The sequence below is a fragment of the Loxodonta africana genome, chromosome 10 (assembly GCF_030014295.1).
Source record: "Loxodonta africana isolate mLoxAfr1 chromosome 10, mLoxAfr1.hap2, whole genome shotgun sequence".
NCBI classification, from domain to species: domain Eukaryota; kingdom Metazoa; phylum Chordata; class Mammalia; order Proboscidea; family Elephantidae; genus Loxodonta; species Loxodonta africana.
Genome location: NC_087351.1, coordinates 81843875 through 81915963, shown reverse-complemented (window position 1 = coordinate 81915963; position 72089 = coordinate 81843875). Strand labels below are relative to the sequence as shown.

At 43.0% G+C, this 72089-nt stretch overlaps 2 protein-coding genes across 3 annotated transcripts; one reads left to right on the top strand and one right to left on the bottom strand.

The window, feature by feature from the left end:
• The first annotated feature begins 23205 nt into the window (after positions 1–23205).
• SLC10A1 (solute carrier family 10 member 1) lies at positions 23206–44711 on the top strand. The gene is given in 7 exon segments (XM_064291855.1): positions 23206–23561; positions 30336–30378; positions 30605–30820; positions 39746–39924; positions 42406–42519; positions 42521–42597; positions 44485–44711. Coding segments are annotated over 7 exon segments (1092 nt in total). The 3' UTR covers positions 44592–44711.
• Positions 44712–47708: 2997 nt separating this feature from the next.
• Positions 47709–51601, bottom strand: SRSF5 (serine and arginine rich splicing factor 5). Of its 2 annotated transcripts, none has more exons than XM_023546312.2 (7): positions 51476–51601; positions 51092–51162; positions 50849–50947; positions 50502–50571; positions 49216–49289; positions 48607–48717; positions 47709–48517 (listed from the first exon to the last, which is right to left on the bottom strand). In XM_023546312.2, the coding sequence occupies exons 1-7, from the start codon at positions 51599–51601 to the stop codon at positions 48253–48255; spliced, it is 816 nt and encodes a 271-aa protein (XP_023402080.1). In that variant the 3' UTR covers positions 47709–48252. The 2 variants fall into 2 exon arrangements, with proteins under 2 accessions (XP_023402080.1, XP_023402083.1); XM_023546315.2 differs by having other exon boundaries at positions 47709–48514.
• Positions 51602–72089: the final 20488 nt, after the last annotated feature.

Sequence of the window (72089 nt, the reverse complement as noted above, 5' to 3'; positions counted from 1 at the left end):
TGTGGAATAAATCAAATAAGTAATTCATCGGTGACACTGAAAACCAAAATTTGTGGTCTGGACAAAAGATGATATTGATGTAAGACTAATGAGATTGTGTGAAAAAATCTGCAACCTTGAATTTGAACTAGAAGTATCAATTTGAACCTTTAGTTAATTTTATCTTTAATATATGCATATATACACTCACCTTTTCTAGCTCTGTCAACTGAAAAGGCCTAGCAATAATGACCAACTCAATAGTAATGGGCACCCAAGCACACAGATTGTGGTCTCTAAATATCATTTCCGTTAAAAGGACTCAGAATTCTTTTGAGAAATACCTGTTCTGGGGCAGGAAATGTATAAGTCTGAAATATCTTTGATACTAGATAGCAAGGAAAGCATCAAAGACTACTATGATTGTGTCAAAGAAACTCAGGAGCCAACCTGAATAAATTTCTACTGGCCAAATATGGGACAATTTGACCATCAATAAAGAAAGTAACTGTAGGATTTAAACGCATGAAGCATATTTAATTCATAATGATATTAAAAATCATTGGTGACCTTTGGAAGATGCTAGAGAATCAACTTATTATCTTCAAAAAAATAAAGGGAAACAGTAAAGTTTTTGTCCCACCTTTCCTATTACATTTGTACCTATGGTAACTAATTACTTGATTAAGGGAAATTCTCTTTATAGAATTGCTTTAGCTAATCAACAAAGATTGATAGAATTAGAATATAACCATTTTTTCAAGCTTAATGAGGTTGCTCAGGGAAGGGGATGTAAAGGAGAACTGAACCAGCCAGTCCAGGCATAATCCGAAAAATGTTCTAGGTTCAGTCTCTTGCCCCACTCAGGAGGCACCCCAACCCTCTGCTGCCTAGATCCAAGTCCATGGCACCCCTGGAAGATCAACATTTGATACTAAGGGGACCCAACCAAGGTCCAAGGCAGGGACTCAGAGGGTACAGGGTTATGATACAGTCACTAAAAGTTGAAAGTTTCCTGGCATAGTGATCCACTGGGAGTGGAGTGGACTCTTCGTTCATGACTCAAATTTACCCCACCCTTGCCCCTGCTAAAGCTACCCAATCCAGTCGCACAATCTCAGATATGGTTACACATGAAGGAAGAGAGCAAACAGGCCAAATGGTGTGGAGCTAGAGAGCTAATGGCTTGGAGTCAAGAGAGTCTGATTTCTAGCCCTCCCTAATGGGCGCTCACTGAAACTCAGGCCTAGGTTTTCACTGTCTTACTGTCTTTTAGTGCCTAACTCAGCACATGGCACCCAGATCAACACACACATGCACACACAAATAGCATCTCAGGACCCAATGATAGACAAAATAATAAAATAGAAGACAGATTTACAATAGCAGTAAAAACATTGAGGTTTTCATGCATTACTTATATAATTAAATATAAAAATTTTAAAGAATGTGTGAAATTAATTAAGAATAAATTTTTGTTTGTGCAAATAATATACTGATATTATGCAAGTCCCTGCTTGTTGACAATTGCAAACAAGACTGACTTTCCAGGCTTTTTGCCTTCACTCCCACCCTTCCACCTTCACCAAGCCCCCAGGGCTTTTTGGCCAGCCCTGGCAGCACGTAGCTCAGCTCCAGCCGCGCGGAAGCACCAATTACCCTTGGCAGCAAGACCCAAGCTTGTGACTGGCCAAAGGAGGTCTGAGGGTCATTTCAGTGTGAATTTCTCAAACTATTTCTACACACACTGAGGATGGGGGTAGAGATGTGTCTAAGACTTGGAGAAGCCTTAGGCCCATTTCATTTTCCTACCTGGCTCATACCAAAACATAAGTTCAGGCCCTTTCATGCAATCCCTGAGAAATTTAAAGAGCTGCTCCTAAAGGGAGAAGAAGCAAGGAGCCCAGGATGTGGGTCAGTTTTACCTTGGAACAGGGAAGGGCTACCTGCGAGGAAGGAAGATTGGAATAGGAGTGAGACTGAAAGGTTGGGAATTATAATGGGAAAAGCTCAGAACTGTGGAGCTTCCCACAATTTAGGAAACAAGAGACCTAGAGCCTGCCTCATCTTAACACAACCACCTCCACCCAGCAGCAACCTCACACGACCCAATGATGTCCATGGGCTTCACAGCCCATTTCTAAAAACCACTTGAAAAAATGACATCGTTCATGGGGAAAAACAGCTTAAGACATATGGGGTTTTATTCTGGGGTGATGAAAATATTTTGGAACAAGATAGAGGTAGTAATTTCACAACACTGTGCATGTACTAAATGCCACCGAATTGTTCACTTCAAACTGGTTAATTTTACATTACGTGAATTTCACCTCAATTAAAAATAGTAATAATAAGACGGCTCAATGTAGCAGCTAGATGGAAAATTAACAGCCAAGATCAATTACCATGACACAAAACAGTAATATCCAGTTAGAAAAGGTAACTGGATGGGGGTGGTGTATATGATTGTATTATATACTACGACTTGATTTTTTAACTTAATGATCATTTTAAAGTAGAAATACCTAGGATTAAACTTCACAAGAAATGTGTAAGATCTAGGTGTTTCAAATTATCACACTTAAGAGCAGAAATAACTTGAATACATATGGGAAGATTTGCCATATTCCCAGATAGGAATTCAGAATATTATGTAGATGGCAATTCTCCCCAAACAAATTAAAAAAAAAAAAACCAAACCCAGTGCCATCAACTCGATTCCAACTCACAGTGACCCTACAGGACAGAGTAGAACTGCCCCATAGAATTTCCAAGGAGTGCCTGGCGGATTCGAACTGCTGGCCTTTTGGTTAGCCAGCGTAGCACTTAACCACTATGCCACCAGAGTTTCCAATTCTCTCCCCCCAAAAAACACCAAACCAAACCCAGTGCCGTGGAGTCAATTCCAACTCATAGAGACCCTATAGGACAGAGTAGAACTGGCCCACAGCGTTTCCAAGGAGCACCTGGCGGGTTCAAACTGCTGACCCTTTGGTTAGCAGCCATAGGACTTAACCACCACACCACCAGGGTTTCTTCGATTCTCCCTAGTGTTCTATAAATTAAATCTCAATAGCTCTTAATGAAGATTGCAATTTTTTTCTAGAACTTGACAAACTTACTATATGTTTCACTTAAATATACAGAAAATAGAGAAATTCTTGACGTTTGCCCATAGTTCTACGCACCACAGATAACTTCTTTCAACAGTTTTACTTTATCATCTTACACATGTATATATATTCTTGGGAAAGCTGTAAACCACATTGGTTGAGATCTGGGGCTCTGTAATTAGAGTCGATCCCAACTCTGCAGCTTCAGGTTGTGTGTGTGACATACACCATGTTACTTGCCCTTTCTAAGTCTCAGTTATGTCTTTTGGAAAATGGAGAGAATATTAATACCTACCTCATAGATGTGAGGATTAAATTAAATTAGCATGTATAATTAATTGCTTAGTCCAGAGTTTGGTGCACAGTAAATTCAATCATCCTGTAAATGGTTACTATTACATTTATATAAATACATGATGTGAAACATTGGTGGTTCGGTTTGTAGAATTCTCACCTTTCACGCAGGAGACGGAGGTTTGATCCTTGGCCAATGTACCTCACGCAGAGCCACCACACCTCTGTCAGCGGAGACTTGCATGTTGCTGTGCTGCTGAATAGGTTTCAGTGGAGCTTCCAGACTAAGATGGACTAGAAAGAAAAGATCTGGCAATCGACTTCCAAAAATCAGACAATGAAAACCCTATGGATCACAATAGTCAGGGCTCCAACTAGTCCTGAGGATGGCGCAGGACCAGACAGTGTTACATTCTGTTGTGCATGGGGTCACCATCAGCTGGGGGCCGACTCAGCAGCAACTAATAGCAACAACAGGTATATGCTAGTGTGTATATGACATGGAGCCTCTATGTGGCACAAAGGGATAAGCACTTGAGTACTAGCCGAAAGGTTGGCATTGTGAACTCACCCAGAAACACCTTGGAAAACAGGCCTGGAGAACTGCTTCTGGAAGGCCACAGCCTTAAAAAAGCTATGGAGCAGTTGGGATCCGCTCAACAGCAAACAGCAACAACAACAATGTGCACTTAATCCTCATTATCAACTCTCATAATCCAACATTTCACATTTACGACAGTAATGAAAAAACTACTATCCAATGATTTTGCGCATTAATGACATACGTCTGGCAGTAACAAATGGCAAGATGCAAGGTGTGAGTAATGCTGACTGTGATGGTAAAGGTTATGTGTTAACTTGGCTGGGCCGTGATTCTCAGTGATTTGGCAGTTACACAATGAAGTAATTTGGCACTTACATAATGACATAGTCATCCTCCATTTTGTGGTCTAATGTAATCATCCTCCATTTTCACGTAACTCTGGTTGTCGTACTAACAACCTGGTCTTTGGAACCTGACCATGTCAGTAAGTGAGGAATGCTGTACATGATTATATTATATACTATGACCTGGTTTTTTTTTTAACTTAATGTTCTATTGTGGACTTGTTTGCAAGTCAAAGCCTATATTCTTATTATCCAATGCCTAACCCAGTACCAAGGACCCCTGGTTGCTCAGTGGTTAAGTACTCGGCTGCTAACCGAAGGGTCAGTGGTTCAAACCTACTGCTGGCAGTCTGCTCCCATAAAGATTTACAGACTTGGAAACCCTATGGGGCAGTTCTACTCTGTCCTATAGGGTCACTATGAGTCCGAATTGACTGAGTGACAACAGGTTTGGTTTGGTTTGGCTTGGCTTGGCTTGGCTTGGCTTGGCTTGGCTTGGTTTGGTCTGGTTTGGTCTGGTTCGGTTTGGTAGAACCCAGAACCAACACAAACTCCTGAACAGCACTGAATATACCCACTAGGAGGCTGTTGTGGGAAAGTGTCCCTTAGCTGCTGAGGGAGCCTAGGCAAGCCCAGCTTCTCCACATGCCTTTATTGGTTTGACTCATTTGTGCTTTTCCAGGGGAAAAACGATAACCGCTTGTTGTGGGAAATGACCACCGCATAAGAAGTAAATACCGTGAAAATTTCTCTACAGAAGGTGTGACTCAGGAGAAAGCCTGCATCCCTAAGAGCCTTTCTATGTTTGTAAATGTGGGAATTCTAAGGTCTTCAAGCTGATGTGTCAAAAATGTGGGACCTATGACCACATCTACCACCAGTTACACAAGCAGCCAGGGTCTAGAGTAGGCCTGCCCCTAACATTGCAGCCTGAGTCAGTCCCATATGGAGGCCCTTGATCCATGCTGTTGTTGTTGTTAGGTGCCATCGAGTCAGTTCCAACTCATAGCCTATGTACAGCAGAACACTGTCTGGTCCTGCACCATTACTTATCTGTGATATTAATGATATTGTTCAAGAATTTCCACATTCTGTTGGATCACCTTTCTTTGGAATGGGCACAAACATGGGTCTCTTCCAGTCATTTGGCCAGGCAGCTGTCCTCCAAATTTCTTGGCATAGACAAGTGAGCACCTCCAGCATTGCACGTTTGTTGAAACATCTTAATTGGTATTCCATCAATTCCTGGAGCCTTGTTTTTTGCTATAGCCGTGGTCCATAGCTTATCCCTTTCTCATCCCTCTCCAACAGTGTCTTAGGCTAGGTTCTCTAGAAAAGTAAAACCAGTAAAGCATATAAATATATATATAAAGAGATTTATATCAAGGAAATGGCTCACACGGTTATAGAGGCTAGAACATCCCAAGGCCTCGGGTCAGGATAGAGGCTTCTCTTGATTCACATAGCCGCAGGGGCTGGTGAACCCAAGATCGGCAGGTCAGAGAGCAGGTCTCTTTCTCACGCACTGCAAAGATGGACAAATCCCAAGATCAGCAGGCAAGACCTCAGGAAAGCTTCTAGCTCAAGTCCCAAGAACCAGAGGTCAGATGAACTGGAGCCAGCTACAAGACCCAGAGCAAGCAAAAGCCCACAAGCCCAAGCCACACACCCAGGGAAACTCCCTTTTGACTGACTGGCTATTCACAGTAGATTCCATCATGGAGGTGATCACATTATATCAAATCTCATCATGGGAGTGATCACAACATCATAGAATGCCAAACTACATCACGACTGCCAAGCCACTAAGAATCACGTCCCAGACAAGTTGACACACAACTTTAACCATCACAGACACCATCCTACTCCAGAGGGGCCTTGCACAAACATGTATGTCCTGACAACCTACTCTACATGTCTAGTTCCATTCACCTCTGTCTCCCATCAATAGACCCTTGGCCATCCCTTGGGCCCAAAAATACAACTCAGCCAGGAAGACACATCTAAATATTAAGCCCATGTAGGCCATGGATGGTGCAGTTAACGCACTCAGCTACTAACCCACAGGTTGGAGGTCTGAGTCTACCCAGAGGCACCTCAGACAAAGCAGCCATTGAAAATCCTATGATACACATCGGGGTCACTGAATGTCAGGGTTGACTCAATGCCAACTAGTTTAAAGCCCTGGAAGATGGAATGTGGTTCAGAAAAGGGTAGGAGGTGCTCCAGGAGGGCATGTCTCCTTAGCCCCCATGGACTTCTTATCCTATAGGGAAAGAAGCAACTGGAGGAAGGCCAAAGAAGGATCATGTAGAGCGCAGGGTCTGAGCAGGGCCCTGTTTCCCTCCTCTAAGGCAGCGCTAGTCTGAAGACTAGCCAAAGCGTCTAATACTTCACGGATTCTCAACCACTGGAGATTTTACCCCAGAGATCATTTGCCAATATCTGGAGACATTTTTGTCACAACTGGAGGTGAGGGAGTGCTACTGGCATCGAGTGGCTAGAGGCCAGGAATATTGCTAAAGATCCCACAATACACTGGACAGCCCCTACAACAAAGAATTATCTGGCCCAAAATGTCAATAGTGCTGAGGTTGAGAAACTCTATGACACCTGCATGACTTTGGAGGCCAACAGATCTAGCGTTCCATCCCTGACTCTGCTCTGACTCTGCTCTGACTTGTCTTGGGACCCATTATTTTATCTCTCTGAGCCTCAATTTTCTAATTTGTAAACTGGGGTTAGCCATAGCTATTTCACAGAATTATTGTGAGAAATAAATGAAATGTCATATGTAAAATGCCCGACACGTAGTAGGTCTTCAATAAATGTTATGTTGTTGTTATTGTTGTTAGGTCAGTTCCGATTCATAGCAACCCTGTGTACAACAGAACGAAACACTACCCGGTCCTGCACCATCCTCACAATCATTACTATGCTTGAGCCCATTGTTGCAGCCACTGTGTCAATCCATGTAGTTGAGGGTCTTTCTCTTTTTTGCTGACCTTCTACTTTAATGAGCATGATGTCCTTCTCTCCTGATAACACATCCGAAGCATATGAGATGAAGTGTCGCCATCCTTCCTTCTAAGGAGTATTCTGGCTGTACTTCTTCCAAGACAGATTCATTCATTCTTCTGGCAGCTCATGGTATGTTCAATATTCTTTGCCAACACTATAATTCAAAGGCATCAATTCTTCTTCAGTCTTCCTTATTTATTGCCCAGCTTTCTCATTCATATGAGGAAATTGAAAATACAATGGTTTGGGTCAGGCCAACCTTATTCCTTAAAATGTTATCTTTGCTTTTTCACACTTGCAGCAGATTTGTCCAATGCAATCTGTAGCATGATTTCTTGGCTGCGGCTTCCTTGGATGTTGATTGTGGATCCAAGTAAAATGAAATTCTTGACAACTTCAATGTTTTCTCCATTTATCATGATGTTGCTTATTGGTCCAGTTGTGAGGATTTTTGTTTTCTCTTTGTTGAGGTGTAATCTATACTGAAGGTTGTTGCCTTTGATCTTCATCAGTACTTCAAGTCCTCTTCACTTTCAGTAAGCAATGTTGTGTCATCTGCATATCGAAGATTATTAATGAGTCTTCTTCCAATCCTGATGATGTGTTCTTCTTCATATAGTCCAGCTTCTCTGATTATTTGCTCAGCATACAGATTGAATAGGCATAGTGAAAAGATACAACCCTGACACATGCCTTTCTTGACTTTAAACCACACAGTAGCCCTTTGTTCTGTTTGAATCACTGCCTAATGGTCTATGCATAGGTTTCTCATGAGCACAATTAAGTATTCTGGAATTCCCATTCTTCATAATGTTATTCATAATTTGTTATGATAGATACAGTCAAATGCCTTTGCATAGTCAATAAAACACAAGTAAACATCTTTCTCGTATTCTTTCCTTTCAGACAAGATTCATCTAACATCAGGAATGATATCCTTTGTTCCACATCCTCTCTGAAACAGGCTTAAGTTTCTGGCAGTTTCCTTTCAATGTACTGCTGTAACCACTCTTGAATTATCTTCAGGAAAATTTTACTTGTGTGTGATATTAATGATACTGTTCAATAATTTCCGCATTCTGTTGGATCACTTTTCTTTGGAATGGGCACAAATATGGATCTCTTCCAGTTGGTTGGCCAGGTGGCTGTCTTCCAAATTTCTTGGCATAGATGAGTGAGCACCTCTAGCATTTACACCCACTTGTTGAAACATCTCAGTTGGTATTCCATCAATTCCTGGAGCCTTGTTTTTGGCCAATGCCCTCAGTGCAACTTGGACTTCTTCTTTCAGTACCATCAGTACTAGATCATATGCTTCCTCCTGAAATGGTTGAATGTCAACCAATTCTTTCTGATACAGTGACTCTGTGTATTCCTTCAATCTTCTTTTGATATTTCCTGCATAGTTTAATATTTCCCCTGTAGAATCCTTCAGTATTGCAACTCGAAGTTTGATTTTTTTTCTTCAGTTCTTTCAGCCTGAGAAATGCCAAGCAGGGTCTTCCCTTTTGGTTTTCTAACTTCAGGTCTGTGCACATTTCATTATAACACTTTACTTTGTCTTCTCCAGCCACCCTTTGAAATATTCAGTTCAGCTCTTTTACTTCATCATTTCTTGCATTTTCTTTAGCTACTCTACGTTAAAGAGTGACTTTAAGAGTTTCTTCTGACATCCATTTTGGTATTTTCTTTCTTTTCTGTCTCTTTAATGACCTCTTGCTTTCTTCATATATGATGTCCTTGATGTCATTCCACAACTCATCTGGTCTTCAGTCATTAGCATTCAACGCATCAAACCTATTCTTAAGATGGTCTCTAAATTCAAGTAGGATATACTGAAGGTCATACTTTGGCTCTCATGGACTTGTTCTGATTTTCTTCAACTTCAACTTGAACTTGCATATGAGCAATTGATGATCTGTTCCACAGTTGGCCCCTGGCCTTGTTCCGACTGATGATATTGAGCTTTTCTGTCGTCTCTTTCAACAGATGTAGTTGATTTGGTTCCTGTGTATTCCCCCTAGCTAGGTCTACATGTACAGTCGCCGTTTGTGTTGTTGAAAAAATGTACTTGCAATGAAGAAGTTTTGATTTTGCAAAATTCTATCATGCAATCTGCAGCATCCTTTCTATCACCGGGGTAATATTTTCCAACTACTAATCCTTCTTCTTTGTTTCCAGCTATCACATCCAATCACCAGTAATTATCAGTGCATCTTGACTGCAGGTTTGATCAATTTCAGACTGCAGAAGTTGGTAAAAATCTTCAATTTCTTCATCTTTGGCCTTAGTGGTTGGTGTATAAATTTGAATAATAGTTGTATTACCTGGTCTTCCTTGTATGGGCATTATCCTGTCACTGACAGTGTTGCACTTCCTGATAAATTGTGAAATCTTCTTTTTGATGATGAATGCAACGCCAACCCTCTTCAATTTGTTATTCCCGGCATAGTAGACCATATGACTGTCAGATTCAAAATGCTAATCCCAGTCCATTTCAGCTCACTAACGCCTAGGATATTGATGTTTATGTGTTTCATTTCATTTTTGATGATTTCTAATTTTCCTAGATTCATATTTAATACATCCCAAGTTCTGATTAGTAATGCACATTTGCAGCTGTTTCTTCACATTTCGAGTTATGCCACATCAGCACATGAAGGTCCCAAAAGCTTGACTCCATCCACACCGTAAGGTCAACTCTATTTTGAGAAGGCAGCTCTTCCCCAGTCATATTTTGAGTGCCTTCCAACCTTTTTTTTTTTTTTTCCAACCTGAGGGGCTCATCTTCTGATACTATATCAGACAGTGTTGCACTGCTGTTTTATAAGGTTTTCACTGGCTAATTCTTTCCAGAAGTAGGTTGCCAGGTGTTTTTTCCTAGTCTGTCTTAGTTTGGAAGCTCAAATGAAACCTGTCCACCATGAGTGACCCTGCTTTTATTTGAAATACCGTTGACACATCCTCCAGCATCACAACCACACACAAGCCACCACAGTACAACAAACTGACAGATACGTGGGGAACCAACTATAAAAGGTCAGTATTTGTGCCCTTTCCAAAGAAACATGATCCAACAGAATGCAGAAATTGTCAAACAATAAACCTTATGTTCCTAAAATAGGGAAGGAAGTAGACTTTATATTCTTATATATCTCTTTATGAGCCAATTAGAAATCTCAGAATTTGGAAGAGAAGGTTTGGGCCATATAAGCAAGAGAAGCTTACATTATTTGGGAACTACAGTAGATGAAAGTCAAGAGGAAATATGGATGTGCAGAAAAGTACTGTCTTAAATTCTGTTAATCAATAAGACAGTTACATTAATATGCAGTGTTTTAAGATGCTGTGAATTTGTAAAGCTGAGTTATACTTCTGTCAGGTTTTTCCCTTTTCCACAAAGGAGTCTTTGTATAAAAATACCACCCATATCCGGAATGCCACTTAGAAGTGAGAATTGGCAAGACTTCATCTTACATGCTTTGGACGTGTTATCAAGAGGGACCAGTCCCTGGAGAAGGACATCATGCTTGGTGGAGGGTCAGCGAAAAAGAGGAAACCCTCAACGAGACGGATTGATACAACGACTGCAACAACGGGCTCAAACATGGCCAGACTATAAGGATGGCAAAGGACCTGGCAGTGTTTCAGACGTAGGGTCTCTATGAGTGGAACCAATTCGATAGCACATATCAACAACAATAATCCTTCCTCTACCTCTGTACCTTCCCCCTCCTCTAATTATACCGCGATTTCCCCAGTCCTCCCAAGTCCCTAGGTGTTGAGCAATGTCATCAGAGGTAACTTGCTGCCATCTGGTGGCACAACTGGCAAGGGCAGCTAAGGTTTTGTCCATTGGTTTGACTCTTGAGGTACACATGGAACATGGTCTGCCATGCTCAAAGAAATCATTACTTAAGTGTTCTAGAAGCACTGGGAATGTAAAGATGGACCAACTACACTCCTTCCCAGAATCAGAAGGAAACATTTGGGCTCCTAGGCACCCGATGATTATTTGGGGCCCCTTCAAACTTGTTTAAAAATGTTTATTTAGAGCAGGGATTCTCTTATTTTATAAAACAAAAATCAGATAATTTTTTATGTTCAAATAAGAAATTTCTTACATGCACTCACATAAAGCTTTAACCATTCACACTCAGCCAAGGAAAGGAAAAATCTAAATCATATAGGTATAAAATAATGTCCATAAGTGCTTAGAAAATCTTTTTCTGACTTTGTCAGTAAAATGTTTCCAACTTTTCTGTATTATTTCTTCTCCCTTCTGTTTTCTTTTGCAAGTTTCCTAAAAAACAACTTTTTGAGAGGCAAATTCAAAGACTTAAATGTAGATTTTACGTGAATCACCCCTACCGATAACACTGAAAACAAAAAATGAAACAAAAACTTGTTGCCGTTAAATTGATTTTGACTCATGGTCAAATGTGTTTCAGAGTCAAAATGCACTTAACAGGGTTTTTAATGACTGTAATCTTACAGGAAAAAAAAAAAAAAAAACGTTGCCACCCAATTGATTTTGACTCATGGCATTGGAACCTACCAGGAAGAAAGGCCTGGTGACCTGCTTTCGTAAGACCAAGAAAACCCTATAGAGCAGTTCTACTCTGTAACACATGGGGTCACCATGAGTCAGAATCAACTCCACAGCAGAAGGTGTGGGTTTTGTTTGTTTTTGGTTTTTAATTTCACAGAAGTAGATCTTCCGTGGGGTCACTGGGTGGATCCAACTGCCAACCTTTCAGTTGGTAGCTGATTGCAAACTACTTGCACCACTCAGGGACCTATTGATAACAGTTGTTGATAGTTACCGTTGAGTTGATAACACTAGGTTGTGATTATTTGATTTCAGAATTTCACTGACTTCAAATGGCTCTCAGGTCTGGTGATGTGACCTGGTGTGGCACTGAACAGGTTGCGTTTGTAGGTCACAAAAATATACACCAGATCCAGCCTGATACTGCCAGGGACTGTTCTTTGTTCCTGATCTAGAACACTAAACCGGTGAAAGCAGGACGCATGTAGTTTTACCCAGATATAACCAGACTTGCATGCATAAATCTAAATTAACTGGCACTAGATTTCCAATACATCCTAGAGATTTTTTATTTTTTTATATTGATTATGAAATATTTTCTCCATCTAAAAGATGCTTGTATCTATACGACATAAAGAATAACAGAATATGTACCCATACGCATCACGCCAGACAAGAAAAAGAACATTGATAATAACTTCCCAGCCCTTGTATGCTTTTCGCAATGTATTCCTTGCCCTCTTCACAAGGGTAATCCAATTCAATAATTTTTTGCACCTATGTCAGTCAGAGTGCCTGATTGAGAACCACAGAAACCAACTTCAATGGCCTTAAACCAAAACATTGGTTGTTGAAAGAAGAGGGGGTGGGTTCACAGAATTAATAGGAGGCTAGAGGATCAATCAGGCCTGGAATAGGCAGGAGCCAGCGGGCTCAGGGGCTGGCCCACCACCACTGACACTGGGTACACTGCCCCTGCAGACAGGAACCCCACTTATCTTTGTCCTGGTATCCTTCAATCACAACAGAACAGTGCTCTGAGTATGGGTCCTGAGCCCATACCAGGCAGAGAGCTGGATTCTGGAGAGTCCAATAGCTGAAGACTGCCCACTGCAGCTGAATGCCCCCAGATAACTGCCCAGCTGGTCCACCCAAGCCTGTCTCTGCTCTTGTCTTCCAGGAGCTTCTCGTCTGGTCTGGAACCCAAGGCAGGAAAACAAAGAACTGAAAAAGCACAGGGAAGTGTCCTGAGAGGTTCCCAAATACTTATTGAGCACCTTCACAAAGTACACACCAACGTGACAGAATTTTAAGGAGGGAAAATAGTCCCCTCCAACGAGAGCTAGGCCACTACAACATAGGGAAGATTCTAAAATGGAGTCAGATCATGAAAGGCCTTGTATCTCTTGCTAAAAAGTTTGAATTTTAATCCTGTGGAACATGGAGGCCTGGTGTGTGTGCGCGTGTGTGTGTGCGTGCATGCGTGCATGCGTGTGCGTGTGTGTGTGTGTGTGTTGAGCAGAGCTATGCTTGGGAACAGACTAGAGAGGTTAAGACTTGAGTGGAGGAGATCTGTGGCCCCTGGGCAGACAAAGATGGTGAGGGCTTGATTTAGATGAGTTTTAGATTTTCTAGAAATCACATTAAAAAAGTAAAAAGACATCGGTGACATTAATTTTATTAACATATTTTACTTAACCCAACACAGTCAAAATATTATCATTTCCACATGTAATCAATATTTTTTAAAATTATCAATGAGATATTTTATTATGTTTGGACTAAGTCTTCAAAAGTCAGCATGTATTTTCCACTAGTGGGAGCAATTTGATTTGAACTAGCTATATTTCAAGTGCTCGGTGGTCACATGAGTTGAGCGTCCTCCATATTGGACAGTGCAGCTATAATGCAAGCAAACTTCACCTCTAGTCTGGATTATCACAATTGTCTTCCACTTCCACTCTTGCTTTCCAGAAGGCAGTTTTCCACAAAGAAGCCAGAGTGAAGCTATCATATCGAATCATGTCACTTCCTTTTTTGAAGTCTTCATGGTTTCCCACCACTCTGAGAATAAAATTGAGGTCCTGTTCATGGATTATAAAGCCCACCATGATGTAGCAATTGCCCCCTCTCTTTCCTCTCACCTACCCCTCTCTCCCTCCCGTGGCTGCCTTACCCTACCCTCCTTGCAGTCCTTCAAGCCTGCCAAACAAGCTCCCAGCTCAGACCATTTTCACCTGCTGTTCCCTCTGCCCAGAATACTCTGTCCCCAGCCATGGTCTGTACTGTATTTAATAATGTCTTCCAAAAATTCATGCCCACCCAGAACGTGACCTGATTTGGAAATAGGGTCTTTGCAGATGGAATGAAATTAAGGTCATATTGGGTTAGGGTAGGCCCTAAATCTAAGATATGACTGGTGGCCTTATAAGGAGAAAGAGGTATTTGGACACAGAGACATAGAAACAACACCATATGACAACAGAGGCAGAGATTCGAGTGATGTGTCTACAAGCCAAGGAAAGCCAAGGATTGCCGGCAATTATCAGAAGCTAGAAAGAGGCAAGGAAAATTCCCCTCCTACAGCCTTCAGAGAGATTGTGGCCCTGCCAACACCTTGATTTCAGACTTCTAGCCTCCAGAACTGTGAGACAGTAAAGCTCTGTCGTTTTAAGCCACCAAGTTTGTGCTTTTGTTGTAGCAGCCCTAGGCAACTAATATATGGTCTGTCTATGCACTCTGCTATTTCTGTCCCAACCATGAAGTCCTTTCAAAACCACAGGTCTTCTCAGCCAATCCTATGCCCTTTGGACCACAAGAGTCTGGGAGAGAGGGAATTTGCCAACTTGGTTCCTCTCTTCCCAGATGTGCCATCCTGCCGTCTCTATACCGCAGCTGCTGGCCCTCTGCAGGGGACTCTGAATCTCAACTGATTTCCCCAGGCCTTGCCCAGGAAACAGCACAAGTCCTCTGTGCCCTCAGAGCCCCCAAATTTATCAGGTGACTGTCCCTGACCTGGGATTGTGACTCTGGGTGGATAGGGATGGAGGTGACAGAGTATAAGCCTTATTTCTATCTGGCTTTCACTTTGACTCTCTTCCCTTCCCCAACCCAGAACTTCTAAGACTATTTTTTAGACCGTGGTCTAGAAGAGTCTGAAGACTCTGGTCTTGAGTTTCCCGTTAAAAAGCTGAGTATTTGCATGTGTCTTTCTGCATTTCTAAAATCCTCCTCTAAAGACATGAGAGACCAGGCCACCCAAGTTGAGGAGGAGCCACAGGGATCAGGACAAGGACCTTGTGGATTTGGGGATGGGGAAGGTTAAGATCTCAACATTTAAAAAAAAAAAAAAAAGATCTCAGCATTAGTATCCTGCCACTTATAAACAGATATTCCTATCAATAATAATAAAAGATTGGTGCTAAAACAATCCCTAATGTGAGATAATCACGTCATGATGTGTTACAAATTCACTTCTGATTGTACAACCCATGATTTCCACGTGAGGTAAATGTCTTAGTTATGCTGCTATAACAGAAACATGACAAGTGGGTGGCCTTAACAAACAGAAATTTATTCTCTCACATTTTAGGAGGCTAGAAGCCTGAAATCAGTGCAGCGGTTCTAGGAGAAGGCTCTCTGTCTGTGTCAGCTCTGGAGAAAGGTCCTTGTCTCTTCAGCTTCTGCTTCCTGGTCCTTGGAGATCTCTATGTATCTTGCCATCTCTGCTAGCTCGATTGCTTGTTTAATATTTTTTATATCTCAAAAGGAGCCCTGGTGGCGCAGTGGTTAAATATTAGGCTGCTAACCAAAAGGTCGGCAGTTTGAATCCACCATTTGTTCCTTGGAAACCCTATGGGGCAGTTCTATTCTGTCTGATAGAGTAGCTATGAGTCAGAATGACTCAACAGCAACGGGTTTGGTTTTTTGGTTTAAATCTCAGAAGACATTGACTCAAAATGCATTTAACGCTAATCCTGCCTCATTAACCTAACAAAGACAACCAATTGCCAAATGGGATTGTAACCACAGGCATATCCTTGCCATCGAGAGTAGCTTCCACTCACAGGGACCCTACGGGACAGAGTAGAATTGCCCCATAGGGTTTCCAAGGAGCAACTGGTGGATTCAAACTGCTGACATATTGGTTAGCAGCCAAATACTTAACTACATGGCTACCAGGGCCTCAACCACAGGCATACAGCTCAGGAGTTACAACACATATTTGGTGGGGAGGGGTGGACACAATTCAATCCGTAACAGTGAACATGTGCAGAAGGGAAGGCCCTCAGCCCTCTAGGCCGTTAAAGGAGAACCCCACTGTCTGCTGACTTCATGCATATTCCTTCATGGTTTCCCATAGACAGGCCTGCAGGGCTATAGGGCTCCAGCCCTGCTACTGAGGCTCATTTAAGACAAGTGCAAGTACACATCCAGGGACTGCAGGAGGGGTTGGGTTTGAGGCTGACAGAGAGACACATTCACATGCTGTGGTCTCCACAAAGTTATTGCACCCCCCAAGCTTGCCTGTACATTTGTTTATTGCAGTTTTTATATGGTCAGTATCTTAAAATTCTAGCTAGTATTTATGGTGTCTTAGAAGCATTGCACGGAGCCCTGGTGATGTGGTAGTTAGGAGCTTGACTGCTAACCAAAAGGTCAGCAGTTCAAATACACCAGCCACTCCTTGGAAACCCTATGGGCCAGTTCTACTCTGTCCCTTAGCGTGGCTGAGTGGGAATCTACACGGCAGCAAAGGATTAGCAGTGCTGCACAGATCCTAGGGCTCCCAGGAACCCAGTTGGAAACCACCGATCTTTGTTTTCTTCTTTATGCTTATCTTATTTTCTGCCTGTTCTAAAATGAATCTGTATAACTTGCGTAATTTTGGTTAAGCTGAAAAGAAATCAATGTTATAAAGGACTCCTGACCCTGTGGGTCCTGCTGCTGACAACCTTGGGGACTTTAGTTTCCCATGCACTTTGCTCTCTTCTGGCCACTGAATATTTACTTGAATTTACAAGGGGCAAGAGTCTCTCCAGGGAGTAAAGCTTGCCTCCACTCCACCAGTGCCACCATTGTCCAGGCTGAGTAGTCTAGGAACCATAGAGAGTGTGGCAGCGATTCCAGGAAGATAATTAGAAGAACTTCCTCAGTAAAAGCAGTACGACACGGGAAGCTGTTCTCAAGGAGACAGAATGAGTCCTTGGGAAGTTTAAAAAAGGAATAGATAGAGCAAGCCAACAACAGTCAGGAACCTCTACTCTCCAGGAGGATATCACTGACACATAACAGGTAGCAATCAGCCAGCACCAATGGGCTCTGCTCCCCAGCCCACAGTCCTAGCACACAACATCAAGTCAACCATCACAGTCCCATCAAAGGCCAAATGCCTGCCACCCATAGCCACCTTCCAGCAACCACCTGACCTATCAGCTCAGAGATGGACCAAGCTCTCTATTGTCAGCATCACCGAACCTGCTGTGGCCCCTAACTATGTAGCACCATGTTCAGACATTTACAAACGTGCTTTGTGGAACAGAAAAAGTACAGAAGAATTTCAAAAGTGGTATCGCTATTGTCCAGCTCATATAAAGTGTGAAGTCAAGCTAGCTGTTCCTCCAAGGAACATTGGGCCCACACACTCCACTTGCTACCCTACCTTTCAACACATTTTATATTTATTTTAGAATAAAATCAATCCTCTGCGTGTTTATAAAAGGCTCTGTGCTTGTCGTCTTTGCTGATAAAGCCATAGCTAGTAGCTTATATACACATTTCCCAACCACATGTTCGAACAGTTGCTAGGTACTGTTTGCTTTAATTTCAAAAGACATATAACTAACAAACAATGCTGAGGATTGTACGAACCTCTTCTGTTCATTCCCCCTTCTCTAACCTCATCCCTTCCCCCAACTAATCTAACCTTAGAACCTCAAGTTAGAGAATAATGTGGCGGCCTCCTAGTTTAGCCCCCGTCTTGATACTTCAGTCCCCTGAAAAATAATGATCTCTGCTTGAACCTCTCCTACTCCACCTCAGCCCCAGTGACAGGAACTCACAAGGCACCCATTCTTTCCTTAGACAGTTATAGGTTAAAATTTCCGCCTACATATCCTTACATTTGATATGCAATCAAATACAGATTTATACTCTCAACTCGGCAATTCCTAAACTCAAAATGTTCTGAAATCTAAATGTTTTTTGGTAACTCTTTTGACAGCAAAACTTTTCCTGAATAGGCACGAGGCTACGTATGGCCTTTATTTACCCCATCCTGTGACTCATCGAAGAAGTATTGATATGTTTGATTATGGGGCACTGTCCTAGACTCCAACTGGGATGTTACGTAATATGCTGCCTATGCCTCGTGTCGCCTTTTCAAAATTTGAAAAATTATGAATGGTTTTGGTTAAGAGATTGTGAACCTGTATCTGTTGCTCTGAAGGAGCCCAGTGGCATTACTGTTAAGCACTCAGCTGCTAACTGAAAGATGTGTGGTTCAAACCCACCAGCTGGCCTGCAGGAGAAAGATGTGGCAGTCTGTTCCCGTAAAGATGACTACCTTGGAAAACCTATGGGGTAGCTCTACTCTGTCCTATAGTGTTGTTAGGAGTCAGAATCGACTCAACGGCAATGGATTAGGTTTTGGGGTTTACCTGCTACTCTGCATGTGATATTTGTTGTTGTTATTAGCTGGCATTGAGTTGACCCCTGACTCATGGTGACCATGAACGTGGTAGAAAACGCTGCCCAGTCCTGTGTCATCTGCATCATCAGTTGCAGATCAGACCATTGTGATCCAGAGGGTTTTCACTGGCTGGTTTTCAGGAGTAGATCATCAGAACATTCTTCCTAGGTCCTCTTCGTCTGGAAGCTCCGCCGAAACCTGTTCAGCACCATAGCAACATGCAAGCCCCTGCTGACAGACAAGGGGTGGCTGCACATGAGGTACATAGACAGAACTTGAATCTCCTGTATGGAAGGCAAGAATTCTACCACTGACTGGAGAAACCCCAAGAGTATGGTCCTCAGACGCACTTTTAGCTCAGTAATGAAGTCACTCCTGAGGTTCACCCTTCAGCCAAAAATTAAACAGGCCATAAAACAAAACGAGACTAAAGGGGCACAATAGTCTAGGGGCAAGGACTAGAAGGCAGGAGGGGACAGGAAAGCTAGTAATAGGGAACCCAAGGTCGAGAAAGAGGAGTGTTGACATGTCATGGGATGGTAACCAATGTCATAAAACAGTATGTACGTTAATGAAAAGCTAGTTTGTTCTGTAAACCTTCATCTAAAGTACAATTAAAAAAAAAAAAGAAATTTGAGGTGCATACAATGGTTCATGATAACTAATGTGTGTTACTTTGTGAAATACATCAAAACATTATTATTATTACTGTGTAATTATGTTAAAGATATTCTAGTGTATCTGGAACTATTTAATGTTTTTTATGCACATATACTCAGACAAACATTTGACTGACGTTAGATACGAACTGTACCTAAATCTTTGTACAAATTTGATCTAAAGACAGACTTAAGAATGAAACTCATTTGTAATCTGAGAACTGCCTGTGTATACATACATATGCTTGTATGTGCAGAGGTAGACTGGCTTTCATTGTTATTTCCTTTTGCACTCTTCAAAACTTTTTATATGAAGTGAATGTTTCTTACTTTTTCAATAAAAAAAAAACCCAATCTATTAAAAAAAAAAAGGAAGTCTACCACCGAACCATATATGATATTTAGGTCTTCTATGTCCCAATTTGTTTTTTCCAGTTGGTCTGTCATTGATTGAGAGGGTTCAGTTCAAGTCTCCTACTACTCGTTTGCTTGCTTTTTTTTCCCCGTGTGTCCTGTAATTTTCACGTCATGAATATTGTGCTTTGTTATTTGGTACATAGATATTGATAATTGTTATGTCCTCATTGTGAATTGTATCCTTGAGCATTATAAAATGTCTTCACTTCTCCCTTGTGTGATATTAAGATTACAACCTGTACATTTTTTTTTCTTTGCATTTGCTTCATATAGGTTTGTACATCCTTTTATTTCCAACCTTTCTGAAAACACTTTGTTGTATGTGCATCACATACTTGAGTATAGTATAAATGTGGGATTTGCCTAGGGATACAGTTTGAATATCTTTTTTCTCTTAATAGGTGATTTAATCCTATTTCAACATTTATTGATATGTTGGGTATGTATAGCCTTGTTCTTATTGTTATTTGCTGTCTAATGTGTTCTGACTCATGGCAACCCCATGTGTGCAAAGTAGAACTGCTCCATAGGGTTTTCAAGGCTACGGCCTTTCAGAAGCCGATCGCCAGACCCGCCTTCCGAGGCCTCTCTGGGTGGGTTCAAACTCCCAGCCCTTCAGCTAGTATTGGAGTGCTTAACCACCATACTATCCAGGGATCAAATGTTTAGCTTTAGTTCTATCATATTTTGTTATACTTTTTGTTAGTATGTTTTTAAAAAAATCTTTCACTATGTAGTCTATTTTCCTTGTTGCTGTGAGTAATCCTTCTCATATTTAGGAAGGTTTTCATTTTTGCTCTAGTTGATGATCAGTAATTCTCTTCTGCTAACTCTGTTAGGGGGCCTCTCCTGACTGGCTCCAACCAGAAAAGCAGCCTTCTCTGGGCCTTGCCCTGACCCTTGGGGCACACTCAGTCCAGGCACCACACTCACCCCGTCCCCACCATCAGCACCCAGTGCCAGGCTCTCTGACTGCCCTCCCCTTGAGACCAACTCTTCTCGAGCACCAGGGAATCATTAAGTCCATGTCGCCCAGGGTCGTGTTGTACAGCTCCTCAGGCTGCGCACTGCACAATTCCAGGAGCAGCCTGCTCATGGATACAATGCAATGTGCCAACTCTGTCACCCAATTCTTATCTATGCAGGGTTCCAGAGGCCCAGAGCTCTCGTTTTCTTTTTTTTTTTTTTTTAATTCAACTTTAAATGAAGGCTTACAGAACAAACTAGTTTCTCATCACACTGTTGCATAACATTGGTTAACAACACCATGACATGTCAGCACTCTCCCTTCTCAACCCTGGGTTCTGTATTTCCAGCTTTCCTTTCCCTCCACCCCTTTAGTCTAGTTTTATTCCATGGGCCTGTTCAATCTTTGGGTGAAGGGTGAACCTCAGGAGTGATCTCATTACTGAGCTGAAAGGGCGCTCGGGGGCCAGCAGGGTTTTTCCAGTCTCTGTCAGGCCAGCAAGTCTGGTCTTTCTTTTTGAGTTAGAATTTTGTTCTACATTTTTCCCGGATCTCTCGTTTTTAGGTAGTTCCTCAAACCAAGCCAAAACTGCCCTTATCCATAGACTGTAGTGGTTCGTACCCTGGTCCCTGTACTGCCCTCTGAACCAGTTACTGTCAATTCTGACTCATGGCAACCCCATGAGTGCCAAAGTAGAATTGTTCTCTGTAAAGTTTTCAGGGGCTGATTTCTCAGAAGTAGATCATCAGGCCTTTCTTCCAAGGTGCCTCTGGGTAAACTTGAACCTTCAACCTTTCGGTCAGCAGCTGAGTATGTTAACCGTTTGCACCAACCAGGACTCCTGTGCCCTCTGAAGTCCTACACAAAAAGCCTAATCACCAGTTTTGCCAAACATGAAGCTAGAAGACCCCACCCAGCCCTTTTGCATCCCAGCCCAGCCAAGAGGCAATTGTGTTTCTGCAGGAGACCACCTCCCTTGTCCTACCTCTGAAGATACCGTCCCTGCAGCTGGGATGGAAAGAAAGAGGCTCAGGGAGGCCACGCACACCCTGGTGTGCCCTGCTTCAGCCACCTGCCCTTCTCTACTATTGCTGCATTCCTAGAGCCTGGCTTCCAGCCTGAGACACACAGGCCAAGAGCAAAAGTAGAGCAGTCAGGAAATCAGAAAGAAAAGGCCATGCATTCCTGCTTCCTTCTCAGCAAGTTTCCCAAGCCATAGGGCTCCCCAAGCTGCTGGCCAGGGAGTCTGGGCACAAACAAAGCTCTGCAGCCAGGGTACTCTCAGAGCTGCCCTTTGAGGAAACAACCCCCAAGTTCCCTGAGAGCCCCTCTGCCATCCCCAGCATCCCAGGGAGCGTGGAGGAGCCCCTATCTGGAGTTCCTCCCCTGGTGCCTGTACAGTCAGGTTTGGGGATAGGACAGCACAGGCAAGAAGGACACAGCACCTCGTGTCTCCCAGGACAAGAGGCAGGGGCACATCCCCTCCTGGACCACCACTTCCTGTTCCTACCCTGCCCCACATCCCTTGGGATATGCTACCTGTCATGGATTGAATCATGTTCCCAAAAAATATGTGTCAACTTGGTTAGGCCATGATTCCCAGTAGTGTGTGGTTGTCCTCCATTTTGTGATTTTCCTATCTGTTATAAACCATGATCTCTGCCTGTGGTTAAAGAGGATTAGGGTGGGATGGAACACCCTTACCATGTCACATCCTTGATCCAATGTAAATGGAGTTTCCCTGGGGTATGGCCTGCACTACCTTTTATCTTAAAAGAGATAAAAGGAAAGGGAAGCAAGCAGAGTGTTGGGGACCTCATATCACCAAAAAAGCAGCGCCGGGAGCAGAGCACATCCTTTGGACCCAGGGTTCCTGCGCAGAGAAGCTCCTAGTCCAGGGGAAGATTGATGACAAGGACCTTCCTCCAAAGCCGACAGAGAAAGCCTTCTCCTGGAGGTGACACCGTGAATTTGGACTTCTAGCCCACTAGACTGTGAGAAAATAAATTTCTCTTTGTTAAAGCCACCCACTTGTGGTATTTCCGTTACAGCAGCACTAGATGACTAAGGCACTACCTATGTCCAGGAAGAAAAGGTAACACTTCCCCTTGATTATTTCACTCTCATGGGTTTTGAGGGCAAAATGGTGACCTCCTCCCTGGGTCTGGAGTAGGCACCTTCCCCAGACCGGGGAACTAAGACATTAGGGGTAAGCTGGGTTGGTGTGGGCCCTGCCTTTGTCCCCAGAAATAGAATGCTGGGACGTGTGCTCAGTGGAGGGTGAAGGGGAGAAAAAAAGCTCTCTTGTCCCAGAAGCACCAGTTGATAAGAGTGTGAATGGCACCCAGGGAGGCAGCAGGGGTTGGGGAGATCAAAAGAGATAGGGAAGGCTAGGCAGATGAAGCCCTGGGCTTTTTCTCTTTGGGGGTCTCAGCCAGAGAAAATAAAACTGGCTCAGCCAATTGCCTGATCCTTCTGTTTACCCAGAGCTATGTTTTACCCTGACACTCTCTGCTCTGGAAGGCGATAGCAGAAGGCACCCAGCAAGGACTGGGTAGGAAGGGAGTCAGCAGGTGAACAAGGGCTGCGCTGGACCCCTCAGCCATCCACTATCATACAGGAGGATGGAGACCCCCAACATGTCCACCCCTCTCAATTTCAGCCTACCTCCCAACTTCGGTAAGCGGCCCTCTGACCTGGCGCTGAGCGTCCTCCTGGTGCTTATGCTGTTCATCATCATGATCTCACTGGGCTGCACCATGGAGGTCAGCAAGATCAAAGTGCACTTCTGGAAGCCTAAGGGGCTGGTCGTCGCCCTGGTGGCACAGTATGGCCTCATGCCCCTCACTGCCTTTGGGCTGGGCAAGCTCTTCAGGCTGAACAACGTGGAGATGCTGGCCATCCTGATCTGTGGCTGCTCGCCGGGGGGCAACCTGTCCAACATCTTCAGTCTGGCGGTGAAGGGGGACATGAACCTCAGGTAGGACTGGGGATGACAAGGGAGCAACCTGGGGACAGGAGCAGTGTTGGAGACGTCATAATCAAGGGGAAGAACTGGGCTAAGCCAGGAGAGAGAGTGAATGGGGGCTGGCCGAACCCCGCAAGAGTGCTAGGGCAAGGGGTGGCTGGCATTTATTGGGGGGAGGCAGGTGCTGGGGTGCATCTTGGTTTAAGCATCAAGCCAAAGGAGTCAAGCTGATCTGGAGACACCCTTATACCCAGAGGTGTCTCTAGTGAGGCAAAAAGATTGCCTTGAAGGATTGCAGATTTAAACCAAAGCGGACTCCAGGGCACTGTGTTGTTGTCCCCAGCTGCTGTTGAGTCGATTCCAACTCATGGCAACCTCATGTGTACAGAGCAGAACTGCTCCATAGGGCTTCAGTACTGTAACCTTTTATAAGCAGATCACCAGGTATTTCTTCTGAGGCACCCTTTGGTGGGTTTGAACGCTTAATAGTTGAGCACATAACTGTTCGTGCCACCTGGGGACTCCTCTGGAGCACTATACCAGCCCACGATTACGGGTAAGTTGTCTGCTTTGAGGCCAGATCTGAAAGGGGATACAGAATGGTTCCAAGCCTCTCCAGGGAAATCAAGGTGGCTTTGAACCAAATGAGCACCTTCAACAAGCTTTGTCCACCAGCCAGATAAAAGACGTAGGACTTGCTTTGCAGCAGGAAGGATTTGGATAAGATAATCAAAAAACAAAAAAAACCCAAGTCTGATGTCATCAAGTGGATTCTGACACTCAGATGTCTGCAGAGCAAAGGAAGAATTTCCAAAAATCCTCCAAATTATTCAGGCATCAGGGATGTGTGCCTCTTATCCTCCCCATCCTCCCAGCTGATGCAGGGACACCTCCAAACGAAGGTACAATCTAGTAGATCCAGGAATTTCCCCAGCACCAGCCCAGGGTATCCGGGGTCCTCACCTCAGACACACTAGTAAGGCGAAGACCAGCAGCATGCCCCGCCTAAAGCATTAGGAGCAGAAGTCGGTGAGGGCTTGCTCCATGGCCAGCATCCATGGACTGGTTGAACTCCATCCTTCCAAGCTGGTGGGGCTCTCTTGTTTTGAAAGCCTCCCAGAGGGGGATATTTCAGATATTTCTCCAATTCCAGCAGCAGCCTGTGCTGAGGCTGAATAAAACTCACTGGTGGAAGCTTTCATCTAAGCCTCATGTTTCATGCCAGTTCCCTCTGGTTTGGTGTTGAGTGAAGATGCTATTCGATGCTATTCACTGAAATGCCATCAGAGAGTTTGTCAGCTTATATCTGTCAGCACTCTGTTCCTAGTTGAATTTTACTAAGAAAACCAACTAACTGGTGATGCAAAGTGAAGGCTGGGCCAATTTTTCAGTGAAAGAATGAGAGTTTTGGTTCACCAGAACCCAGAATCTGAGAAGCCTCAGGTTTTCTACCCATATGATTTAACCCTCACTGAGGTAGTGGATGGAGTCCCTGGGTGGTGCAAATAGTTAATGCACTCAGTTCCTAACCAAAAGTCTAGAGGTTTGAGTCTACCCAGAGGTGCCTCAGAAGAAAGGCCTGGCAATCTACTTCTGAAAAATCAGCCACTGAAAACCTTATGGGGCACAGTTCTACTCTGACACACATGGGTCACCGTGAGTCGGAGTAACTCCATGGCAACAGTTGTGTGAGGTAGTCAATGGGAAGGGAAGCACAAAGACGGAACTTGGCTTGTACAGTCTCCCACAGGAACATATTTCAATGTTCAACCACCTCACTATCAGGATATCCTTCCTGCTATCTAATCCAAAGGCCCCTGGGTAGCACAAATGCTTTGTACTCTACTATTAACCTAGATGTTGGCGGTTCGAACTCACCCAGCAACACCTCAGAAGGAAGTCCTGGCAATCTGCTTCTGTAAAAGATTATAGCCAAGAATACCCTATGGAACAGTTCTACCCTGTAACAATGGGGCTGCCAAGAATCAGAATCGACTCGATGGCAACAGGTTTTTTTTTTTTTTTTCAGTTTATCTAATCCAAATCCTTCTTGCTGCAAAGCAAACCCCAGGTCTTTTATCTGGCCTTGTGGACAAGGCTTGTCGCAGCCTCTATGTCATGAAAAGCTCTAACTGCACTTTAATACTGGTGTAGGCTGGGCAAAGTTTCATTCTACTATACATAACTTCGCCATGAGTTGGAACCAACTGGACAACAACTAAAAACAATGTCAAAGGAAGGAAGCAGGAAGTCAGGTGTCGGTGGAAGGTGATCTGTAGAAGAAGCAGAGCAGGGTGGGACAGAGTAAAGGACAATGGGAGAGTCTTTTAAGTGTGAGTGACCAGCTATCACAGCCTCATCAGCCAGTGGATGCTAACGAGGTTTCTCCAATACTGCCCACTGGGGTGGAGCACCCAGTGACTCAGGAGCATGATTCTGCATGGTCTCCTGATCATCACTTTGTCCACTCACCTTGGGATCATCACTGCTCCCAAGGCTCTGCAGGAGATAATGCTCTGTTGGTCAAGGCCACCTCCTGCTATAAAGCCCCTTTCCCCAAATAGATCCCCCATGCACAAAGACCTCATAGGCAGAGCTCGGATTTCATCATCTACCAGTATGTGCCGCCAGACTTTGAATTCCTATTTGAGTTCATCTGGGACAACTTGCTACATGTGTTGTAATAATGATAACGATACTGATAATGAATAAGAGCCAGTCACTGTACAGAACATCTTACCTGGATAAGTACATTTAATCCTCATAAACATCCTATAACTACCTTCGTTTTAGAGAGGAAGTGTCTGAGCCTTAACCAAAAAAAGCCAAATCCATTGCTGTCCAGTCAATTCTAACTCATAGCCACCCTTATAGAACAGAGTAGAACTGCCCTATAGGGTTTTCAAGGCTGTAATCTTTACCGGGGCAGACTGGTGGGTTTGAAGTTAATAAATTTTTCCAAGGTCTGGGTGGCTCCAGCGCCTGTGCATTTACTCAAATATCTTCAGGGTAGGCGTGCACATAGTGAGGTGGCTGGAGGCTGATGGCCCACCTAGACAGCACGGCCCCTGGAAACAGGGCAGACACCCTCATCTCAGCAACTGGTGTCCTATGGGAGTTGCCAGGGCTTTCTGTTGTTCAAGAGAGATAGAATCTCCAATTTTTATTCAAAAATTTTACAAACGCTATGTAAGCCAAGAGGTCCCTGGATGGTTCAAATGGCTTGCTCTCAACTACTAACTAAACAACTGCTAACCCAGCGGCACCACAAAAGGAAGGTCTGGAGATCTGCTTCTATAAAGATTACAGCCAAGAAAACCCTATGGAGCAGTTCTGCTCTGTCACACATGAGGCTGCCCTGAGTCAGAATCTACTCAAAGGCAATGAGTTTGGTTTTTTCGTTTGGTGAAGCCAGACAAAATGTGTTGAAGGGCCACATGAGGCTCAAAGTCTATCAGTTTAAGACTTCTCATGAAGCACAGCTCTATACTCTTTCCCACTTAGAGTGGAGAGGAATTATAAGACACCTATTCCATTTTACCGAGGAGGATGCTGAAGTCCAGAGACTTGCCAAAGATTTCCCAGAGTGCAGTGGTAAGTATCTCTAGAACCTAAGGCCCTCCTCTCAACATTGTTCTGCCTCTCAGATGGAGGGAGTCTAGGGTCAGCCAGCCATCACAGTCAGTCTGGGTATAGTCCCAGGAGGCTAAGCCACCAGGTGAACATGCCAAGGCAGCCAGACATGGCAGCTACTTCTTCAAGGATATCACTAGACAAGCTCCAAAAAATGCAGGTGATCCACAGGCAGGAGAAAATGCCCTCAACATTGAAGCGAGCCTGGACTGGTAAGGACAGAAGAGGGAGTGCCGGAAGGGAAATAATTGACATCCTTTGCTCCCCCAACCAGTCCCACATCAGAGACCAGAACCAATAGCTAGGGGAAAAGAGACACAACCAAGGATTCCAACAGGTCTCCTCTGCATGACTTAAGGAGCCTAACCAGGATGAGACAGAAGCCCCAGGTTTGCATAAGTTTTTCACTTTCACCAGAGAGATGCCAACAGGTCATACAGAAGGCCACAGCAGGGTCTGTGTACTGCTCTGAGAACTTAGCAGGAAGGAAAAATAAAACCCCCTTTCCCTGACCATTTTGCCCCGAGTGGCAACCAGGCCCTCAATGTTACTATGGAGCAGGTTCCAATCTCCAGAACTAGAGTCTGGAAAAGTCACCTCCCACTCCTACCTCTCAGGGCAACCTGAGAATCACAATAGTCGCAAATACCAGCAAATTCCAAGATGAGTGTCCCTGACTAGCCCCCGGCATACCCTGGACAGCAGGGTGCTCCAAGTCAGGGAGGCAGGTGTCACCTGGGCATGAGAAGGTTCCTGGAGGTCTAGGAGCAGCGTTCCCACCCACCACCTTTCTGAGCAGACAAGGCAAGGCACACCAAGTGCTAGACCAAATTCCAAAACTCCTGATGCACCAAGCCAAAGTAAACATGACCCCTCTTCTGAAGGACACCAAAAAAAGCACAAAGATGTGTGTGGCTTCTCACCTAAGTGGAGATCAATAGCTACCACTGAGGCCCCTATCTGAGCTCCTCCATCTCATTCCCACCCTTCTACTGGAATGTGGTGTTTAGCATTTCCATAGATCCTTTTACGCTATTACTGTGGTTGTTACTGTTGCGTGCTGTTGAGTTGATTCTGACTCATAGCAACTGCTCATAGAACTGCTCCGTATGGTTTCCTAGATTGTAATCTTTACAGGAGCAGACTGACAGGTTATTTCTTTCCTACAGCAGCTGGTGGGTTCAAACCGCCAAACTTTCAGTTAGCAGCTGAGCACTTAATTATACTATAATTTTTATTTTATGTATATATTCATAACCAAGATACATTATTGTTCTGTGTGATTTAATAATCAAAAAGTCCGTGGCTCAAACCACCAGTGACTCCATGGAAGACAGGTGTGGCAGTCTGCTTGCATGAGGATTACAGCCTTGGAAACCCTATGGGGCAGTTCTACTTTGCCCTTCAGAGTCACTATGAGTTGGAATCAGCTTGAAGGCAATGGGTTTTACATATATATGTTTTATATATATATTTTATATATAATGTTTTATATATATAATGTATATATAGTATGTTGCTATTGTTAGGTGCCGTCGAATCAGTTCTGACTCATAGTGACCCCATGTACAATGGAAGAAAACACTGCCCAATCCTGTGCCATCCTCACAATCATTATTATGCTTGAGCCCATTGTTGCGGCCGTTGTGTCAATCCATGTCCTTGAGGGTCTTCCTCTTTTTCGCAGACCCTCTACTTTACCAAGCATGAAGTCCTTCTTCAGGGACTGATCCCTCCTGATAACATGTCCAAAGTACATGAGACGTAGTCTCGCCATCCTTGCTTCTAAGGAGCATTCTGGTTGTACTTCTGCCAACATAGATTTGTTGGTTCTTTTGGCAGTTCATGGTATATTCAGTATTCTTCATATGGAGCCATGATGGGGCAGTGATTAAGAACTATGGCTGCTAACCAAAAGGTCGGCAATTCAAATTCACCAGCCCCTCCTTGGAAACCCCATGGGGCAGATCTACTTTGTCCTATACGGACACTGTTAGTCAGAATTGACTTGATGGCTCTTAACCGCTGTGCCAGAAGAACTACCAAATTCTTAGAAGCAGGGTCAATGCTGTCAGGCCTAGCCTTCAACATGGCTTATCTAATATAATATCAAAAGCAGAAACAGCAAAACACAAAATAAATACATGTGGCCACATGAAAATTAAAATTTTTTCTTCATCAAAGACTTCACCCAAAATTTGAAAAGATAAGCCACTGACTGGGAGAACATTTTTAGAAACCATACATCTGACAAGAATCTAATAACCAATATATATATAAAACTTTGACAACTTAACAAAAAAAAGACAAATAACTCAATTATAAAATGAGCAAAAGGCTTGAATAGACATTTCAACAAAAAGGACATGCAAATGGCCACCAAACACATGAAAAGATGCTCAGCATCATTACCCATCAGAGAGATGCATATCAAAACCATAATGAAAAACCATTTCACTCCCACTGGAATGGCTAAGATTTAAAAAATAGAAAATAACAAATGTTGGTGAGGACATGGGGAAATTGGAACCCTAACCCATTGCTGGTGGGAATGCAAAATAGTACACCCACTGGGGAAAACGGTGCTGCTGTTCTTCAAAAAACTAAAAATAGAACTACCATATGGCCCAGTGTCTCCACGCCTAGGTATACACTCAAAAAACTTGAAAGCAGAGATTCAAAAAGAGCCTTGTACACCGATGTTCATTGCAGCAGTATTCAGAATAGCTGAAAGGTAGAAACAACCTAAATGCCCATCAACAGATGAATGGATAAACAAAATTTGGTACATACATACATACAATGGAATATACTATTCAGCCAGTAGGAGAAATGAAGTCTTGATACATGCTACAGTATGGGTAGAGCTTGAAGACATTATGCTGAGTGAAATAAGCCAATCACAAAAGGACAAATATTTTATGAACTTACTTATACAAAAAGACAAAAAAAAGCAAATGTATAGAGAACAAAGTTTATTAGTGGTAGGAGGGAAGGGGAAAAGAGGGGTTAACAGTGATGGAAAAATCACATTAAGGGTAGGGTTGCACAGTTGATTATTGTAATTGCTGTCAATAAAAAAAATAATAAAAAGTTGAATTGGCCAAAGTCATGTGGTAGATGCCTGCCTACCAACAATGACTGTCCTGACAGAGAACACAACAAAGAATCCCTGATGGAGCAGGAGAACAGTGGGGTACAGACCTCAAATTCTTATAAAAAGACCAGACTTAATGGTCTGACTGAGACTAGAGGGACCCCAGAAGTCATAGTCCCGAAGCCAACTCTTTAGACAGGGATTAGACTGGACTATAAGACAGAAAATGATACTGGTGAGGAGTGAGCTTCTTGGCCCAAGAAGACACATGAGACTATGTGGGGGCAGCTCCTGTCTGGAGGTGAGATGAGAAGGCAGAGCAGGACAGGAGCTGGTTGAATGGACATGGGGAATACAGGGTGAAGAGGAGTGTGCTGTCTCATTAGGGGGAAAGCAGCTAGGAGTATATAGCAAGGTGTGTATGAAGGACAAGGTGCCCTATGGAGGCATTGTGGTCTCACTGGTCCTGATTCTCATTCCCTGCAGCATAGGGATCTTCCTCAAGGCCAAGCGGCCACAATATGTGCGCTATGTCATCAAGGTAAGAACCTGGGGGTCCACCATCATCTCAGGGTGTGGCTTGAGGCAAGCCACTCAGGTTTTTTCAAATTCATTCCTGTTTAAAAAAAAAAAAAGACTATTATTGCTACTACTACATCTACTTCATGGGATTTTAAGTAGTACCTGGAAATACTTTAGAAAAGTTAGGTGGAAAAATTTGAAAAACCACTACAGACACAATTATAAACTATATTCACTATGCTGGTAATAAAATTAAACTTGTATTAAGCACCTACTAGATGCTAAGTTTTATGCTAGACACTGAGGAATCACTGTCTTCAAAGACTTTAAACTGATTTGCAGAAACTGAAGAGTACAATCAGGTACTGGCAGAATGCAAGGAGATGAGATTAGTGAGGGCCAGGGTGGTCAATGAAGGCTTCTTGGAGGGGAAGGGGCTTTTACGCCAGAACATAAAGGGTAGGATTTGGTAAGCCTGGAGATGAGGCCCAATAGAGAAGTTCAGAGGAGTACCAAGGGCAAATTTTTTTTTTATTGTGCTTTAAGTGAAAGTTTACAATTCAGGTCAGTTTCTCATCCAAAAACTTATGCACACGTTGTTATGTGACCCTAGTTGCCCAAGGGCAAACTTGACCGACCTGACAAGAAGCTAGCGGGGAAGAGACCAGGAGAGAAAAAGAGGTGTAGGTGTTCCCACAATTTCAGGAGAGGCACAGGAGGGAGCGAAGTGGGTGAGGCCACAGAGAGTTTGGGGGACACCGTGGTCATAGACAGGGCATCATGCCATACCTTGTCCTCAGAAGAAGCAAAGATCCACAGACTTAGAGTGCTGCCCCGGTCTCTCTACCAACTTCTGTGACCTTGGAGCTCAGTCCCTTCCAGTCTCCCCTCTGGCTCACTGTTCATCCTCCAAAACCCCAGGGCCAAGGCTTTGTCCTGGTCCTCAGTAAGAACTTAGTACCCTGACATCCTGAGGGTGTGCTGCTTGGGGACTTGACAGCAGCTTTGGACCTGCGGCCCCTCCCCTCACTCACATGTTTTAAACGTCCCTACTATGGGCCAGTTCTACTCTGTCCTATAGGGTCGCCATGAGTCGGAATCGACTCGACGGCACTGGGTTTGGTTTTGGGTATATGGGCAGGCTCTTCACAATCAGCACTGACTCAGGTTCACGTTTCTCCTACCTTAAAAAAAAAAAAAATCCTCACCAGGTTCCCATTTCCCATTCCAGCTAACACCTAGCCAGGCTTCAGAAAAACACACACACATACTACACCTTCCATTTCCACCACACTGTCACCAAACCACTCTCACGAGCAAGCCCTCAACAGTTTTAGATCATTGAATTCCTCTCTTCCCTCCAACGTCTCCCTTCCACCTAGCATCTTGATGACCACCTGCTCTACCGTCCTCAACAAATCCAATGGACGTTTCTCAATTCTTCCTTGACCTTGTAGCAGCCTTTGACATGATTGACCATGGCTTCATTCTCAAAAGCCTTCTTCCTCAGTTTCAGTGACTCGGAGCTCTCCTGCTTTCCTACCACCTCTCTGGCAGTTCTTTTTAGACTCCCTTGTGTGTACCTCTGCTGAAAGCTGCTACTTCTCTGGATTCAGTCCAAGCCTTCTGCTTTCCTTACCAGACTTCCCCTTGCCCAGGATCTCCCCGTCCCAAGATCTGGTCCATCTCAGGTCTGCAACTACCATCTACGACCAGATGACTTCCAGAACAGTATCTTTACTCCTGAGTTCTTTAACTGCAAATCATTTTATTAACTGCCAGACCTTTCTACCTGAATATAACTCAGGCATTTAAAACTCAGTATGTCTTAAATTACAGTCATCTCCTCCCCATGTGATCTTGTCAGTGAATGGCACTGTATCCCCTCAACTGCCTGAGCCAGAAACTTGAAGGTCAGTCAACATTCCTCTTCTTGCCCCCTCACACTCATCTATGAGCGACTGTCAATTCTACCTTCCATCACTTGAATCCATCCATTCCTCTCCACTGTCTTCATTCAGGCCACCGTCCTCTCTCACTAGAAAACTGCAATAACCTTCTAACTGGGCTCCCTGGCTGTTTTAACCTGAGAGTGGAGGTATAAAATACAAATTGTACCATGTCACTCCACTGCTTAAAGCCCTCATAGGTTTCTTACTCCCCTCCAGGACAGAGTTAAAACTCCTTCATGTGGCTCCTCACACCTTTTTTGATCTGACTTTAGGTCTCCTCTGCAGTCTCAGCTTTTTTCTCTTTGCACATGCCTTTCTTTCCTTCTGGAACACTCCCCTCCCAGCTCCCACTTCACTCACATTTCACTGAACTCACCCTTCAAGGCTCAACACAAATAGCACTTCCTCCAGGAAGCCTTCCGTAATTCCTCAAGCCAGGGAAGGATGCTTGTCCTATGTGCTCCCATATGAGCACCTGCCTCTTGTAACACTTATCACACTGTATTATAATTAACTGTTCATTTTTAGTCCCCACTCACCTGCAAGTTCCTCAAGAAGGTCCCAAGGCTGGGTCTTTAAATTACTAATGAATCCCCAGCACCTATCACAATGCCCTTCACAAAGCTAATGCCTGGGAATAAAGAAATAAAGGAATGAAGAACAAGCCCTGTCTCCTGCTACCTGTGTCTTCCATACATCAACAGGAAAACAAATAGTGTTGTTTGTTTCCATCATTTCATTTATTCAAGATAGTTTGGGGGGATATAAGAATTTAAAAAATGAACATTTGAAGTTACCACAGAGTCATTTAATGCACTGCCCCCATTTTATAGGTGAGAAAACTGAGGGCCAGAACCTCAAGGTCACACTGCTAGTGACAACTGATATTAGAACATACACCTTTTAACCTCAGAATAACTTTAATTAAAAATGTTCTTTTTGTGAGGTAAACTTTCATCTAAAGCGCAATTTTAAAAAATTAATTTTAAAAAATGTTCTTTTGAGGATGCAGAAAGTAGAATCTGATCTTAAAGCTGGAAAGGCCTTCAAGATAAAGTCCAGTCTCCTGCCTTATAGAATAACAGAATAACTGAAGTCCAGAGAAGTTGCCGGCAGAGCCAGGATTATCAATCAGCCTCCCGTTCCTGTTCTGTTGCCCTTTCCACCACTCAATTGCACAATGAAAATGGAGTCAAAATAACCCTAGAGAACATTAAGAGCTAGGAAATACCTGGGCCAGAAAGACAGGCATCAATGACAAGGGACTGCATCTGAAAGGTAATCTGCAAATCGCAGGCGTTCCTTGGACCCACTTCGGCCCTGGCTACACCTCCAGGTTTAAACAATAAGGCCAACAGATCCAACTTGTCCTAACACTCCCAAGCTGGAATCACTCCTGTGAGGATGCAGACAAACACGTGGGTCAAGGTGCAAAGGCTAAGGTTTCCTTGTTTTTATGGTTCTTTGAGGGTGGTACACATCCTTCACCTCCCTATCCCATAAAATACAGTGAGTGCCAAGCTGAAAAATGAGGAAAAAATGGCCCCAGCTTCTTAACCTTCCTAGAACTTTTCAGACCAAAATAACCCCTAAGAGCTGGCTCATAGCAGAAGGCATCTGCACAAAGTCTGCTTAACGAGTTGCATTCCCTAGTGAAAGGTCACAGTTAGAAATGTAGAGGTACAATTTCAGGAATGCCCCATTTTGAAAGGCAACTTAACACTTTGACTTACCCATGCAAGGGTTTAAGCAGAGGCTATATGGTCAGACGGTTGACGAACCTGGTAACGAGGTCCAGGAGCCACGTTCACCGCAGGACACCTGCCACTCTAATAATATGTTCCACGAGTCCACTGACTCAACCACCGTACCTATGCCTTTCCCATAGCCGCTGCTGCTACTGATGAACTCGTTCTCCTTTGCCTCATAGCTTCTGCTAACTCGTGGCTTCTGCTGCTCTCAGGCTTGGTCTTTCAGCACATGTCCCTGCTATTGCTTCCCTCTCTGTAATTCTGCAGACTCCCTAAATGAGAGGATCTGCTTGGTTTGACCACTCATCAACCTCTGTAGACCACCCTCGTGGGCAGAATTTGGGCCAGGTTATCTCTTTGACCACTAGCAAGCTGATGAGTGGGCACTCACCCCAATCAGCTGTGACCAGGGCAGTTAAGTTAGATGGTACAAAACATGGTGATTCATGAAGCAACTACCCAGGGACACTTGCCTCTGCGGGAAGTTGTGGACTTGAGATTTCCACACGTGAGAACAGCAGGAAACTTTAGGATGTTAAGGTCCTCTCTTTTACTTACAATAGGAGCTACAATTTAGTGCTTCCTCTACGCCAGACCCTGTGCCAAAATTTTTATATGCGTTGCTTCACTTAATCCTCAAAACCACTTGTTGTTGTTGTTACGTGCCGTCGACTCAGTTCCGACTCATAGCGACCCTATGCACAACAGAACGAAACACTGCCCGGTCCTGAGCCATCCTTACAATCGTTGTTATGCTTGAGCCCATCGTTCCAGCCACTGCGTCAATCCACCTCGTTCAGGGTCTTCCTCTTTTCCGCTGACCCAGCACTCTGCCAAGCATGATGTCCTTCTACAGGGACTGATCCCTCCTGACAACACGTCCAAAGTATGTAAGACGCAGTCTTGACATCCTTGCCTCTAAGAAGCATCCTGGCTGTACTTCTTCTAAGACAGATTTGTTCGTTCTTTTGGCAGTCCATGGTGTATTCAATATTCTTCACCAACGCCACAATTCAAAGGCGTCAACTCTTCTTCGGTCTTCCTTATTCATTGTCCAGCTTTCACATGCATATGATGTGATTGAAAATACCATGGCTTGGGTCAGGCACACCTTAGTCTTCAGGGTGACATCTTTGCTCTTCAACACTTTGAAGAGGTCCTTTGCAGCCGATTTGCCCAATGCAATGCGTCTTTTGATTTCTTGACTGCTGCTTCCATGGCTGTTGATTGTGGATCCAAGTAAAATGAAATCCTTGACAGCTTCAATCTTTTCTCCATTTATCATGATGTTGCTCATTGGTCCAGTTGTGAGGATTTTTGTTTTCTTTATGTTGAGGTGTAATCCATACTGAAGGCTGTGGTCTTTGATCTTCATTAGCAAGTGCTTCAAGTCCTCTTCACTTTCAGCAAGCAAGGTTGTGTCATCTGCATAACGCAGGTTGTTAATGAGTCTTCCTCCAGTCCTGATGCCCCATTCTTCTTCATAGAGTCCAGCTTCTCGGTTTATTTGTTCAGCATGCAGATTAAACACGTATGGTGGAAGAATACAACCCTGCCACACACCTTTCTTGACTTTAAACCAATCAGTATCCCCTTGTTCTGTCCGAACAACTGCCTCTTGATCTATGTAAAGGTTCCTCATGAACACAATTAAGTTTTCTGGAATTCCCATTTTTCACAGTGTTATCCATAGTTTGTTATGATCCACACAGTCGAATGCCTTTGCATAATTAAGTAAACATCCTTCTGGTATTCTCTGCTTTCAGCCAGGATCCACCTGATATCAGCAATGATATCCCTGGTTCCACATCCTCTTCTGAAACCAGCCTGAATTTCTGGAATTTCCCTGTCAATATACTGTTGCAGCCGTTTTTGAATGATCTTCAGCAAAATTTTGCTTGCGTGTGATATTAATAATATTGTTCGACAATTTCCACATTCAGTTGGATCACCTTTCTTGGGAATAGGCATAAATATGGATCTCTTCCAATCAGTTGGCCAGGAAGCTGTCTTCCATATTTCTTGGCATAGACGAGTGAGCCCTCCAGCGCTGCATCTGTTTGTTGAAACATCTCAATTGATATTCCATCAATTCCTGGAGCCTTGTTTTTCGCCAATGCCTTCAGCAGCTTGGACTTCTTCCTTCAGTACCATCGGTTCCTGATCATATGCCACCTCTTGAAATGGTTGAATATCGACTAATTCTTTTTGGTATAATGACTCTGTGTATTCCTTCCATCTTCTTTTGATGCTTCCTGTGCCGTTTAATATTTTCCCCATGGAATCCTTCACTACTGCAAGTCGAGGCTTGAATTTTTTCTTCAGTTCTTTCAGCTTGAGAAGTGCTGAGCGTGTTCTCCCCTTTTGGTTTTCCATCTCCAGCTCTTTGCACATGTCATTGTAATACTTTATTTTGTCTTCTCTAGAGGCCCTTTGAAATCTTCTGTTCAGTTCTTTTACTTCATGAATTCTTCCTTTTGCTTTAGCTGCTCGATGCTCAAGAGCAAGTTTCAGAGTCTCTTCTGACACCCATCTTGGACTTCTCTTTCTTTCCTGTCTTTTCAGTGACCTCTTGCTTTCTTCATGGTTGATGTCCTTGATGTCACTCCACAACTCCTCTGGTCTTCGGTCACTAGTGTTCAGTGCGTCAAATCTGTTCTTGAGATGATCTCTAAATTCAGGTGGGATATATTCAAGGTCATATTTTGACTCTCGTGGACTTGCTCTGATTTTCTTCAGTTTCAGCTTGAACTTGCATATGAGCAATTGATGGTCTGTTCCACAGTCGGCCCCTGGGCTTGTTCTGACTGATGGTATTGAGCTTTTCCATCGTCCCTTTCCACAGATGTAGTCAATTTGATTTCTGTGTGTTCCATCTGGCAAGGTCCATGTGTATAGTCGGCATCTATGTTGGTGAAAGAAGGTATTTGCAATGAAGAAATCGTTGGTCTTGCAAAATTCTGTCATTCAATCTCCGGCATTATTTCTATCACCAAGGCCATATTTTCCAACTACTGATCCTTCTTCTTTGTTTCCAACTTTTGCATTCCAATCGCCAGTAATTATCAATGCATCTTGATCTCATGTTCGATCAATTTCAGACTGTAGCAGCTGATAAAAATCTTCTATTTCTTCATCTTTGGGCCTAGTGTTTGGTGCATATATTTGAATAATAGTCGTATTAACTGGTCTTCCTTGTAGGCGTATGGATATTATCCTATCACTGACAGCGTTGTACTTCAGGATAGATCTGGAAACGTTCTTTTTGATGATGAATGCAACACCATTCCTCTGCGAGTTGTCATTCCCAGCATAGTAGACTATATGATTGTCTGATTCAAAATGGCCAATACCAGTCCATTTCAGCTCACTAATGCCTAGGATATCGATGTTTATGTGTTCCATTTCATTTTTGACGATTTCCAATTTTCCTAGATTCATACTTCGTACATTCCAGGTTCCGATTATTAACGGATGTTTGCAGCTGTTTCTTCTCATTTTGAGTCATGCCACATCAGCAAATGAAGGTCCCGAAAGCTTTACTCCATCCACATCGTTAAGGTCGACTCTACTTAGTGTTATATTATTCTCTTCATTTTACTTAAGGAGGTGGAATCTCAGATTCAGAGACTTGCCAAAGATGATACTGCTAGAGACTGGCAGAGCAAGCATGCATACCTGGGTTACACCACAGTCTGTGCTCATAACCACTCCTTCACCCGCAAGAACGGGAAGAGAGTGAGGCTTGGAGAGTGAACACCCATACAGAAGAGGATGGCTTCTGGTTTCATGGACAATTCCTGTAGCCCAATGCCCCTTAAGTTATATTACTCTGTTGATGGGGTAAAAACTATTCGTCACTGGGTAGAGGATAAGTCCAAAAGGCAGAAATCTAAAAGGAGAAATCCATTCAAAATGCAAGGGCAAACAGGGTAGCCCACCAGTTAATATGAAGTGTTTCAACAGAACTTGAGCATTGGCTATTGATGGGACCTGTGAAAGTCCTGCCTGTCCTGGGATAGCACCCCTAGTCAGTACAGGTGATGTTTTACTGATCACGTCAGGTGCAGCCTGGATTATAAGCATGGAAACGCAAAGCTGTGCGGCTGGAATTTCAGCAATTTAAGTAATTGTTTAAAAGCCACAACTTTGTGAATGTAATTCATGCCACTGAACTGTACACTTCAAAATGGTTAAAATGGCAAATTTTATGGTATTTTACCACAATAAAAGTTACTAAAATGCTACATACATGAATAAACTAGAAACTGAACCAACACACACAACCATTATGAAATAACAAGGTAAGCTTGAGAAAAGCTTGCTATACGCTTCTTTACTCAGACGATGACAGGGTCAAAGAACTTCAAGTGTATGCATACATGTTCATCAACTTGGAGAGTGTCATTCTCTAAAATACAGACATGGAAGTACACTTTGAGAGCTGGCATTCTTATGAAAAATCTTAGCATTATAATTTTCATCATAAATCTACCTACTGAAAATTTTAAATGCCAAATAAGATGCAACTAATTTTAAAATAAAACAAGTGAAAGCATATCATTGCTCCCAATAAATGCTGCCTCCAAAGCAGGTTACCTGGGGTAGGGCGGACTCTCTCCAAAGATGCTATTATCACCCAAAGACATTTCTGAAACTTCTTTTGGGACTTTCTTTCATATCCAATTTGCAGATCGCTTAAGGTGGTGTGTCCCTTTACGGTTACACATTCATTGTGGGTCTAAAACTGTATTACCTGGCTTGCTCATCCACCTTCTTCACCAGCTTCACTTCAAATGACTTTTAGCAATTTCCAGAAGCCAAACTCATCTCAAATGGATGAAGCTCCTACCCATAACAGAGGTATTTGAGACAGTGTGACAGGTTCTAATAATCTTTAATGAGTTACAAGACATTTCGAGCAATGGCAGTCTTGTACGAGTGTGTATACAAGCTCCAGAGATGACTTTTAAAGAATTTTTCATTTACAAGAGGAACACAGCACTTCACTAAAAACCTGCTTTCCAGAGCTATGCTTAGCTGAGTTTTTAGTAATAAAAATGTTAAAAAGGTCTCTGCTGCCAAGAAGCTTCCTACCTACCAGTAAGAAATCTGGAAAAGATGGAACATAAAGGTCTTTCATATTTCCTTCCACTTCAAATACCGAATTTTTAAGAAGTTAAAATGTTTCCACCTATCTCCACCACCCTCCTACTTGCATCTTCTTGCCCTCCTTCCCAGGGAGGGATGATCTTCCTGCTTTTGTTTACTGTGGTCATCTCAGTCCTCGCTGCCATCAACGTGGGCAAAAGCATCATGTTCGTCATGACACCACACTTGCTGGCCACCTCCTCCCTGATGCCTTTTATCGGCTTCCTGATGGGCTACATTCTCTCTGTCCTCTTCCGCCTCAATGAACAGTAAGTATCACTTTAGGTCCCACTATTCCCTAAGGCTCATTCTTCTGCTAGTCCCTCAGGAAAAAGATAGGAGCTAGGAATCTGAGATGTGGGGGAGGTATTTTCTTAGCAATATGTTCAAATGTGCCAATTAAACAAGGAACTTCGGACTGTGAGAAATACTGGGGAGGGAATGTACTGAAGGGGGTAGAAACATTAACACAAAACCAGAGAACAAGGGCATCTAATCATCCAAACAGTAAGAGCTACTCGCAAAGTACTGCCCTCCAGAGCCACAGATTCCGTCTTCTCCCACCCAATTCCCTGGTAGTTAATGGCACTAGGGCGGCTTCACGTTATTGACAGGTATTGAGAATAGGCCTCTCGCTTTTCCAATTTTCCTTCTCTGCATAGACTTTGGTCCTCACTGAGTGACAGTCAGCTCTTCTAACGGCACTCAAGAGCTGAAGCTGTGGAACTCTGCTATAATCTAACTCAGTTCACAAACACAACCGCCACTTTAGGGGAAGAGTCCATTTGCGAGCATGGTGTGGGAACGTCAGGTATCCTGTCTAAACAGAGCAGTACCACATTTCAGGGACTTTTCCTCTTTTCTGCCACAGTAAACAAATACTTACCCAGCAGTCTAAGCAAAAATAATCATCTATTTTTTAGTATAAACTGAGAACACATTCTTTTGTGGTTACGAGACGGGGGGGGAGGGAGGGTGGGAGAGGGTTATTTACTGATTAGTTAGCAGATAAGAACTACTTTAGGTAAAGGGAAGGACAATATACTGGACTGGACCAAAAGGAAAGAAGTTTCTGGGATAAACTGAATGCTTCCAAGGTCAGCGGAGCAAGGGCGGGGGTTTGGGGACTATGGCTTAACGGGTCTTCTAAGTAAATTGGCATAATAAACTCTATTATGAAAACATTCTGCATCCCACTTTGAAGTGTGGTGTCTGGGGTCTTAAATGCTAACAAGCGACCATCTAAGATGCATCAATTGGTCTCAACCCATCTGGATCAAAGGAGAATGAAGAACACCAAGGTCACACGAAAACTATGAGCCCGAGACAGAAAGGGCCACATGAACTAGAGACTTACATCATCCTGAGACCAAAAGAACTAGATGGTGCCCGGCCACAACCAATGACTGCCCTGACAGGGAACACAACAGAGAACTCCTGAGGGAGCAGGAGAACAGTGGGATGCAGACCCCAAATTCTCATAAAAAGACCAGACCTAATGGTCTGACTGAGACTAGAAGAATCCCTGCAGTCATGGTCCCCAAACCTTCTGTTGGCCCAGGACAGAAACCATTCCCGAAGACTACTCATCAGACAATGAAGGGATTGGACAATGGGCTGGAGAGAGATGCTGATGAAGAGTCAGCTACTTGTATCAGGTGGACACTTGAGACTGTGTTGGCATCTCCTGTCTGGAGGGGAGATGGGAGGGTAGAGAGGGTTAGAAACTGGCAAAATGGTCACGAAAGGAGAGACTGGAAGAAGGGAGCGGGCTGACTCATTATGGGGGAGAGTAAATGGGAGTTATGTAGTAAGGTGTATATAAGCTTGTATGTGACAGACTGACTTGATTTGTAAACTTTCACTTAAAGCACAATAAAAATTATTTAAAATAAATAAATAATCATCATCTATTTTTAAAACCACACAAACATAATAGATACCAAATTACCTATAGGGTTGCTATGAGTCAGAATCGACTCGAGGGCATTTTATATATGTAACACATGGTGACGCAGTGAGCCAAGGATCTGCCAGTGACAACTCAGTGATGTGGATTTTCATCAGAGAGGGTAATGCAGATTGCCACAGATGGTCACACCACCAATGTCATCACAGTATGCTCACTCATGGTTCTTGGTTTTCAAGTGGGTAACAAGTATTTTAACACAGTGAATTTCAATGCAAAGAATTAAATGTGTATTCACTAAACGTAAACATCCCATTCCTCAAAGCATAAAATGTAAAGCATAACCAACAGAATGTTTTCCAAAAATGGAGCTGACTCCAGTCCTTTTTTTTTTAAGTCATCATGCATATAGGGGTTAATGGTGTCCAAGCCAGAAACATTTGGGACAGGAAAAGGTCCTGAACACTTCAGATAATTGTCCCCCATGTAAGACTGACATAACCACTGAATACTGCTTCACTTCTATCCCTCACCAGGCAGACATTTCTCCAGATTTTAATATGGCAATCCTACAATAGTAGACAAAACATACATTCCCGACCTACTCAAAAATCTCACAAAAATTCTGATGTTAATCTACTAGTCACCATTCTCACATAACTAGTGTTTTTAACAGATGGGGCAACCTGGATTTTCTTGAACCCACATGCCTTCCACACACCTGGTTTACATTCTCTTCCCATGCAGCTCCCAGTCTCTGGGAGGGAGGGGAAAAGCAAGTAAAGTTGCACCCTCACATCTTTTCTGATGGTACATGAGGCTGGTTTTTTCACTTGCACAGGTGCAGACGCACTGTGAGCATGGAGACTGGTTGCCAAAATATTCAACTCTGCTCCACCATCCTCAACGTGACCTTTCCTCCTGAAGTTATTGGACCACTTTTCTTCTTTCCTCTCCATGATTTTCCAGATCGGAGAAGGACTTCTCTTCATTGCCATCTTTCGGTGCTATCAGAAAACCAAGCCTCCCAAGGGTGAGTATTAAATCATCCCCTTGAGTTCTGCTTCCACGTTGGACCTGCTCTTGCCAGCAAGCCTCCGGCATGGACTGTTTGGGTAAGTGACTCCTATGAAATCACTAGAAACCAGATAGCATCAAGAATTACTCAAGGGGCCTCAAACAGCCAAGGCTACTTCCATTAACTGCCTCCATCTCTGCCTTCTAGCTGGGAGAACCAAACTGTGGGTGGAGTTTGCCTCATGGGACTTCGGCAATTTTGACCACTTTGTCTAAGTGGCGATAGGGTTCAGCATGAGGAACAGCAGAGAACTGCCTTGAATATTAGTTTTGAGTTATGATTAGTTATGTGAAAGGCCCCTATCCACAAAAGTTGGGGAAGCTTCTGTGCCCTTCAGGACCAGGTTCTCATATCCTGGAACCAGGTCAGACTCCCAGCACCACTGGCATCGCCATGAGGGGAAACAATACTAAAACAATGAGGCCTAATAACCCAGATTCAAACTGACTTCTTAAATTCTGGTTACACTATAAACCATTAAAAGCACAAGCCTGTTGAAGTGATTATCACATAATAAAGTGATTTCTGAGTAACTTCCTAGCTGATGGCACCTTTTTATAAGGTGCTCAGAGTATTTCATTATCTTCAAAATATTATCAAACCCCAAGAAAGCCCACTGAGTCCCTTCCTCAATGGGTACCTTAACTCCAAATAGTTTTTTTTCAAATCCAGGAAATACCACCTTACTTGCTAACACATTTCAGTACACAGTTTTTAACTCTAATAGAACACCATCATATCCTTCCTAGTCACGTAACCAAATCCTTCAACTGCCCCTTATTTCCCATGCTCTTAATGGTCCCTTCAAAACCCTTTCTAGTCCCTGGGGACTGTGATTTACACTCTAGGAGGAAGGTACAACTTCTCCTAGAGGCATTCAGTATCTTGTAGTAGCAAATGCAGTCTCTTCCCCCTTTACCATTAGGAAAAACCTTGGTCAAGCAGTTAAAAATAAACCATAAATGGCTGACTACATTCCAGAACCATTTCAGCTGCTTTGGTTTAAAAGTACAGTGGAGTTGTGGGGAAAAAACCTAGTCTGATGCTTGCCTGAGAGCAGCTCAGACTTGGTGCCCCATGAAGCCCCCCCACCCCCCGAAAAAGAGAGAAGCTTCCCAGGTTTGAAGTCTTAATGCACCCAAGGGGCAGATACTGAGTCCTCATGCTCTCAGGACAGAAAAAGAACTTCCCTCACGATGCATTATCAGAACACTAGGGGGAACCAGCTGCAAAACCAAGCTAAAGCAGCTATTTCTTTGGGACTTTTTTTTTTTAATGGGTTATAAGGACTCCTAAACATCTTTGCTCAGACTGAAGACTGTCACAAAAAATTTTTGTGCTTTTGATCCCTGAACGCTTCTACCACATGATGGTACAGAAAGGGGAGAACTGGAAAGGTGGAACCTGACTCCTGTCGTCACAGCTCCTCAGGGGGTAGACCAAACATAATCAAACCCAAAGAGGGAGTTCACCCTTGGGAATACTCCCCTCTCAAGCTTTCTCTCTGGCCCCTCCTTGCACCCAGAACACATCCGTCATCCTTGCTTACACAAACACATTTCCTCCATTCTTTATGTACAATAAAGTTTAGATGGGTTGATAAGGCCTTAATACTCTTATTAGGCCTTTTATTACTAGTCTTACCTCTAGGGAAGTTGGAAAAATAAACTCTTCCTCAGTTTAAATCATGGAAGGACGGACAGTAAAAGCTATATATATACACACACACACACACCTCAGCACACACCTAGGGGTGAACTAGTATTCTTTTATCTTCCAGATTGAGCAAGCTTGTGTTAACGTTTTCTCCCTACGCTCCCTTCATCTTTTGTACCTTTACAGATAAAACAAAAATGATCTACACAGCTGCCACAACTGAAGAAACAAATCCAGCAGCTCTGGGAAACAGCACCTACAAAGAGGAAGAATGCTCCATTTGCACAGCCTAGCCCTCCTCACAGTGGCCTGGATCTGGTTAGAGGGCAATTCAGAAAATCAGTGATATTCTACAGAGAACAGCAATGATCTTAACTCATCTTGTCTGAATAACACATTCCTTCAGCAGAACCCCTCAGAATCATCAAGCCTTGGCCTTGAGGAAAGAGTGGATGTCTACACCGGAAGCCTCATCTACCCCAGCTTAGATTTTGACATGTTTTTAAAAAGAAAAAAAAAAAGACTACAGTGACAGACTGTAAACCCTATGAAGGCAGGAACCAAATCTGCTTTTTGCCCCTGGATCTCTCCACAACTGTGCCTGATAAGCAAATAGGCATTCAATTTCTGAACCAATCAATAAATGGACTCTTGCTTACCCTAAGATCGAATACCCAAATCCTATTCCAAATACTGGAACCCATAAGTGAAACAAATGCTCAAGAATACTGTAGGATTAGCAGACTTCAGAAGTCATACCTAACCTAAAAAATTCAGACCCCATTCCTTCCCTTCTGGCTTCACTACTGGAATTAAAATCTTCTAAGAACATCACCAAATAGGACAAGAAAAAAATGCCAAAGAGACAACTCACGACAACTCAAAATAACTACTCACTGGGCAACAAACCTGAGCTGCTCTCAGATAACGAAATGAACTGGAATTTTTGGAGAATACAATCCCAGTACCATAGAAGCCAGAAAACAAGATCTACAACAGAATGTTATTTTACTAATAATCTATTCATCAGTTCATTAGGTATCAGTGGTTTCTACCAGCTCCCCCAAAACTCAGAGTACAGCTATTGATAAACAAGTGGTTTCCCAACACTAAATTAGCTAAATTCTCAAATTTCCTCCAATTTAAACATTTTGACATCACTCACATGCAAACGAGTTAAGTGAAAGATCAATGAACAATTAATACTAACATGTTTAAAGAGCTAACCATGCTGATACTTGTGATTGTGTACTTAGTATGATTAGGTACAACTGAAACCAAAACAAATTATGCATGACATCAATTTGGCACACGTGACTGACTACCAAGTACTCCGAACACCACTAAAAGTTTAAGAATTGCCGATTTGGGTCATCAATACTCTTAAAAACGCAAATTTGTTAAAAGACCTACCACCTATATTTGCATATTATACCCGTATTTATGTATCTGTTCATGTTCAATAACTAGCTGAGATCATCTGCCAGGAAACTTGGTTAATTAGATCGAAGTTTAAAAAAAAAAGCTTAACTAGTTTTTTGACGAAGGCAGAGATGAACCAAGCAGCCTTGGTGGGACAACAGTTAAGTACTCACCTGCTAACGAAAAGGTTGATGGTTTAAACCCACCCAGTGACCCTGGGAGAAACCCCTGGCGATCTGCTTCTGTGAAGATTACAGCCAAGAGGACCTGATGGGACAGTTGTCACATGAGGTCACTGAGTGAGAATCAACTAGACAGCACCCAACAAGGGCTGAACTTAAGATGTATTACCCCTAAACTATCCTTAGAGCAATTAGATAAAAGTAATATACAGAAAACAGAGGTTGTGTCATGTCCTACACAAGTTAGTCCTGGAACTTTGCTTGGGATTAGATTCATCCACCTCCCGATTTATACAGGTCCCAGATGTGAATATCCAGGCTGATCTGTGAATTCAAACACCCAACCCATTCCTTTTGGAACATAACACAATCTGCCGTTTTTCCCATGGAAAGAATTCTTAACTCCCTCACTATATTAACAAGCATTTATACCAGAAGTAGCAAGTCTTTGGTATTATTTAGGGGTAAAGGAAAAAACTCAGAAAAAAAATGGTAAACCACCACTGATAAAACGTCAAAATAAAAAGACTATGCCCTGAGTTACCGTATTTAAGAAACCAAAGGGAAAAAACTGCCTCTCTTCCCACTTTGTTAGCAACTTCCAAAATACCAGCCAAGACGACCTTGGCTCATTCGTGTGGCCCTCAGATGCACAACAGAAAATCCTAGGTTCTGAGATCAAAAAGATTCAAGCCCCGTTTCCTCCAACCAAGTAAAATTAATATGTAGACCACACAAACCCCTACCAAAATCTGCCTCATCTATAAAAGATCAGCTTTACAATTTCAGAACTAAGTTCTACAGTCTTACACAGCAGAAAGTGGCCTTTATTCCAGGATATCAAAATCTACCTCCAAATGGAGATTTCCGCTCCCCGCTATGGGGAAATCAAAAGACAAATTTCTCTAGCGCTTCTAATTTCACGTTCCTCAAAACCATGCAACGCTAGGACAGGAAAATATAGCCCAAGAGTGAAAGCAGAGCATGAATACCAGTCTACCTTCTACTTCTCTTTGGGAAAGGCCTTAGTCAACAGTTTTAAGACTCAGCAGATATACAGATAAGACACTAAAAACAGTGTCTGGCTGCAGTAACTGAACATTAAGTAGATGTTACTGTTACCAAGTATTTATATAGACTAGTACCCAAACAGAGGACCAAGAAAATCGAACTGGTCTCCAACAAGATTCCTACAAGAAACAACTCACATTTCATGCAAGCACAGAAGCAGGGTTTGAGGGCTCCAGCTTAAGTCCCTAACAATTAAGATGGATATAGGACCTGAGGCAGTTTTCACTGTTATTTTTTCCTTAACATATACTGTCACATACATGTCTGAGAACTAAACGAAAAGGCATGTAAAGCCCACTTGAATATTCATGTGCACCGCTTAAAAAAATGTTTTATCATCTCTGGCCACTGGACCTATGATATTGCAACCTTTAAGACAGGCATACAACACATTAAACTTGATAGTTCGCTTCGCAAATGTTTCCTTCTTTGCCTGGCTCCTAAATCCTAAGTAACCTGATGCCAACACAATAAAGTGAGGGTGACAAAAGTGCAGGGGGTGCGCGGGTGCGTGCGCATGCACACACGCGTGCGGGAAACTCTTACAACTCTTTGTAATCCCTGTTTTGAACAGTTCATTGACTTCTTTGCCCATCTTCTGACTAGCCAGGAAATGTCAGTAATAGTAGTTTTTTAAAAAAAAACACCCCAGGATTCTGGAAGGGATTGTAAATGTTGAATGCAGAGGTCTAAAGGGAAGGGTAAACAGCACGCCATTTCAGACAAACACACAAAAACAGTTTTATAATATTTTATTATCAATAACAAACAGCTGCTTTAATACGTTGTCTTTGTCCTGCAGCTGTTAAAGGGTGGGTGGGACGACACCCTTGACCCCAACAAGGAAAACTCAAATTAAGCCTTTATATACAAGCAAATTTAGAGCTCTTTTATGTGTCCAAAGCCATTAATTATTTGAGGCATTAAACTGATTCTGAATTAACATATTTGAATAACCAGGAACTAAAATATTCAAATTTTTTCTAGTACAAAAAAATTAAATTTGCTTTAGTTATAAAAGAGCTCTGTCAATATACACAAACTATATACTCCAGACATCCACAAAAATGTGAGCAGAAGGCTTATCAAAAGACATTTAATACAATTAGTTTTCAACAACCCCTTGGTTGGTCCACTTCTACAAAGATATCCAGCCCAATCCAACCCCCCTCCAAATCCCACCCCCACAGAAAAGCACATACTTACCAGAATTTTTAGCAAGTATGGTTTGTGAATGTGTTTTTTTTTAAAAAGGCCCCCAGGGCAAGTTATTTACAGTTTAATTGCCACTGTCAACTGATCTGGACCTTGACCGGGACCGGGACCTGGACCTCTGGCGATCCACAGATGGAGACTTAGATCTACTTGAAGAACCACGTTTCTGGCTCTTCTCAGGCACAGGAGACCTACTAACAGAACGGGACTTGCTCCGGCTCCGGCTCCTGCTCCTTGACCGGCTGTAGGACTTGCGACTACGAGAACGAGATCGGCTACGAGACCTAGAGGAACTCCTGGTTCGGGAGCGAGATCTGCTTCTTGACCTACTAGGGAAGGGGGGAAAAAACTCAACATGAGTAACAGACCCTACAAATCCATTTAATAAAAGTGTGCCTTAAAAACATTAAAGAGATACCTGTGCCTTTTGCTGCCTTCAATTAATTTTATTTTTCTCCCATTTATTTCCTTTCCAGAGAGTTTTTCAATAGCATTCTTTAAGTCACCGTAAGAGGCAAACTCAACCACCCTAAGAAAAAAAGGCATTTGTAAATTACATATATCACACTGCCTCGCAAAGTACATAAGGCAGTCTAGATTAACGTTTCTAAGCTCACTTTTCTATTACTATCTTTAAGATTTGTTTCTTGATAGATAAACATACCATCAAAGGAAGATTTCTCAACCTCAGCACTACTGACATTTTAGACAAGGTAAGTATTTGCTGTGGGGGACTGTCCTGTGCGTTGTAAAATCTTTAGCAGTCTTCCCTAACTTTTACCCACTAGATGTCAGTAGAACCCTCCACCACCAGGTGTGACAACCAAAAATGTCTCCAAACCAAAAAACCAAGCCCACCGTCATTGAGTCGATTCCGACTCATAGCAACCCTATGGGGAGGCAAAATTGTCCCTGGTTGAGAACCACCACATTTGAGCATGTCCAAATTTTAAAATTCTGCAAAATGTTAACAGTGTACCTTTCCAAATGTTTTAAAAGGCCTCCATCATCTCCAGTACACACTCACCCTTCATTTAATTTAGGTCGATGTGCATCTGCAAACGTTACTTCCCCAGCTTGTCTCATGAAATCTTTGAGATCCTTAACACAAGATAATTGTGTCAAGCAGAGACAATGAAAGGTGACACACAAACAATCACAAGATATAAAAACAAAGACTACTGAAAGAGAAGATGTTAGATAAAGTACAAACATGGCTTCTACCACACTTGTATTCTATCAGAATTCAAAATTTATCTATAGCAGGGCACGAATTAAACGAAGAGCATATTGCTTTTAAGCAAGATGCTAGTGAAAATTCAGATTTTAACATTAAAGTAGTATTAGTCTATACTGAGCTCGATACAAAAAAACAAAAAAAAACAAAAACAAAAAACAAGAAAAAAACAGTACATTTTTAAAAGTAAAGACTAAAGCAAGAATTTTATATTTAAAAACAACATTTACAAGACACCAGTTATTCTGTGCCCCATATGTCATTAAAAAAGTTTACATTACCTTCATTAACATTTCCCTAGGCTAGTCAAGCAGCAAACCATTAATCGGTCGGAGAAACCTTCATGACATATGCCCGACTGGCTCTTCGCCACCCACTTGAAGGACACTACCCAATCGATGGAAGCCTTTATCGCACAGCCCTCCCTATTAGCAGCTATTGGCGGATGCAGACATGTTCTAATCTTGTGCAGTTACCAAGGACCACTTTACTGCGATCAGGATTCCAACGACCAACTAATTTCGAATCTTTCAACTCTTTGCGACCAGGACCTCTTATTCGGAAGCGTTACAGGAAGACCGCTCTCAACTTAGGGATCAGATCACGTTATCAACGCTCTGGGATCGCTGCAACCTGGCACTTCAAGTTTAAGTGCACCGATTACGTCTAGACCGGCAAACACAGATCTAGAGGTGGCCAACTGATCACTGTAGGAGCTGACTGGCAAAGTCAACCAGGCCCAACCAAGAGTGACCAAGACAACGATTAGGTAACCCACAGGCACTCCTCGTCATAAGGCCAACGACACAGATAGGCTGGCAAATAAAGGGTTTAATATTTGGTTAAAATTGATTTTTAAAAACATGAAAAAAATCCTCAAAACATTTACATTTGTTCACTAAATATTAAAATATCCCCCAGTTACGTTTAATTAAAATTTTAAAATAATGCAATTAAACCCACAATTTAATTAAAAATAAAACTACTTTTAACAAAACATATTATTAAAACTTTATCTACCCATTAACTTTTTAAAAAACCACATTGAAATAACTCAAAACCGTGTTTTAACAAACCTGCCAGCTGACTCTTGAAGATAAATTCTCAACTATAAGCCGATTTTCTGTCCTTACAGGTGGAGCATTTCTGAGGAAGAAAATGAGTACTCAAAAAGGAAGAAGTGCAGTGGTGTACATTTTTTGTGTTCAACTGTGGGTAAGTTCAAGGAATCAGACATGTCATTCAAACGGCTTCCATCATAGTTTCTGCACTATTCTGTAAGACTCATCAGGAATAGTGTGGGGATAACACAAAAATAGAACAGATTATGATAGTTCCCAGAATTATTACTAATGGTCCTTGAACCTTAAATTGTCCCTGCATAATGCCTGTACAAGGCAGCCACCACCCATCCATCACATACCGTCTATCATTTCGAGGTCTGCGACTACTAAAACGGTCAGAGTAGCGTCCTCTACCCCTTCCACCTCGAGAACGAGCCCTAGCATGCTCAATCGTAACCCTACAAAAACAGAAGGGAAAAAAATATTAATCATATACTTAAGCTATATAGAAGATCCACCGTTTTATCTAGAAAAACACCCCAGCTAACCTATTCAGCTTTATTTCCCAGAGCTAACTAGTTATACAATGAAAGCATTCTTGCCTTTCGCTGCAGAGTTCTTTTCCATCAAGTTCATATACAGCATCGTCTGCATCCCTTGGATCCTCAAATTCCTAAAAATGTGAAAAAATTTAAATACATAACATGGCTTTAATAGTGTATTCGACACATTAACAGCACTAAAAACGTGAGAGAACGGGAAAGCAAATATCTTAATGACATTATCATACAAATATACCCAACCAAGGAGTAACTGGGAAGGCATTCCCTCCAGCCCATAATGAGGCTGTTTTATTCCTTAAAGTCTCTTGCTTTAAGGCTGCCTCACACTCACTGAAGATATCCTACCAATGCTTACTAAGATCAAAACCACTGCTTATAATAAATCTTTATCTACTTAACGGAAGATGATGATTTAATACGTACCACAAAACCAAATCCTCTTTTCAGATCAATATCTTTTATCCGTCCATACCCCTTGAAGAATCTTTCCACGTCTTTCTCCCTGGCCGCTGGATTTAGTCTCCCGATGAATACTCGACAGCCGCTCATGACGTCCGGCTAGTATTTCCTGTTAGAAAATAATCCTTTTCAATTGAAACACCAGTGAGTATTAGAGGAAGATGTGGTCAATGGGGCAAAAACATAAACGGCATAAAATAAAGTGTTTACCAGCTGATGTTATAAACAAGATTGCCAAGAGTGCCTCTTTTTAGGCCAGGTCCCTTGCAGACAAAATTAAAACTCGGCTGCCAACACGATCCTTCCCTGGGCCCAGACCGCAGCGACCGCAACGCCCACTGCCACCTCTCGAACTGCGCAGTCGCACACTCTCCCTGGCTCTTCTGGCCCCCTCCCATCTGCCGCAGTTAAGAAAGGCCGAGAAGTGCGGGCGGAGCCGACCCCGCCTTCCGCAAGGCCAGCCCAATGGCGGCTCGCCGCGAGCGCGTCGCCGCCTCCTGGGAGCGTCACAGCAGGTGGAAGCCGGAATCTCGCGACGCCAAAGCCGCGCCTGCGCAGAGAGCGGCGGGCGGACCCTAGGCAGCCACAAAATGGCGGCCGCAGAGTCAGCGATGGGGGTGAGCCGCGCGTGCCAAACTCCCTTCTCCCGCCCACTCCCCGACTCCACCGTTCGGGAGTCACTGTGCCCGCCCGCAAAACGCCCTCACCACACCCGAGCAAAGGCACACACTCGAGGGGTTCGGATGAGATTAAAAAAGAGGTGGGGAGGGCACGCAACCCCCGTGTAGAATCGACCGTAAACATTACCGCCCTTCCACCTTCAGCACCCCCTCAAACAATACCAAAAGGGAAACGTGTCCCAGCGCCCACCTCGAACAAACTGTGGTCATTAGACGCCGTCCTCCGCAAAGAGGGCAGCCCTGGCTCCCCGCGATCTGAGCTGCCATGAAGAAGCCTCGATCCAAGAAGCCTTTCCCTCAAAGTGAGCCACTCACCTACCGGAAGGGATCTTTGGCAGCTGAGACCCAGAGCCGTCCGTAGTCTGCAGTGGAGTCGTCTGCCTCCCCACAGACCAGGACTTGCCTACGTCTCTCCACAACTGACGCACTTAACAGCGCTGGCGTTCCACAAAATGGAGGGCGCGCCTCTCCGTCACTTCCGGAACCGCCCCGAGACTTGGGGCCCCGCCCTTCTGGAGCCCGGGGTGGAAGTTTCAGCCGGACTGTAACCCACCAGCAGCTGCGCGGGAGAAAGATGTGGCAGTCGGCTTCCAAAAAGATTACACTTTGGAAACCCTACTCTGTCCCATAGGCTCCCTATGAGTCGGTGTCGATGCACCAGCAACGCGTTGGAGAGAATCCTTATCGGACGAGGGAGGCTCCGGCCGCGGTGGGCGGGGCCGGGGCAGGACGCGGGGTGGGCGGGACCAAGGGGCGGGACCAAGGGGCGGGGCGCGGCCGTCGACGCTGGGCGTGGGAGAGGGAGTTTCGGTTTTTGCGCAGCAATGTTTGGACCAATGGCATCCTTCTTCTACCTAAAGTTTTTTCTGTAGCTGCCGAGTCAGCCTCTAGGGTTACTGAATGAAGAAACTCAGAATTTGTAAAAAATATCTGGTGATCTTGAGCATTGTGCTCTCTCAAAGATTTATGTATGTGGAATCACATTGACAGCAGCCTCTGGAAAGGTTAGATAAGATGTTTCGGGAGCAGTGACTATAAGGAGGTTGGTGGTGGTGGAATAATCTGGAAAGGAATAGCGAGAATGGCTACGCAACTTAAAGAATGTAAACCATGTCCCTGAATTGTACATGTAGAATTTGTTGGAATGGTATGTCTTTTCCTCTGTATACTTTCATGAAATTTAAAGTACACTTATCTGGCAATCTCTGACCTCTTGCTTCATGCAACTTAAGGTTGCATTTTGGGGGAGGAGCGCTCCTTGATATTCAAGTGAATTATTTTTTAACCACACCTGGACGTGTGATTTAGTTGTAGTGAGAAGACTGAGGGAACGAGCAGCTGGCGGATTCCAACTGCCAACCTTTTAGTTAGCAGCCGAACTCTTAACCACTGCACCACTAGCGATCCCGTCTGCTAACCAAAAGGTCAGCAGTTCAAATCTACCAGCTGCTCCTTGGAAACCCTATGGAGTAGTTCTGCTCTGTCCCGTAGGGGCCCTGTGAGTCAGAATCTACTGAATGGCAACCAGTCATCTTAGCCGTTAGCCTAATAAAGAAGGCCTTGTGGTGCAATGATTAAGCGCTCAGCTACTAACCGAAAGGCCTCCCCATGGGAGAAAAGACTTGGCCTGGCAAAAAGATAACAGCCTAGGAAACGCTATGGGGCGGTTCTACTTTGTCCTATAGGGTCGCTATGAGTAGAACGGGCTTACCTTTCCTACGTTGTTGTTAGCTGCCCTGGAGTTGGTTCTGACTCATAGCGACCCTGTGTATGACAGAATAAAACACTGCCTGGTCCTGCGCCATCCTCATAATTGTTGTTATGCTTGAGCCCATTGTTGTAGCCACTGTGTCAATCCATCTCATTTTCCTCTTTTTCGCTGACCCTCTACCAAGCAGGACGTCCTTCAAGGACTGATCCCTCCTGATGACATGTCCAAAGTAAGTGAGATGTAGTCTCACCATCATTGCTTCTAAGGAGCATTCTGGTTGTACTTCTTCCAAGATAGATTAGTTTGTTCTGGCAGTCCGTGGTATATTCAATATTCTTTGCCAACACCATAATTCAAAGGCATCAGTTCTTTGGTCTTCCTTATTCGTTGTCCAGCTTTCACATGTGTATGAGGCAATTGAAAACACCATGGCTTGAGTCAGGCGCACCTAAATCTTCAAGGTGACATCTTTGCTTTTTAACACTTTAAAGAGGTCTTTTGCAGCAGATTTGCCCAATGCAGGTTGTAGCGAACAGTTTCACATTTTTCACATCAAAGATTCTGTTTCTAGGTATGGCTGGCGTCTGTCTCTCTCCCAACCCCACAGCAACTTCCTTTAGAATCAAAGCTCCTTTTCAAATGTACAATCCCTGACAAGGACAGATTACCCAGTAAACAAGGTAAGCATGGGCTTACTTGTGCTTACTTATTAATGAGTAGTGAACAATTTCACATATGTAAGCCCATGATTACTTTGCTTATTGGGTAATCCACCCCGAGTCAGAATCTACCAGACAGCAATGGGTTTGGTTTTTTGGTTTTAGCTACTAGCGTAGCAGACATTGGCATTTAATAATGCACAAATTATCCCAACCAGTGGAGCCCTGATGGCGCAGTGGTTAAGAACTCACCTGTTAACCAAAAGATTGGCAGTTCGAATCCTCCAGTCACTCCTTGGGTTTTGGAGCAGGCTTCCAACTTTTTTTGTACATTTTGCATTGACTGTGGAAGCAACCGCTCCTGATTTTACTTTCTCCAAGTTATATTTAGTGCACTAAGAGTAAGTAATCTAGAAAAGGTTTGCAATTTGGGAAAGAGTGATGGTGCTATAAAAAAAAAAACAAAAAACTTGCCATTGAGTCAATTTCAAGTCATAGGACCCTATAGGACAGAACAGAACTGCCTCATAGGGATTCCAGGGAGCAGCTCATGGATTCAAACTGCTGACCTTTTGGTTAGCAGCTATAGCTCTTAACCACTCTGCCACCAGGGTTCCAATGGTGCTACACATTGTGGAAAATGTTGCTTACCTTTAGCCCATGATGTCATGACTTTCTTCAGGGGGAGGGGGAATAAAAGGCATAAAACTTTTTCTCTTGATTTATTTACTGTTAAAGTTTGTGGTTTTTTCATCCGTTTTTAGTGTCTTAATCCACTCATTATAAAACATGTTTGTTCTTCCATGATGACTATCTAATACCAAGTCTCCTTATAGGATTGTTTCTTACCAATTTCTCCAATAAGCACAAAGTCATTTTCCATAAGTATTAATCTCCTTCCTATGTGATCCTATAATATACTGTTTATGCTCTATAATTCCCTCATCATTGACTTATATGATACGTATTATTTATGTCTTCGTTTTCCAGAAGTGCCTAACACAGTAAATACTCAATATTTGTAGACCTGGATTTGCATTAATTAGCATTTTTTCTGATGGTCCTGTTTTTCTGATATCAGTGTTAGCAAAACAGCTCATATCTTTTCCCTAAGGACATCCAAAACCTGCTGCTGTGGACTTGATTTCAACTCAGTAACAATATAGGACAGAGTAGAACTGCCCCATAGGGTTTCCAAGGAGCAGCTGGTGAATTCGAACTGCAGATCTCTTGGTTAGCAGCCAAACTCTTAACCACTGCACCACCAGGGCTCCAAGGACATCCAAGTGAGTAGTAAATCTCTTGCCTTTAGTAAAGGAAAAAAAATGCAAAGAAATCACAGATTAACTATCAAGTTCGCTGGCCATCTCTGCTGGGGACTTTCGGTATATAGATATATTTCATTCATTGCAATCCGGATTTCATCTAACTCAGGGTTTGACCACCAAGGTCTGTGGGCTTATAATCTTGCCCAATACTTGTTTTTGGAAGGCCTAAGAATGGTTTTTATATCTTTAAATGGTTGGGGGAAAAATCAAAAGAAGGACAATATTTCATGACACCTGAAAATTATGTGAAATTCAAAAATCAGTATCCATAAAGTGTTTTTGGAACCCAGCCACTCCCGTTCATTTCCTTGTTGTCTGTGTCTGATATTTGTGAGACAAAGGCAGGGGTGAGTAGTTGCAACAGAGACTGTATGACTGGCAAAGCCTGAAATATTTACTATCTCGCCCTTTACAGAAAAAGTTTGCCAACCCTGAGCTGATTACTAGACTTTAAACTGCTCTGTGAACGCCCCACCCGATGCCCTTTGTAAGACAGTAAAACCATAAACAACAAAAAAGTTTATTTCATTGCAATTAAAAGAAATATATTCTTATTACAGGAAAATTGTTGAACAGGAAAAAGAAAATGTGAAAGAAAAGGAAACACAATCCCATCTCACCAAATCAATCTCTGATTAGATTTTGGTGTATTTCCTTGTCATTTTTTCCCCTGAGTATTTTGCTTTCTTTTCAAATTCAAAAGTAGTACATGATTGTTTTTTTTAAACTTGGGAAAAAGTTAAAAATTACAGATATCAGAATTTAAAAAATCAATCATATCCCAACCGCTAAGGGATAACTATTTAGTGGTTTTTTTAAATTTCTGTTTAGTGTTTGAAAGCACAACTGTATTTTCAAAATAAGAATTATCCTTATAATTTGGTACCGTGGCTTCTTTTGATTCATAAAACTTAGTCATGGTCATTTACCATGTCTCTTTGTTTTAATATAGTTATGATCACAAGTCTGTATTCAAATTTGTATCTGTTTTTCCACTGAACATCAGACTACAATGTGGGGATACATTCATTCTGACCAGCTCGTCTGTTTTTCTGAAAATGTCCCAAATGTCACCATATGCTTAAAAGTTCCTTTCCAAAAATCCCAATGTTCAGAAAAAGTGTCATTCATCCTTGCTTTAGTTAATAATTCTAAAGATTTCTTCAAAGAATAAGTATCCTTAAGTAATCTCTGTTGGAGATTTATGGTTTTAAAAATGTTCCATTTTTTTTTACTCAGGTTCAGCCTGACACACCTGTCTGTTGCTACATCCCAGATTTTTGTCTGTTTGTTTAATTTAGTGCACCATATTTTAAATACCTGTGACCCGCTACTATAATTCGAGTGCCTAAATCAGTGTTTGTCAGCACCAACTGCAACTTAGAATCACATAAAATTCTGCTGCCTGGGTCCCTACCCACATAAATTCTGATTGAATTAGTCTAGGGTGTGATGTTAGTTTGTTATTAAGAGTCCCCAGTGATTCCAACACTCAGAGAACAGCTGATGTAGATCTAGGAACTCACGTTCCTATTCTCTATAAAATCTCATCTGGCACCATCTTCCCTCCTCCAGATATTGATGTTCATTTCACTCACGAAGGTTATGGCTGGAGCCCTGATTGGGACAGTCACAGGGAGGCAGACTTGAGACTTGGGACACAAACCCTGTTAACACCAAGACACCCAACCATATCCTCCTTACCATCCTCTCTCAGCTGCCTTTCACTGAGCAGATATGTGCCAGGCACTATACTAAGGACATTACAAACATCTCAATCAATCCTCGTTCCAGTCCTTCTGTGTAGGTTTTGTTATGTTGTTTTTAGCTGCCATCAAGCCAGCCCCGACTCATGGTGACCCCGTGGACAATGGGTTTGGACTATTGTGATCCATAGGGTTTTCATTGGCTGATCTTTGAAGTAGATCTCCAGGCCTTTCTAGTCCTTTCTTCCTAGTCCATCTTAGGCTAGAAGCTTCCCTGAAACCTATTCATCATAACAACACATAAGCCACCAGTGACAGGCGGTGGCAGCCCATGAGGCGCTGTCATAGATTGAACTGTGTCCTCCAAAGATGTGTATCAACTTGGCTAGGCCGTGATTCTCAGTATTGTGTGACTGTCCACCATTTTGTCATCTAATGTGATTTTCCTATGCGTTGTAAATCCTACCTCTATGATGTTAATGGGAAACCCTGGTGGTGTAGTGGTTAAGTGCTATGGCTGCTAACCAAAAGGTCGGCAGTTCAAATCCACCAGGTGCTTCTTGGAAACTCTATGGGGCAGCTCTATCTTATAGATCGATATGAGTCAGAATCGACTCTACAGAAACAGGTTTGGTTTTTTGGTTTGATGTTAACGAGGCAGGATTAGAGGCAGCTATGTTAATGAGACAGGACTCAGTCTATAAGATTAGGTTGTGTTTTAAGTCAATCTCTTTTTTTTCTCAGAGAGATGTGGGGACCTCATTACCACCAAGCAAGAAGAAGCAGAAGTGCATGTCCTTTTACCCAAGACCCCTGCCCTGAGAAGCTCCTAGACTAGGGGAAGATTGATGACAAGGACCTTCCCTCCAGAGCCGACAGAGAGAGAAAGCCTTCCCCTAGAGCTGGCACTCTGAATTTGGACTTCTAGCCTCCTAACCTGTGAGAGAATAAAATCCTGTTTGTTAAAGCCATCCACTTGTGGTATTTCTGTTATAGCAGCACTAGATAACTAAGATAAGTGCACTGACCAGAATCAAACCTGGGTCTCCAGCATGAAAGCAAAAATTCTACCACAGAACCACCACTGTCCTCAGATGTTATTATAACATTTTATAAATGAGGAAAGGAAAGTGAGACTTAGAGAGTCTAGCGATCTTTTCTACCCAAGCCATCTCACTTTCTGATTTCCCCCTGTTCACAAAAGCTGCAGCAATGGCACCATACTAAGGACATTACAAACATCTCAGTCTCAGAAACCAGAAGCACTTCTACTGAATTTGCAGAGTCCTGACTGCGTTTTTTTTGACTGCCAGGACCAGAGAAGGTAGAAATTAAAATAAGAAGGGCTTCTCTGCACAGGGATTGAACTGAAGAAGAAATTGACAGCATCCAGAAAAAGGCGTGGTGGGGCAGTGGTTAAGAGCATGGCTTTTAACCAAAAGGTCAGCAGTTCAAATCCACCAGCTGCTCCTTGGAAACCCTATGGGGAGTTTTACTCTGTCCTGTAGGATTGCTATGAGTTGGAATCACCTCAACTACAACTGGTTTTGTTTTGTTTTGTTTTTCATCTAGAGAGAAGGAGCAAAGAGGTCTAACATAAGAATATTTTCTTAGGTGGGGATAAAAAGGAATTCCCACTAATTCAGAATGTGTTGACAAAGCTTAGAAATTCTTTATAGATCCACAGCACAGTGCTTACTGGAAAGTCAGTATGTGCTATGAATACCCAATTTAAATTCCAACTTCTGCTGCCCCTTCCATCCCACTTCTGCATCCCTACTCAATTTTCCTTTAACTCAGTGGTGCCTTAAAAGAATCGTGGCACTTGCTGTAAATGCAGTTTCTCAGTGCCATCTCCAGAAAGCCTGGTTCAGGCACCTGAGGCCCAGGAATCTGAATTTTTAACTGGCACTCAAAGCAGGTGGTTTCCAACTACAGTTTGTAACTGCTAGGGAGATGTAACTAAAAACAAATCCTGTTCCCAGCCCGGAAAATTCTCCACAAAGGTAGAATAAAGTGAAAACAATTTTGGTATTAAATAAGCATTAAACCAGATCATGATGCTAAAGAGATTGCAAAGACAGAAAGTAACCGAACCCTTTTAGCCAGGTAGATATAACTCATTTCATTCATGTTTTAAGATAAATGATAATTAGTCTTTCAACAAGAAGATTTAACAGCACCATTTCTCAGAAATAACTCATCCTAAATTTATCTAGTAATTGGGGCAGCCACCTTTGTTCATTAATTGTCTTTATTCAAAAGGAAAAATAAACTCTCCTTATCTTTAAGACCCAGAAAAACCCAGTGCCATCGAGTCGATTCCGACTCACAGCGACCCTATAGGACAGAGTAGAACTGCCCCATAGAGTTTCCAAGGAGCGCCTGGCCACTACGCCACCAGGGTTTCCATCTTTAAGACAGGAGATTGTTTTGTAACTTGGAGCAAGGCACCCTTAAAAGTTAGGCATCTCTCCTCCCACCCAAAGTAGGAGATGTAGGTGCTAGCTTTTTTGATGATTGCAATTCAAAGAGAAGGCTCCCAGGTCCTTGAGGAAACATTTCTGGGCTGTAAAACAGGCTAGAAGCTTGTTTAGCCTTGTTAAAGACTTCATATACATAACAAAAGAGCCAGAGAAGGAATTTATAATTGAAAACTTTCTAAAGTAAATGCTCTAAGAAAAAGGGAAGGAGGATCTCTTTCCCTTTTGCACCAGGGAGAAACTCCACTGAAACCTGTTCAGCATCACAGCAACACACAAACCGCCACTGACAGATGTTAGTGCCTGGCAGGAAGTGCTCTGGTCAGGAATCGAACTCAGCTCTCCCGCAAGGAAGGTGAGAATGCTACCACTGAACTACCTCGCACAATCACTAATCAGACCTTGCCTGATTCACTCCTTTCTCATTACCCCAGCAGTCATTCCATGCTTCCTCTTCTCTAAAGCTGCCATTTCTCCCATTGCTCCTTCATTGCTGGGCTAGAACCAGTTCATTCCAGTTTAAACCCCCCCCCAGAATTTGCATTTCTGCCCCACATATACTGAACCAGAATCTACATTTTAACAAGATCCCCATATATATACATAAGAATATGTACATATCTATATACATAATAAATATATATATATACATAAGAATATGTATTTATGTATATATATACATATTCTTATGGGTAATAAATTTTGAGACCATTGCTTTACTAGTGGTTCTCAGAATTGCTCCCTAACCAGCAGCATTAACACTGCCTGGGAACTTGTTAGAAATGCAAATTCTGTTCAGTCAGGTTCCAACCCATTCTTCGTTGTTAGCAGGAGTATTAGTTACCTATTGCTGTGTAACGATTACTCCCCAAAATTTAGCAGCTTAAAACAATACTTCCCAGTTTCTGTGGGTCAGGAATACGGGAGTGACTTAGCTGCGTGGTTCTGGCTCAGAGTCTCTCGTGACGCTGCAGTCAAGCTGTTTGCTGAGGCTGAAGTCTCCATTGGCGGAATCCATTCCAGGTTCACTCACTGCCTGTTGGCAGATGTGAGTGTTGAGATTGTGTGTCAGTTTAGCTGGGCCATGATTCTCAAGAGTTGGGCAGTGATGTTGTAGTTTGACAGTCATATAATGATGTAATCACCTCCATGATGAGATTTGATATAATGTGATTACCTCCATGATGGGATCTGCTCTGAGTGGCCAATCAGTTGAAAGGGAGTTTCTTTGGAGGTGTGGGCTGCATCCAATATAGTGGACTTTCTAGCAAGGCTCATGGGCTTTTGCTTGCTCAGGATCCGGCAGCTGGCCCCTGTTCATCTGACCTCCAGTTCTTGGGGCTTGAGCTAGCAGCTTCCTGCTGTCTTGTCTGCAGATCTTGGAATTTATAGATATCTGAAACCTGTGAGCCAGAGCCCTATCTGACCTGCTGATCTTGGGTTCGCCAGTCCCTGCAGCTACACGAGTCAGGAGAAGCCTTCAGCCTGACCCAAGGACCTAGGACTTTCCAGCCTCTACCACATGAGCCATTTCCTTGACATAGATCCAGACCTCTATATATATATTTATACTCTTTACTGGTTTTGTTTCTCTAGAGAACCCGGCCTAAGACATTTGGTATGAAGAGTGGTTCCACAGAAACAAAATTGTAAGGATGAGTTTCTAAATTTGAATTCAAGTCTGGTTAGTCTTAAAGATGTTGATGAGTCTGCTTCCAGTATTAAAGAGGGCACTGCTAATCCATGGTATGATGTGGCAACAGAAATATGCAAAGTATCACCACCAAGAGATTAGGTATTGGTGAAAGCTGAGGCTCTGGGTGATTGCATATGATACCTTTTCATAATTTTATAAGAATTAGAAGTATAAGGAAGCTGGTTAGTTGGTCCTACTTTCACTAGACAAAGTAGTGAAAGAAAGAGATGAGCTCAGGGCTTCAGAGTCAAAGCTCAAGCACCATATAAATGACCTCAAAGTTTCCACTTGTGCCTTGAAAGCCTTACTTCTCGTAGTGACAGAGCTGATATTGCCAAAAACCAAACCCAGGGTCTCATCATAAGAGTGGCTGAGTTACAACGCCAACTGAATTCTCAACCTTGAGTGGTGTCTGAAGTTAAAGTGAGAGGATTAATTGAGAAGAAATGGGATCCTCAAACTTGGGATGGGGACATATGGGCAGATAATCAGGAAGCCAGGGATACTGAGCCCCTAAATTCCACTGAATCCTTCCTGCCAACAGAACCAGCCTTCTCACTCCCATCTGAAGAGATTACTCCATCTTTGTCTGCTAAGCCACCCTCCCCTGTAAAACCATTAGCCACACCCATGTGTCTAGAGAGCCTTGGTCTGAGTCATTGCCTGGGGCATCGCCTGAGGCAGATAACTTACAGGACAATGCTGAATGTTCTGAAAACACATCCCAACCACCTATTTTGGCTTCTAGACCTGTAACTAGACTTAAGTTCCAGAGAGCCCCAAAAGGTGAAGTACAAAGCGTGACCCAGGAGGAGGTTCACTACACTTCAAAAGAATTGCTTGACTATGTGTGGAATGGCTATTAAGGGTGTGGGATAATGGTGCAAGGAACATAAAGATGGATCAGTCTGAGTTTATTGATATGGGCCCACTGAGCACAAATTCTTCATTCAGTGCTTTAACTTGAGAGGTTAGGGAAGGTTCTAATAGTTTATTTGGTTGTGTCGCTGAAGCATGAATTATGTGGTGGCCTACACTAAATCAGACCTGCGTTGGTATATTGTAGAAGAAGGTATGGAAAGGCTTAGAGATATTGGCATGTTAGAGTGGATTTATCAGGCCTACACATGGATTGCCCAGAGGACACACCTTTTACCGCAACTGTGAGGAACAAATTTGTGAAGGGAGCCTCAGCAACCTTGAAGACTGCTGTGATTGCTATTTTATGTAAGTCAGATTTGATAGTGGGAACTGCCCTAACTGAATTAAGACACCTAACTACAATGGGGCTGATTGGACCCTGTGGTAGTAGGGGCCAAGTCATAGCACTCGGTTGACAAAGACAAGGTGGGTGTGTTTACCATAATGGACAGCAGAGTTAAAGCAATACTCTGACTCATATGGACTTATGGCATTGGATACTTAGTCATAGTGTCCCCAGGAGTGAAATAGATAGGAAATCTACTAAATGTTTACTTGATCTGTATAACCAGAAGAATTCTAGGTCAAGTGAACAGCAGTCTAACTTGAATCACCAAAATAGAGAGTCACAGCCCCTCAGTCAATTCCCATGCTTGAACGAGTTTACAGACCCACACCCCTTGAATGAAGGGGAGACTGTGTCCCCTTAAGGAAGGACTCCACTACACTTCCAAAAACTCACGCTGTTAATCTTTCTCCTAACCTTCCCCAAAGGGATCTATGGCCCTTTACAAGAGTGACTGTTCTTTGGGGAAAAGGAAATAATCAAACCTTTTAGGGATTATTGGATACTGTCTCTGAACTGACACTAATTCTGGGAGACCCAAAACGTCACCATGACCCACCAGTCAGAGTGGGGGCATATGGAGGCCAGGTTATTAATGGAGTCTTAGCTCATGTCCATCTCACAGTAGGTCCAGTGGGTCCCTGAAGCCATTCTGTAGTGATTTCCCCAGTTCCAGAATGCATAATTGGAATTGATGCACTCACGAATTGGACAACCCCCCACATTACATTCCAGACAAGTGACATAAGGGATATTATGGTAGGAAAAGTCAAATGGAAACCATTAGAACTGCCCTCACCTACAAAAATAGTAAATCAAAGGCAATACTGCATTCCTGGAGGGACTTGCAGAGATTACTGCCACCATCAAGGACTTGAAGGATGCAGGGGTGGTGATTCCCATCACATCCCTATTCAACTTGCCTCTTTGGTCTGTGTAAAAAACAGATGGATCTTGGAGAATGACAGAGGATTATTGAAAACTTATCCAGCTGGTGACTCCAATGGCAGCTGCTGTTCTAAATGTAGTTTCATTGCTTGAGCAAATTAATACATCTCTTGGCATTCAGCTATTGATCTGGCTAATGCCTTTTTCTCCATACCTGTTTCGAAGGACTATCAAAAACAGTTTGCCTTCAGCTGGCAAGGCCAGCAATACATTCTCAGAGTCCTACCTCAGCGCTATATCAACTCTCCAGTCCTATGTCATAGTTTAGTCTGCAGGGACCTTGATTGCCTTTCCCTTCCACAAGACATCACACTGGTCCATTACATTGATGACATTATGCTGATTGGACCTAGTAAGGAAGAAGCGTCAATGACTCTGAACTTATTGGTAAAGCATTTTCATGCTAGAGGGTGAGAAATTAATCTGACAAAAATTCAGGTACCTTCTACCTCAGTGAAATTTCTAGGGATCCAGCTGTGTGGGGGCATATCGAGATGTTCCTTCTAAAGTCAAGAATAAATTACTGCACCCGGTCCTTCCCACAACTAAAAAGGAGGCACAATGCCTAGTGGGCCTCTTTGGATTTTGGAGGCAACATATCCCACATTTGGGTGTGCTACTCTCGCCTATTTATCAAGTGACTCAAAAGGTTTCTAGTTTTCAGTGGGGCCCAGCATAAGGTAAAGCTCTGCAACAGGCTCAGGCTGCCACACAAGTGGTTCTGCCACTTGGGCCATATGATCTGGCTAAAGTGTCCATGGAAGATACAGATATGGCTTGGAGTCTTTGGCAGACCTCTATTGGTAAATCACAGTGCAAACCCTTAGGATTTTGGAGCAAAGCCCTAATATCTATCTTCTGCAGATAACTACTCTCCTTTTGAGAAAAGGCTTTTGGCTTATTACTGGATATTAGTAGACTGAATGCTTTACCATGGGCCACCAAGTCACCATGAGGCCTGAGCTTCCCATCATGAACTGGGTGTTGTCTGACCCACAGAGCTATAAAGTTGGACATGCACAGCAGTACATCATTAAATGGAAGTGGTATATATGAGATCAGGCCCAAGCAGGACCTAAAGGCACAAGTTGCAAGACGAAGTAGCCCAAATGCTCATGGTCTTCCCTTCTGTCACATTACCTTCCGTCTCCCAGTTGGCACCTATGGCCTCATGGGGAGTTCCTTGGAATTAGTTGACTGAGGAAGAGAAAACTCATGTATAGTTTACAGATGGTTCTGTGCAATATGCAGGCTCCACTTGAAAGTGGACAGCGGCAGCACTACTGCCTCTTTCTGGGATTTCCCTAAAGGCCAGTGGTGAAGGGAAATCCTTCCAACAGGCAAAACTTTGAACAGTGTACTACTTTGCTTAGAAGGCGAAATGGCCAGATGTGTAGTTGTATCCTGATTCATGGGCTGTAGCCAATGGTTTGGCTGGATGGTCAGGAACTTGGAGGAAACATGACTGGACAATTGGAGACAAGGAGGTATGAGGAAGATGTATGTGGATAGACCTCTCTGAACGGACCAAAGAAGTGAAGATATTTGTGTCTTATGTGAATGCTTACCAAAGGGTGAACTCAGAGGAGGACAATTTTAATAAGCAAGTTGACAGGATGACACATTCTGTGGAAACCAGTCATCCTCTTTCCCTGGCCACTCCCAACACTGGCCAATGGGCTCATGAACAAAGTGACCATGGTGCCAGGGATGGAACTTAAGCATGGGCTCAGCAACATGGACTGCCACTCACTAAGGCCAACTGGGCTACCGCCACTGCTGAGTGCCCAGTTTGCCAGCAACAAAGACCAACACTGAGTCCCTGATATGGCACCATTCCTGGAGGTGATCGGCCAGCAACATGGTGGCCGGTTGATTAGATGGTACCGTTTCCATCCTGGAAAAGGTAGCATTTTGTTCTTCCTGGAATAGACACTTATTCTGGATACAGATTTTCCTTCCCTGCACACAATGCTTCTGCTAAAACTAACATCCATGGACTTACAAAATGCCTTATCCACCAAAATGGTACCCTATACAGCATCATCTGAGATCAAGGGACTCACTTCACAGCAAATGAAGTGCAGAAATGGGCCCATGCTCATGGAATTCACTGATCTTACCATGTTCCTCATCATCCTGAAGCAGCTGGCTTGACAGAACAATGAAATGGCCTTCTAAAGACACAATTACAGCACCAGCTAGGTGGCAATGCATTACAGAGTTGGGGCTATGTTCGCCAGGAGGCTGTATATGCTGCAAACCAGTGTCCAATACACGGGGCTGTTTCTCCCATAGCCAGGAATCAAGGGGTGGAAACGGGAGTGACCCACTCACAATATTTTTGCATCATGTCTCCACAACCCTATGCTCCCACCCAGAGATACATCACTGATTCCATTTAACTGGAAGCTAAGAATGCTACCTGGCCACTTTGGGCTCCTTATGCCTCTGTATCAGCAGGCAAAGAAAGGAGTTACCATATTGGCTGGTTTGACTGATCCTGATTACCAAGTGGAAATCGGATTGATATTACATAATGGAGGTACTGAAGAGTATGTCTGGAATGCAGGAGATTCCTTAGGGCATCTCTTAGAACTACCATATCCTATGATTAAAGTCAATGGAAAACTATAGCACCCCAATTCCAACATGACAACTAATGGTCCAGACCCTTCAGGAATAAAGGTTTGGGTCACCCTACTAGGCAAAGAACCATGATCAGCTGAGGTGCTTGCTGAGGGCAAAGGGAATACAAATGCGTGGTGGAAGAAAGGTAGTTCTAAAAACCAGTTACCACCACGTGACCAGTTACAGAAACAAGGGCTGTAATTGTTATCAGTATTTCTTCTTTGTATTTGTGCATCAAATATTTTTGTCTTCTTCACTTATAAAATATAAGATGTAAACAAGGCACTGGGTACTGGGTAAACAGGGCTAGTACGTTTTCGGTTGTATGTGTGTTAGTTGTATCATGTTAGCCGCAAGTATGACTTTCTGATTGTCTTCATTCAAAAATTATCGTATGGTTTAAGGAGATGTGTATAGGTGCCAAGTTGACAAGGGTTGGACTGTGATCATGAAAGTTGGGTGTCAACTTGGCTGGACCATGATTCTCATTGGTTTGGCAGTTATGATGTATTTTAGCACTCATATAATGATGTAATCACTTCCATGATGAGATCTGATACAATGTGATTGCCTCCATGATGGGATTTGCTGTCAATAGCCAATCAGTTGAAAGGGAGTTTCTTTGGAGGTGTGACCTGCGTCCAATACAGGTGGACTTTCTGGCAAGGCTCGCAGGCCTTTGCTTGCTCTGGATCCAGCAGCTGGCTCCTGTTCATCTGACCTCCAAGTCTTGGGACTTGAGCTAGCAGCTTATCTACTGTATTGCCTGCAGATCTTGGAATTTGTTAGTCCCTGCAGCCTGTGAGCTAGAGCCCTGCTGTCTGAACTGCTGATCTTGGGTTCACCAGCCCCTACAGCTACATGAGTCAGGAGAAGCCTCTAGCCTGACCCACAGGCCTGGGACTTTTCAGCCTCTACAACCATGTGAGCCATTTCCTTGATATAAATCTCTCTCTCTGTATCTATTTATATCCTTTACTGGTTTTGCTTCTCTAGAGAACCCAGCCTAAGACAGCAGATGTGAGTTCCTCACTGCCTGTTGACTGGAGACTTCAGTTCCTCTTCACGTGGGCTGCCTATCTCCAAAACATAACAGCTGGCTACCCCGAGAAGAAGTGATCTGAGAGACAGTGTGTACTCAAGATGGAAGCTCTAGTCCTTAATAACCTAATCTCAGAAATGATATACCATAGTCACACAGACCCAACCCTGGTATAGTGTGGGACAAGACTACACAAGGCTGTGAGTAGCAAGAGGCGGGGATCCATGGGGGTCATCCTGGAGGCTAGCTCCCACCTTGCCTCCTACTTCACATAGGAAGTAGAGGTCATCAGGCCACCACTACCGCAATCTCTCTCCCCTCCTTCTTCAAATTACCTATATCTTTACCCATCTTCTCCTCTTTTTCATCTGTCTCAAAGAAAGAAGAGTTCTATTTCTTTTCAGGGCTTTGATTCTTTATGCACCAGACCCCAGATTTTGCTCCGTCAATTATCTTCCCTCTTTTTTCTATATTCAGTCCTTCTTTCTCTGCTGTTAATTGCTGCCAAGTCAATTCTGACCCATGGTGACCCCATGTGTGCAGAGTAGAACTGCTCCATGGGGTTTTCAAAGCTGTGATCTTTCAGAGGCAGATTTCCAGGCCTGTCTTCTGAGGAACCTCTGGGTGGACTCAAACCTCCAAACTTCAGTTAATCATTTGCACCACCCAGAGAGCCTTTCGCCTTCTCTAAACCCCAAACCCAAATCCATTTCTGTGGAGTCGAATCTGACTCAGTGATCCTATAGGATAGAGTAGAACAGCCCCATAGGGTTTCCAAGGCTTTAAATCTTTATGGAAGCAGACTACCACATCACTCTCTTGTGGAGCAGCTGGTAGGTTCAAACCACAAACCTTGTGGTTGGCAACCAGATTCTTAACTCCTGCACCACCAACAGGGCTCCTCCAACTGTCTCTGTTGTTGTTAGGTGCTATAAAGTCACTTCTGACTCATCGTGACCCTGTGTATGACAGAATGAAACACTGCTGGTCCTGCATCATCCTCAACTCATTGTTATGCTTGAGCCCATTGTTGTAGCCACTATATCAATCCATCTCATTGAAGGTGTTCCTCTTTTTCACTGACCCTCTACAAAGCATGGTATCTTTCTACAGGCACTGGTCCCTTCTAATAACATGTCCAAAGTATGTGAGATGAAGTCTCACCATCCTTGCTTCTAAGAAGCATTCTAGCTGTACTTCTTCCAAGACAGATTTGTTGGTTCTTCTGGCAGTTCATGGTATATTCAATATTCTTCCCCAATACCATAATTCTAAGGCATCAGTTCTTCCTCAGTCTTCCTTATTCATTGTTCAGCTTTTGCATGCATATGAGGCAATTGAAAATATCGTGGCTTAAGTCAGGTGCACCTTAGTCCTCAAAGTGACATCTTTGCTTTTGAATGTTTTAAAAACCATCTTTTGAAGCCGATTTGCCCAATGCAATGAGTTGTTTGGTTCCTTGACAGCTGCTTCCATGGGCGTTGACTATGGTTCCAAGTAAAATGAAATCCTTGGTGACTTCAATATTTTCTGCATTTATCATGATGTTGTTTATTGGTCCAGTTGTGAGGATTTGTGTTTTCTTTATGTTGAGGTGCAATCCATACTGAAGGCTGTGGTCTTTGATCTTCATCAGTAAGGGCTTCAAGTCCTCTTCACTTTCAGCAAGCAATGTTGTGTCATCTGCATAATCACAGGTTGTTAATAAGTCTTCCACCAATCCTGATGCCACATAGTCTTCAATCTGCTGCAACCACTTTTTAATTACCTTTAGCAAAATTTTACTTGAGTGTGATATTAATGATACTGTTTGTTAATTTCCACATTCTGTTGGATCTCCTTTCTTTAGAATGGGCTCAAACATGGATCTCTTCCAGTTGGTTGCCCAGGTAGCTGCCTTCCAAATTTCTTGGCATAGATGAGTAAGCACCTCCAGCGTTTGCATCCATTTGTTGAAATATCTCAATTAGTATGCCATCAATTCCTGGAGCCTTGTTTTTTGCTTTTTTTTTTTTTTTTTTTTGCCAGTGCCTTCAATGCAGCTTGGACTTCTTCCTTAAGTACCATGGATCCTTGATTATATGTTACCTCCTGAAATGGCTGAATGATGACCAATTCTTTTTGGTACAGTGACTCTGTATTCTTCCCATCTTCTTTTGATGCTTCCTGTGTCGTTCAATATTTTACCCACAGAATCCTTCAAGACTGCAACCTGAGGCTTAAATTTTTTCTTCAGTTCTTTCAGCTTGAGAAATACTGAGCGTGTACTTCCCTTTTGGCTTTCGATCTCCAGGTCTTTGCACCTTTCATGGTAATACTTTATCTTCTTGAGTCACCCTTTGAAATCTTCTGTTCAGCTCTTTTACTTCATCATTTCTTCCATTCACTTTAGCTACTTGCTCTGTGTTCAAGAGCAACTTTCAGAGTCTCTTCTGACATCAATTTTGGTATTTTCTTTCTTTCCTGGCTTTTTAATGACCTCTTGCTTTCTTTATATCACCCCACAACCAGTCTGGTCTTCAGTCATTAGTGTTCAGTGCATCCAATCTATTCTTGTGATGGTCTCCAAATTCAGGGAGGATATACTCAAGGTCATATTTTGGTTCTTATGGACTTGTTTGAATTTTCTTCAGCTTCAACTTGAACTTGCATATGTGCAATTGATGGTCTGTTTGGAAGTTGGCCCTGGCCTTGTTCTAACTGATGATATTGAGCTTTTTAATCATCTCTTTCCACAGATGTAGTCTATTTGATTCCTGTGTTTTCCATCTGGTGAAGTTCATTTGTATAGTCATCGTTTATATTGTTGGAAAAGGTATTTGCAGTGATTAAGTCATCGATCTTGTAAAATTCTATCATGCCATCTCCAGTGTCATTTCTGTCACCAAAGCCATATTTTCCAATTTCAGATCCTTCTTCGTTTCCATCTTTTGCATTCCAGTTGCCAGTAATTATCAATGCATCTTGATTAAATATTTTATCAATTTCAGACTGTAGAAGTTAGTAAAAATCTTCAATTTCTTCATCTTTAGCCTTAGTGGTTGGAGGGTAAATATGAACTAGTCTTCCTTGTAGGCATACGGATATTATCCTATCACTGACAGTGTTGTACTTCAGGGTAGTTCTGGAAATGTCCTTTTTGACGATGAATGCAATGCCATTTCTCTTACAATTTGTCATTCCCGGCATAGTAGACTATCTAATTATCCAATTCAAAATGGCCAACGCCAGTCCATTTCAGCTCACTAATGCCCAGGATATCAATCTTTATGCATTCCATTTCATTTCTGATGACTACCAATTTTCCTAGATTCGTACTTTGTACATTCCATGTTCCGATTATTAATGGATGTTTGCAGCTGTTGCTTCTCATTTTGAGTCGTGCCACATAAAAAAAAAAAAAAAAGCAAATAAGGGTGTGAAAGCTGAGTGCCTTCCAGCCTGAGGGGCTTATCTTCTATCACTATATCAGACAGTGTTCTGCTGCTATTCATAAGGTTTTCATTGGTCACTTTTTTCAGAAGTAGACTGCCAGGTCCTTCTTCCTAGTCTGTCCTAGTCTGGAAGCTCCACTGAAATCTGTCCACCATGGGTGACCCTGCTGATATTTGAAATACCGATGGCATAGCTTCCAGCATCATAGCCACACGCAAGCCACCACAGTATGACAAACTGACAGATGTATAGTGGCCCTCCTTCTCTACTACCTTTTAATTCTTAACTTTCAAACATGTTAAGTTTTCCTCTTAAAAATTAAAAAAAAAAATAAAAAACTCATGTCACTTTTCAATCTGACCCACCTCTCCTTTCCTAAGCCAACACACTTCTTAACAGAGCAGTTACTCTTTACCCTCCTAGTTGCCACTGTCTTAAGCCCTCATTCACCCACAGCCAAACTTTTACCCCAACTCTCTACTGAAACTGCTGTCAAGGTTCACCTGGACCTAATTGCAAAATCTGTGGCCTCTTTACAATCCTCATCCTACTTATAATAATACGAGCTGCTGTTCATCTTTCCCTTGCTCTAGGCCAGGCACAGTGCTCAGTGTTTTGTATTAGCTTATCCATCCCTTATGCAACCTTCCCAAGTCAGTTAATGCCTTCCCCTTTTTTTATGTTCCAGACCTTGGCTGTACATATAGTAATTTATTGAATCTACAGAGAAATTATAATAAAGTGGGTGGCTTGCTCACTTATATTTATTAATGTACTTAACATTTATTTGCTAATTACATTAGTTCACTTTTGTTGCATAACAAACCTCCCCAAAACTTAGGGACTTAAACAACAACAGTTTATTATTTTTCATGATTCTGTGGGTCCACTGGGCAGTTCTTCTACTGGTCATGTGGCAGCATTCACCTGGGCTTAGCTGGGCTAGAAGACTTACATGCCTGTAGCTGTGGTGCTGGCTGTTGGTTGGGGTA

What these genes read in the sequence shown, in the direction of transcription:
- SRSF5 (XM_023546312.2), bottom strand. Translation starts at nt 51,601, where the DNA reads ATGAGCGGCTGTCGAGTATTCATCGGGAGACTAAATCCAGCGGCCAGG. An exon ending in CTTCAAGAGTCAGCTGGCAG is followed by an intron (nt 49,290 to 50,501) that starts GTTTGTTAAAAC and finishes TCTTGTGTTAAG; the next exon opens with GATCTCAAAGATTTCATGAG. An exon ending in CGACCTAAATTAAATGAAGG is followed by an intron (nt 48,718 to 49,215) that starts GTGAGTGTGTAC and finishes TTTTTTTCTTAG; the next exon opens with GGTGGTTGAGTTTGCCTCTT.